Source organism: Xenopus tropicalis, chromosome 8, assembly GCF_000004195.4.
Source record: "Xenopus tropicalis strain Nigerian chromosome 8, UCB_Xtro_10.0, whole genome shotgun sequence".
NCBI lineage: Eukaryota > Metazoa > Chordata > Amphibia > Anura > Pipidae > Xenopus > Xenopus tropicalis.
This window is the reverse complement of record NC_030684.2, coordinates 137122271-137182569: the sequence shown is the minus strand read 5'-3', so window position 1 is coordinate 137182569 and position 60299 is coordinate 137122271. Positions and strand designations below refer to the sequence as shown.

The 60299-nt window shown below is 46.4% G+C and overlaps 1 protein-coding gene across 1 annotated transcript; it reads left to right on the top strand.

Moving 5' to 3' along the window:
- Positions 1 to 6315: 6315 nt before the first annotated feature.
- On the top strand, positions 6316 to 59499 carry vangl2 (VANGL planar cell polarity protein 2). The gene is given in 9 exon segments (NM_001032310.1): positions 6316 to 6557; positions 41601 to 41757; positions 45784 to 46056; positions 46871 to 46991; positions 48285 to 48892; positions 49551 to 49687; positions 51769 to 51904; positions 53863 to 54094; positions 57794 to 59499. Coding segments are annotated over 7 exon segments (1566 nt in total). The 5' UTR covers positions 6316 to 6557; positions 41601 to 41757; positions 45784 to 45985; the 3' UTR covers positions 58055 to 59499.
- Positions 59500 to 60299: the final 800 nt, after the last annotated feature.

Sequence of the window (60299 nt, the reverse complement as noted above, 5' to 3'; positions counted from 1 at the left end):
CTGTGTAACTGAGCTTTTTATGGCCAGGCACAGCAAATGGGGCAGTATTGAGTGTCCATGGATGAAAGAGAATGAAGGCTTTGGTTTGCCACACAAGCAGTGGCCATGAACACGCCATGTTGTGGACCTTAGCAGTGTCTTTCATGCCCTGCCTGGCGTGTTTCATTTCTAGTGTGGATAACACATGGCAGATGGAAACACAAGGCGGCGTGCTCGCTGCGACTAATCCAATTTCCACATCACCTTGTAATTGAATTACAGGTTCCCACACACACTTCCAAGAGATAATGAGCTTTCAGGTTTGCAGTCTCTTGAGACAGCTCTAATACTGTTATACCTCCCTCCCATACCTGCTGGGAAGTGCTATGATGCTCATGGATACGCAGAAGGTGAGAGGGCCCAAGGCTAATTCCATCCTGTCTATCCACAGATAAAAGGAATGACAGTAGAACAGACTTTTGAAAAATGACTATTCCTGTTGGGGGCACGTTCCTGGGACACGCCTGTTTTGTTCACACGAATGTGTGTTGTTTCTTGTTAGTACCCATTGGCCTCTCTGAATGGCACTCTTGTCACAAACCAGGTTGGTATGGCCAATGCCAAGTTTGGCCAGAGGATGAATTATATACAGTGTTCAGGTATTCTTCATGCTTGCAAATCTCACTTTAGAGGTAATTATTGAAGAAGACTTAAGTTGACCAGTTATATTGGAGTCGCTAGCTAGGTTCTTCGTAGTACCCCTCACATTACAGTGATACAGTTATGGTGCTTCCCTTAAGGTTCTACCTATCTGACCAATGACGTGGCAGTGTGTGGCAGCCAACCATAATCCTAACCCTGTATCATCTCCTCCTCCAAGTCCCACACTTACCTCTCCCCAAGGAGTCTTGCTTTTATGACCTGCACAATAGAGCCAAGGTGGGGTTCTTGGACAATTTTTTTCACTTAGTTTAAGCTATTTCATGGGGTGGCCATACATGGGTCCCTACAGACCAAGTTGGGAGCTTATTGGTCCCTGTATGGCACACTTCTAAGGACCTAGCTGCAAAATTGGACAGATATCTATCAGAAAGTCTAAAAACCCAACAGGCATAGACCACATTGGCACTTTGATGCGGTCCTCACCTGACGGATCTCCATAGGTGCTCAGTATAATCTGATCATTGACACCCAGGCCTACAATTGGATCAGCATTTGGGTGGCCAAATCGGCCAGATTGCCAAACAAGCAAATCTCAAAGTATCTGGCTACCTTTACACTTAAGTACCACTAGTCGTACTTAAGAAGGTTATACCAGTTAGCAAAATAAGCTATGTGTGGGTAGCAGACCTAAATTCTGCCCCTGCCCCTCTGTTGATAAGGTATAAAAATGATGGTGGGATGCTATATATATATTTATATTTCTGCCCAACAGACTGCTGACAATGTTAATTCAAGGTTGATGTTCTTCCCTTTCCAACCTCTGCAGTGTAATTGATACCTTGGCAAACAAAAGCTATGGTGACACTCCCTTTCTGGGTTTGACCGTAGCCAACTTGGACCAGAGAGAGGCAGCCTAGTCCACCTCATCAAAAGAGAAGGAACAATGCAGACAAATTAAGGTAGCCCATCCAATCTAAGGGTCTAACGCAAGACCTTTAGTAGCCCAAGTGGTGCCAAAGAAGCATCCCCCTTAGTATTGCTCTGAACACTATCTAAATGGGCCTGCAGAAAATCCTGATGACCGTGGGCTGCATTGGCCCATGGATCCTGTGTGGGTTTTGGTTCTTTAATAATCAAAAAGTAGATTGTTATATGTATGGCCAGGCGTGGTGCCTAGCAAGATTGGCATTTATGGCTACTTCTCTCTCTCTTTCTCTGCCATTTAAACCTACTGTCAGTATCAGTCAATAATATGGAATTCTAGCAGCAAGGTCCAATCTGTTGGCATCCTAAAAAGTGTAACGCCATGGTTTGCCCCAAGGTCTAGCAGCCTGTAGCAACCAGTCAACTTGCTACTACACCTAGAATAAATTCTATGGCACCCCAAGAAGTTCCCCACTACCCTACATGGTCCACAGTGATACACAATGGGCCTGACCCTGACGTGTCCTAAGGGATAGGCAGTTGGCCATGGTTTTTCAGCAGGAGTCCTTGAGGACTGGTGGTCCAAGGTACCCCCAATTCAACATTGTCTGTTTATGGCCAGCTGGCCCACAGATCTAGGACCCTCTGGAGCCACTATTGAGTCTAGATAGTAGAAATCGATTATCACAATGGCTTTTAAGGTTAATTCTTGGACTCCCCAATGGCAGGACCCAGTTGGTAGAACCTGGAATGAGAGCTAGGTAATGAGTAGATGCTCAGCAGCAGCGGATGAACCTTGGAAGTTAAGAACGCTATGAATGGAAGCTGCCATATTGCTTGTCTATCCAATAAGAAAGTTCCATCTCAAGGACACTATCTGTTCCAGTCACTACAGGTGCCATTGTTATTATTATCCAGCTTACATGTACCAAGCAGTACAGGAGAAGACATTTATCACAATATTATGAACTACTCATAACGGCTTCATAGGCATTGGTGCTCAAGTTTAAATGGCAACGCCTTAATGCCATTGGTCTGGAACTGTTATTATGCTATTATTATATGGGTGGTGCATCCCTCCTTAGACACGTGTTGGTACGTCCCTTGATATTCTAGAATGGGTTAATCCATCTACCTCCCTTTTAGCGACTGGACAGTGATTATGAATGTACTGCCTAAAAAAAGGAGGGGAAAATCAATGTGAAATGAATCCTGTGTGTTCCAGGTGGGTTGCCCTGCCCTGCGCTGCACTCGCTCGGTCACATTTAAGCACTAGCACATGGTGCTAATTGGAGCAATGTGAGGGTGGGAGATGCGCGGCTGCGGGGAATAAAGGAAACGATATTATTGCCTGGAAAAGGAATTCTATTAACCTCCCATTCAGTTAAAGGGGAAGGACCCCCAGAGCTCTCTTTATTGGGGGGTGGCTTCTTCTCCAGATAAAGGCGCTCTTCCTTAGCGTATTCTAAATCTTAGGCTTTTAAAGCAGGTGGGGGGGGGGGTAATCCATGGCAATGACAAAAGTACAGATCTATTATTCACACCACCTGCTGTACTACATCTCCCAGAATCCTCAGCAAACCTGTTGCTCGGCCATAGAAAGCCTGCAACTGGCATTGTTGCTGAACTACAAACAGCAAATAAAGGGCAAGGTCTAGAATAAAAGGGGGCCCAGGCAAAGTACAAAGCAGAGGTGTAACTATAGTACCATGGGCCTTGTTTGCACATTATATACCGGGTGGTGTTGAGGTGGGGGGCCCAGATGCAGTCAGACCCCCCTTGCCCCGACCAAGTAATGAACTACATCTCCCAGCATCCTCGGCAAAGAAGCCTGATAAACATGATCCAAACTATGTTTGTTCTACCACCACTCCCATCAGCATTTGGCAACAGGGGGGGGGGGGGGCTAGCAGTTGTAGTTCAACACGATACATATAGAAATATAGGGAAAACTATTGTCCCTGATGTAAAACTACAAGAATATTAGAAATCAGTGAGGGGTCCCATGACCATATAAAGGCATGCCACTGGCAGAACCACATTGCCGGGGGGGGGGGCAAATCTACTGCACCCCTAATACCTCCACTACATTATGCTTAGCCTCAATGCAGGATGGTGTGGGGGCCCAGAATTAAAGTTTGCTGGGTGCACGCGGATGCAGCTTTTTACCCCCTGCTTTTATAAAGGTTGTGAAAATCTTGACTTCTAGTATCCTTTATTGTAAAATATAGGGATATTATAAGTCACAGAGGGGTTCCATGGCCATATAAAGGTTATTTGTGGCTCTTGTATATTATATAGTGAATAAAGTACCCCCTATTGTAACATATAGGGATATTATAAGTCACAGAGGGGTTCCATGGCCATATAAAGGGTATTTGTGGCTCCTGTATATTATATAGTGAATAAAGTACCCCCTATTGTAACATATAGGGATATTATAAGGCACAGAGGGGTTCCATGGCCATATAAAGGGTATTTGTGGCTCCTGTATATTATATAGTGAATAAAGTACCCCCTATTGTAACATATAGGGATATTATAAGTCACAGAGGGGTTCCATGGCCATATAAAGGGTATTTGTGGCTCTTGTATATTATATAGTGAATAAAGTACCCCCTATTGTAACATATAGGGATATTATAATTCACAGAGGGGTTCCATGGCCATATAAAGGTTATTTGTGGCTCCTGTATATTATATAGTGAATAAAGTACCCCCTATTGTAACATATAGGGATATTATAAGGCACAGAGGGGTTCCATGGCCATATAAAGGTTATTTGTGGCTCCTGTATATTATATAGTGAATAAAGTAGCCCCTATTGTAACATATAGGGATATTATAATTCACAGAGGGGTTCCATGGCCATATAAAGGGTATTTGTGGCTCCTGTATATTATATAGTGAATAAAGTACCCCCTATTGTAACATATAGGGATATTATAAGTCACAGAGGGGTTCCATGGCCATATAAAGGGTATCTGTGGCTCTTGTATATTATATAGTGAATAAAGTACCCCCTATTGTAACATATAGGGATATTATAAGTCACAGAGGGGTTCCATGGCCATATAAAGGTTATTTGTGGCTCCTGTATATTATATAGTGAATAAAGTACTCCCTATTGTAACATATAGGGATATTATAATTCACAGAGGGGTTCCATGGCCAGATAAAGGTTATTTGTGGCTCCTGTATATTATATAGTGAATAAAGTACCCCTTATTGTAACATATATGGATATTATAAGTCACAGAGGGGTTCCATGGCCATATAAAGGGTATTTGTGGCTCTTGTATATTATATAGTGAATAAAGTACCCCTTATTGTAAAATATAGGGATATTATAAGTCACAGAGGGGTTCCATCAGGGTCAGACTGAGGGGTTGCAGGGCCCAATTAAACCCCCCCAAGAGACCCCCATGTGGCCCCCGCCGCCCACCCAACCCCCGAGCGCATATACTTAGGCACATCGAGAGAGGACAACCTGCGTGCCCCGGATCGGTCTGGGTTTTTTCCCCAGTCCCATGACCATATAAAGGTACATATATACATATATAATATACAGTAATTTCCCTATGGGACCAAACCATAAATGATATCCTTATAAATGGTGAGTAGTAATGTCATCAGTTATAATCTGAGCTTGGTGATGTCATTTCTGTCACATGACTCACTTAAACTTGTATATTATAATAAATAAAGTACCCCTGTTGTAAAATATGAGGATATTAGAAGTGACCTATGATTTCCATGACCTTTATGGTCATGGGACTTCTCTATGACTTATAATATCCCTATATGTTACAATAGGGGGTACTTTATTCACTATATAATATACAGGAGCCACAAATACCCTTTATATGGCCATGGAACCCCTCTGTGACTTATAATATCCCTATATGTTACAATAGGGGGCACTTTATTCACTATATAATATACAGGAGCCACAAATACCCTTTATATGGCCATGGAACCCCTCTGTGCCTTATAATATCCCTATATGTTACAATAGGGGGTACTTTATTCACTATATAATATACAAGAGCCACAAATACCCTTTATATGGCCATGGAACTCCTCTGTGCCTTATAATATCCCTATATGTTACAATAGGGGGTACTTTATTCACTATATAATATACAAGAGCCACAAATAACCTTTATATGGCCATAGAACCCTTCTGTGCCTTATAATATCCCTATATGTTACAATAGGGGGTACTTTATTCACTATATATAATGATACAGACACACCAGGGAGCCATGTGAGCAGTGACATCACTAAGCTTCCATTCTAAGGGATGACATCACTAAGCAGCATTGTTAAGGCTATGACATCACTAAGCAGTAGAATTGTTAGGCTCAGTCTATAGGCAGATAGCCTAACATTAACCCTTCTGTGACACCCACCCCAGTATATACCAGGCAGCTAGTTGGCCTCTGATAATGACTTGCTAAACAGCCCTTAGGGAGCGATTAGGCAGCAGCAGAAGGTGAGAGGGGAAAGAAATCCCAAATAAGATCAGTGCTAAAGCCCCAAGCTGCGCTGGGTTTGCCCCCCCCCCCCCCCACAGAAAGGGGATCCGGGGAAGTGAGACAATGGGCAGGGAGGGGGGAGGAGAGCGGTGGGTGGGGCTTGCCGGGAGGGCGGGGCTTGCCGGGCTGCAGCCGTAGAAGTGTATGGAGCTTGGGGGCGGAGGCACAGCGCTGCTCTCTCTCTCACAGCCTAAGGATTGTGCGTTGTGGATCTCCGGGGGATCCCGCCCGCTCCCCGTTCGGCCGCCTGTGACCCCTCTCCCCGCACCCCGAGTGTCGCCCTGTGGATTTAGCGCAATACCGGCGCAATACCGGCGCAGCGAGGCTCCTACAAAAGGACTGGCGCTCCCCCTTTCTCCCTCCGCCTCCTTTTCTCAAACAGCCTCCGTCCGTCTCCCTTCCCCCAGTGCCTGGGATCCCATGCCCGCCGGGAGCCTGCCTGCTGCCCTGGTAAGTACCTCTCCCCCGGGGTGGATTGTGCCGGGTACATTGTGCCCCCCATGGGTGGGTGAGAGTGGTACAGTCTCCTTGCTGTGCCCTCAAACTGCCTGCTGCTGCCTGCAACTGCCTGCTATCATTCTATCTATCATTCTATCCTACATTGGCTTCCCAGGTACATGCCTTTCCCTATGTTACTGTGGGTTTCACTGGCCTGCTTGGCATTTGGGCCCCTGTACCCATATTCCCTAGCCCTGCACCCAAGCCCTCTGGTTAGAGCTGGGTGCCACTGACTATTATGGGTCCGGTTACCCTGATGCCTGGCCTCCCATTGGCTCTGGGTAGCAGCTAGATGTGGGGTTCCATGGCCCTGCACCTCATCCCTCTTTTCAGCCTAAATCCCATTACCCTGAGCCTTTGCCCTCCCAGTAGCTCTGGGCCCTGTGGCCCTGCACCTCATCCCTTGCTTTAAGTCTGGATCCAATTACTCTGACCCTTAGACCTCCCATTTGCACTCCAGCCCTTCCTGTATATATACCCCTCATGGTCCAATTACCCTAAAACTTGGCCATCCTATTAAATCCTGCCCTCGCGGCCCTGCACCTCATCCCTTCTTTCAGCCTGGATCTAATTACCCTAAGCCTTTGCCCTCCCATTAGATTGGGGCCCTATGGCCCTGCACCTCATCCCTTCTTTCAGCCTGGATCCAATTATCCTGATCCCTAGACCTCCCATTTGTACCCCCCCCCATTAGATCTGGGAGCCACCCATCTTTCCCTTTAGATCTTGCCCTATTGCCCTACACAACAGCCCCCCCCCCCATTAGATCTGGGAGCCACGGCCTTGCCTCTTATCCCTATTACTGCTGATCCATAGCCTTCCCTTTAGATCTAGCCCTATTGCCCTACACAACAGCCCCCCCATTAGATCTGGGACCCATGGCCTTGCCTCTCATCCCTATCACTGCTGATCCCTGCTGAAGCCTTCCCTTTAGATCTAGCCCTATTGCTCTGCACCCCAGCCCCCCTATTAGATCCCCCTTGTCTCTCATCCCTATTACTCCTGATCCCTATCCTTCCCTTTAGATCTTGCCCTAATGCCCTGCACCCCAGCCCCCCCCCCCCCCCCCATTAGATCTGGGAGCCACGGCCTTGCCTCTCATCCCTATTACTGCTGACCATAGCCTTCCCTATGGACCTTGCCCTATTGCCCCGCACAGCAGCCCTCCTGTTGGATCTAGATCCGACCGCCCTGATTCTCCTGCATTCATCAGATCAAGCATGGGCTAGTTGAGGCCCTCCAGATCTTTTTAAGATGCAACTCCCAGCACCCCTCCTTCAGCAGCATCTGGAGTATCTCCCATTAAGTAAGCCTGATCCTTCATTTTGCCTTTGATTCCCATTCCCCTGGTTAGATCCATAGCTGCGGCATTCCCATGGGAAGCTGGGGGTGTCAGTGATCCTTTCAGCACTGCCTGAGCCTTACTAAGCCTGGCACAGAGCACTCGCAGCAGCCGCATTTCCCTTCCCAAGGCCTTGAATTCCACTGAAATCCCTGCAAGGCCCCACCAAGCCAGGGACTCTCCTGACGGATCAGCCTGGGTCATAAGTCAGTTGCCTGGGGCGGGTTGGTTTGGGGAGGAACTGCCAACGTTACACTTCACACCCAATCCACACCGGCCGTTCTGCACTCAATTGTTTCCCCCGTTGCTAGCCTCTCGGGAAGGGCCGTCTGGGCCGGCCTGTTTACTCTCCTACAGAACACAAATAGGTGTTTATTGTTCTACATTCATGCCATAAAGGAGCGATGATAACACCACGGTGTAGTAAAGCAGAGCCTCATTAATAATTAACCACAAAGCTGCGAACAACAAAAAAATACAGTTAAAGACTGTGAATGTATTTTTGGGTTTATTTCCCCTTTAGTGTGTGTATAATCTGTCAGTATATACGATTTACATGCGTGTGCATTAAATGTTTGTGTGTGACCTAAAATTAATGAATTTGAAATGCATTCCGAGCCCAGTAATTGAGTGTCAGGGTCAAGTATCTGTGAAGGGGGGGTGGGTAGATCTATCAGGGCACGGCGGGGGTGGCTGTTTCCCACTGAATGGGACAGAATTACAAAGGAGAAAGGGTGATAGTGTTGGTCCTTATAAAAGAAAAAAAAAAGTGACATTCCCACCCCATGAGAAGGAGCGTTAGTGAAAGGGCTGGGAAGATGATTTAGGTGCCTGGGGGGTTCATTCAGATGGTACCTGCCAAAAAAGTAGGGTTGGGGGGTAACAGGTGGGGAGAATAAAAACAAGTTATAGCATAGGGTATTGGGTTCATAGTCCAGAAATCTTGGCGCTGGTTTGGCTGTAGTTATAGCCAGGATGTGCAGCTCTGGTGATGGTTTTCGGTAGTGGTGGGTATTTGGCACATGAATTACCCCAGGCTGGTGCGGATGGTGGGTCAGGCGTAAATGTAGGCATTTAAAGCTTGCATTGGCCACTGCATGGGGCCTTTCTGACCAATATATGGCAAGATATCTTTGAAAATTAGGCTGGTGTTGTGACCCTCTCCCTGGTGGTTCTACATGGGCCTCTCCCCGGGGTGATGTGGTCCTCTCCCTGGTGGTTCTACGTGGGCCTTTCCCCAGGGTGATGTGGTCCTCTCCTTGGTGGTTCTACATGGGCATCTCCCTGGGGCGATGTGGTCCTCTCCCTGGTGGTTCTACATGGGCCTCTCCCTGGTGTGATGTGGTCCTCTCTCTAGTGGTTCTACATGGGCCTCTCCCTGGGCTGATGTGGGCCTTCCTTCCTGGGGGTTCTACATGGGCCTCTCCCTGGGGGTTCTACATGGGCCTCTCCTCGGGGAGATGTGGTCCTCCTCCCTGGTGGTTCTACATGGGCCTCTCCCCAGGGTGATGTGGTCCTCTCCTTGGTGGTTCTACATGGGCATCTCCCTGGGGCGATGTGGTCCTCTCCCTGGTGGTTCTACATGGGCCTCTCCCTGGTGTGATGTGGTCCTCTCTCTAGTGGTTCTACATGGGCCTCTCCCTGGGCTGATGTGGGCCTTCCTTCCTGGGGGTTCTACATGGGCCTCTCCCTGGGGGTTCTACATGGGCCTCTCCTCGGGGAGATGTGGTCCTCCTCCCTGGTGGTTCTACATGGGCCTCTCCCCAGGGTGATGTGGTCTCTCCCTGGGGGTCTCCCCAGGGTGATGTGGTCCTCTCCCTGGGGGTTCTACATGGGCATCTTTTGTACTTAACCCCAGGGAGGGGTATATGGCACAGGAGCAGTGGGTTTCTTTGCCCTGGTATAGTAGCAGCGGGGGGGGGGGGGGGTATTTTAGAGCCACAGGGGGTAAAGGTTCAACTAAAGGTCTTTGCTAAAGGATTCCATGGTGGAAACGGCACATAGAGACCTCTTGTTTGAAGAGGGAGCACTTACAGAATAAACACGGCTCTGTGTGTCTGCTTCTTATCCCGATGCTCCATCTCTCCATTGCACTTTATCCCATGGCTGATAGATGTGCCTCGGGGGACGTGCCGACGTTAAGACCCGATGACGGACTGCTAGGTGCCTGGATGCCCTCAGGAGTAGAAAATCTTTGATGTGACCCAGCACAGCGTGGCTACCAACCATTTCTTGGTTGCTAAGGCAGTTTGGACCCTAGCAACCCGATAGCTGCTGACACCAGGAAGTACTCTGTAGTTGGCATCTTTAAGACCCAGTTCTGGTAAAACTTGGGGAAGGGCAGGGAGTTGTAGTTCTACAGGAGCTGTAGTGCTTTATCCTCTTGACTGGAATCGGGGAAGCGTGTCCCTCAGTTCCTAGCTTGGACCTTTCCGACCAGAACCAAACAGGAAGTGGGGAGTGCAGATTAAATAGCTTCCCCCTCGTGCTATGCAACAGTTCACTTCTATTCAGCAACCTGTCATTGCCCATTCATCTGAACTGCGGGAGATGCTGACAGCAGATAGGAGCCTCTCCACGCCAGACCTCCCTGACAATTTCAAGGTTGGCCAGATCTCCCATAAACATGCATTTCCTGCTCCGTCAATTCCCTTTCTTGGCATTTTCCCCTTGCGATACTCATCAGTAACACATATATCTCTCCCCCTGACACTGTGTCTGAGGAAGACTTTAGTAGTGGAACGGTATACGGCTAAATAAACCCAAGCGTTCAATGGCTCCTGGGGGATGCTGGGAGTTGTAGTTTGACAGCAGTTGGGCAGGACAGCTATTTCTACCATAACTGCTGCTTTACTCTTTAACCACAAGGCTTTTTGCCCCCTTCAAACACAGTACTGGCTGCCCTAGGGGTTACTGGGTTTACTGTAATCAATGGGGGGTATTTGGGGCTTTAAAATCCATGAACAGCTGGAGGGACACCCACCGCCTAATCCTGATGTAAACTAACCAGGCCCAGCATGGGTAGGGGGGGAAACTAGAGACAAAAGGTAGTGGTTAATCATTGTCCCTCTACTCATGGGCCTCCCCCATGAACTGTGCCACAATGGAATAGTCTGCCCCCTGCCCCATTCATGGCTCTGTTAGTACAGATGGGGCAGTCATTCAAACGCAAATACCCCCCCCCCCCCCTTCGCGTGTCATAAACTATCACCTGACATTGGGGGCATCCTGCCTGCATTGTATGGAGGGGGGGTGAGATTTATGTAACAGGTGTGTAGCATTTTAAGGGTGTACGTTCTGTCCCGAGGAGCTTGCAATCAGTTCTAGATCCATTGAAGTATTCGCTTATCCGTTGTGAAACAATGTAGCGGTTAATTAGCTGGCTTCCGCTACATTGTTACAGGAGTCGGGGCCAGCAGTGCAGCCGATAGGAACAGCCAGACAGATATGGCTTTCAGTAGCATTCATTCTATTTGTCATCAGCTGCCTGTAATGGAGAGGTAGTTAAACCCTGTGTTTATTAGCCCCCCCCCCCCCCCCCCCCCCCCCCCGAGTCTTTATTACATCGTCCTGAAACCTGAATATAATAAGACTCAGTATTTGCACTTTTCACTTCGGTATTTACGGTACAAATTCCTGGCTCTAGACTCAATGTGTATAATTAGCAGCAATGTCTGTGTTTGTAGCCCCAGCGTTAATTAAGAAATTACTGCACAAACGGCATTTTTAACTCTCGCGGGGAACCATAGCAACGATATCCCAGTATGTCTGTAACCTTGTTATAAGGGTGGCCAGTTAGGGGGGGATTTGGGGTGAGTGCTTATTTGTGCCCTGGGTACCCCTGGAACTATAGCGGGGTGACTGTTACCCCAATGTTTCTATATATCTGTAACCTTATTATGGGCTAAGGGGGCCCAGCCTGAAGGCCAGTTAGGGGGGGATTTGGGGTGAGTGCTTATTTGTGCCCTGGGTACCCCTGGAACTATAGCGGGGTGACTGTTACCCCAATGTTTCTATATATCTGTAACCTTGTTATGGGCTAAGGGGGCCCAGCCTGAAGGCCAGTTAGGGGGGGATTTGGGGTGAGTGCTTATTTGTGCCCTGGGTACCCCTGGAACTATAGCGGGGTGACTGTTACCCCAATGTTTCTATATATCTGTAACCTTGTTATGGGCTAAGGGGGCCCAGCCTGAAGGCCAGTTAGGGGGGGATTTGGGGTGAGTGCTTATTTGTGCCCTGGGTACCCCTGGAACTATAGCAGGGTGACTGTTACCCCAATGTTTCTATATATCTGTAACCTTGTTATGGGCTAAGGGGGCCCAGCCTGAAGGCCAGTTAGGGGGGGATTTGGGGTGAGTGCTTATTTGTGCCCTGGGTACCCCTGGAACTATAGCGGGGTGACTGTTACCCCAATGTTTCTATATATCTGTAACCTTGTTATGGGCTAAGGGGGCCCAGCCTGAAGGCCAGTTAGGGGGGGATTTGGGGTGAGTGCTTATTTGTGCCCTGTACCCCTGGAACTATAGCAGGGTGACTGTTACCCCAATGTTTCTATATATCTGTAACCTTGTTATGGGCTAAGGGGGCCCAGCCTGAAGGCCAGTTAGGGGGGGATTTGGGGTGAGTGCTTATTTGTGCCCTGGGTACCCCTGGAACTATAGCGGGGTGACTGTTACCCCAATGTTTCTATATATCTGTAACCTTGTTATGGGCTAAGGGGGCCCAGCCTGAAGGCCAGTTAGGGAGAGTTATGGGGTGATTGCTTTATCCTATTCATTAAGTCTGTTAGAGCAGCACCCTCTTAACTGAGCTTTGTAGGGTGATGAAATTTGGATGTGGATTTGGTGTGTAATTACTGCTGGAAATCCTCCCAGTTTGACTTTGGCCCAACAAAGCAACAGCCTCACAATAATAACAACAAGATCAATGACACTCTGTATGTAAAAGGCCCATTGTTTATAGTGACAGCGCTACACTATAGTATATAGCGGCTGATTTAAATGAAACTAATGCAGACACAGTAGCGTTCCCAGGCCTCGGCTTCTCCCGTCTCAGAATCCTGGTTTGAATGAGAGACTGATATATGAACAGGAGAGGGACTGAATAGGAAAATAAGTAATAAAAAGTAACAATAACAGTAAAACTGTAGCCTGACGGAGGAATAATGTTTGGGCCCAGGGGTCAGTGGGAAATGATCAAAGCTTTAGCAGAAAATCTACAGTAGCTGATGGTACAGGGCTGGTTATTAATCAGTTGTGATGCAGACTGCACTGGTTTCTGAGCTGCCATGTAATGTGAATATGAATGATTTAGCCTAAGGGGATATTGCAGAGGTCACCGTGACCGCACTAGTCTGGCAGTGAGAGTGTTTGTATGATAGGGCCCATGTTGGCATCTGCACGTGCCCATAATGATCTGCATTCCTGCCCGAGGCTGGGCGCCCCTTACTCGCCCACCCTTTGTGCAAGGAGTTGCTTAGTATTCTGCCTACCCACAACCCCTTCTCACAATGACACGCCCCTTAATAGAGAAATGGCAACCTGAAAAACATTTGTTGTTGACAAGTAATAGTAATTTTTTGTTTTGTGTGCCCAGAACATTCCTTCTCTGTGTATTTGTATTTATACATATGGGTTAAAGGTGTCATATTGTTTTCCTTACAGAGTAAAATATAAAGGTATAGTGTATTGTATGCCCAGAGCATGCCTTCTCTGAATATTTGTATTTATACATATGGGTTAAAGGTACCATATTGTTTCCCATAGACAGTACAGTATGACAGTTTAGCTTATTGTGTGCCCAGAACATTCCTTCTCTGTATATTTGTATTTATACATATGGGAGGGAGGTGCCATAGTGTTTCCCTTAGACTGTACAGTATGGGGGTACAGCTTATTGTGTGCCCAGAACATTCCTTCTCTGTATATTTGTATTTATACATATGGGAGGGAGGTGCCATAGTGTTTCCCTTAGACTGTACAGTATGGGGGTACAGCTTATTGTGTGCCCAGAGCATTCCTTCTCTGTATATTTGTATTTATACATATGGGTAGGGGGTGCCATAATGTTTCCCTTAGACAGTACAGTATGGCGGTACAGCTTATTGTGTGCCCAGAGCATTCCTTCTCTGTATATTTGTATTTATACATATGGGTAGGGGGTGCCATAGTGTTTCCCTTAGACAGTACAGTATGAGGGTACAGCTTATTGTGTGCCCAGAACATTCCTTCTCTGTATATTTGTATTTATACATATGGGTAGGAGGTGCCATAGTGTTTCCCTTAGACTGTACAGTATGGGGGTACAGCTTATTGTGTGCCCAGAACATTCCTTCTCTGTATATTTGTATTTATACATATGGGTAGGAGGTGCCATAGTGTTTCCCTTAGACAGTACAGTATGGGGGTACAGCTTATTGTGTGCCCAGAACATTCCTTCTCTGTATATTTGTATTTATACATATGGGTAGGAGGTGCCATAGTGTTTCCCTTAGACAGTACAGTATGGGGGTACAGCTTATTGTGTGCCCAGAACATTCCTTCTCTGTATATTTGTATTTATACATATGGGTAGGAGCTGCCATAGTGTTTAGACAGTGCTGTATGTTTGTAGGAAGCTGTCAGTCTTGTAAGGAGTGTGTGGCGCTGCGTTCTGGCCAATAGCCGCTGAAAGCCGCAGTCAGGAAACCAAACAGGAGCTTGTGGGAAAAGCACACACCTCCTCAATAGGAACCTTTTTAGAAGAGATTTACTCTAGTGTTACTATTTCTAAAGGGAGTCGACCCATTTTACCTGCTCTTGAGTACATATTTCTTAGCTTTATTAGGCAGCCCTGAAAAGTGACTCCTGAGCCATTGTCAGGGAACTTGATCTACTTAGTCGGGATTAAGCCGAGTATAAAACACGGGGAAGGAGCAAGCTCGGGCAGGCCTTTTGTATGACTGGAAGCAGCCTACGATTCCATAAGTCCTCTGGATCGGAAGCTCTTAGGGCTCATCTCTACTGTTAGTCGTTGTTTGCCTTTCATGGCTTGCACTCATCCGTGGTGGCTCCGTGCCGCAGAATGGGGCTCCTGGTTAGCAAAGAACACACGGAACCTCGTGCCCCTTAGGGGGTTTCAAAATATTTGCATTCTTTGGATAATTCAGCTGTCTATCTAGAAATATCTGTAGCCTCTATTCATGCAATACATAGGCCTAATGCGTGGGCTCCTATTGATTTATATTCTGTTTTAAGAGTGCTGTTGTGACGTCACTAAGATTGTAAAAATTAGTTAACAGGTGATATCACAATTACACAAAGTTGTACAGGCATAGGACCCATTATCCAGAATGCCCGGGACCAAGGGTATTCCGGATAGAGGGGTCTTTCCGTAATGTGGATCTTCATACCTTAAGTCTATTAAAAAAATCAATAAAACATTAATTAAACTCAATAAGATTATTTTGCATCCAGTAAGGATTAATTATATCTTAGTTGGGATCAAGTACAGGTACTGTTTTATTATTACAGAGAAAAGGGAATCATTTAACCATTAAATAAACCCAATAGGGCTGTTCTGCCCCCAATAAGGGGTAATTATATCTTAGTTGGGATCAAGTACAGGTACTGTTTTATTATTACAGAGAAAAGGGAATCATTTAACCATTAAATAAACCCAATAGGGCTGTTCTGCCCCAATAAGGGGTAATTATATCTTAGTTGGGATCAAGTACAGGTACTGTTTTATTATTACAGAGAAAAGGGAATCATTTAACCATTAAATAAACCCAATAGGGCTGTTCTGCCCCCAATAAGGGGTAATTATATCTTAGTTGGGATCAAGTACAGGTACTGTTTTATTATTACAGAGAAAAGGGAATCATTTAACCATGAAATAAACCCAATAGGGCTGTTCTGCCCCCAATAAGGGGTAATTATATCTTAGTTGGGATCAAGTACAGGTACTGTTTTATTATTACAGAGAAAAGGGAATCATTTAACCATTAAATAAACCCAATAGGATTGTTCTGCCCCCAATAAGGGGTAATTATATCTTAGTTGGGATCAATTACAAGATACTGTTTTATTATTACAGAGAAAAGGGAATCATTTAACCATGAAATAAACCCAATAGGGCTGTTCTGCCCCCAATAAGGGGTAATTATATCTTAGTTGGGATCAAGTACAGGTACTGTTTTATTATTACAGAGAAAAGGGAATCATTTAACCATGAAATAAACCCAATAGGGCTGTTCTGCCCCAATAAGGGGTAATTATATCTTAGTTGGGATCAAGTACAGGTACTGTTTTATTATTACAGAGAAAAGGGAATCATTTAACCATGAAATAAACCCAATAGGGCTGTTCTGCCCCCAATAAGGGGTAATTATATCTTAGTTGGGATCAAGTACAGGTACTGTTTTATTTTTACAGAGAAAAAGGAAATCAATTTTTAAAATCTGAATTATTTGCTTATAATGGGGTCTATGGGAGACAGGCTTTCCGTAATTCGGAGCTTTCTGGATATCGGGTTTCCGGATAAGGGATCCCATACCTGTATATAGTTTATATAAACAAAGCTGCTGTGTAGCCACTGGGGCAGCCATACAAAGGGGAAAAGGCACAGGTTATGTAGCAGATAAAACACCATTGTATTCTACAGAGCTTATCTGTTATCTGCTATATAACCTGTGCCTTTTCTCCTTTTTTCTCATTTATTCTGAGGGAATTATTGGCTGCAGGTTGTTGCTAACACCTCCCACTTTGGAGGTGGTTTTATAGGCTAACCCCTCCCACCTTAGGGATGGTTACACCCTTGCCACCCAGGACACTAAAGAATTAGCCAATAATTGCTGAATAATCGGCAATAATAACAAGTTTCTAGTCAATATATACAGAGAAAGGGGCCCCGTTGCACCCCATACCTGTCCCCAATAACACTTTTTGATGAAAAAAAAGGAATTTGAAGTCGGTTTTGGACCCAGACACCGTTTCAGGCCTTTCAGTATTTTATTTATTCAGCTTCTCTATTGTTCAGTCACTTGGCAAAGTTTAGTTTCTATTTTATTCAACTATGATTTTTCATTCCCTTGTGTCAATAATGACATAGGCTTCAGTCAGAATAGACAAAGGTGCTGGTGTTTTGCAGCACAAGTACAGAAGGAGGGGTGTCTTTGCCTTGGGGGGGGGGGGTAGTTCTTGCATTCCGACTCTTCTAGAATATTTTTTCACTGGATTTAAAATGATTCTTTTATTGAAATTGCTGCGACAAGCAGTTTTTTGTTGTTGCTGGTATTGACACTGCTGGTTCTGACTCCTGAAACAATGGCGCATAAGCCAGCTGACCCGAAGGAGTACTGATAGAGAAGGGTAAACCTGCAGCGTTCAGTTACAAAAGCAAATAATATCATTGGAAACGTTTAACCAATATCGGAAAATTTCTTCAATTGTGCAGAAAACAGTGTGTCGGGTGTAGTTGCCCTTTAATGAGCGTATAAAAAAAAAAAATAGAGAGAAAGGAATCAATTCCGTGTTTGGCCCCCAGCCACCCCCGTTGATTTATTGTTTGTTTATTCAGTGTAAATTATTTGCAGATTAGGAGGAGTGAGGGCGGCCATGGAACCCGGTCAGAATCACACAGCAGATGGTTCCGGGGGTGCAAGTGCAGCGGGGTGCTGGTTCCTGGGGGTGTGACACAAACGTGGGTGGGCTGTTATTGGCTGAGAAGCTATGGAACTGCCACTGCTATATATTGTGATTAGGGTGGGTTGGGTTGAGTTTTATGTTAAAGAGAAAGTATACCATAGAAGACCATTGTGCCCCTCCGTGTTTATTCTTAACTTCCCCTTTAAACGAAGCAGGATTTTCTGTTGATTCCCCAGGGTGTGCATTGTTAATAGGGAAGCCAGGCCCGTGTGTGTGTGAGTGTTTGGTCCCCACTTGGAAGAGAACGTGAAGTGTCCCAGACTCCCAGCTGGAGGCTTTAGAGGCTGCCTCCCCTGCCGCCTGGATATTAACACAGCAAAGGGTTGGTGTTTGCCCACAGCCAGTGGCGCAGTTATTCTGCCTGGTGGGAGAGGAAACCTGCTAATTGTGAGAGTGTGAACATGTGCTGTTAGTGGGATAAAGGAATCCGCTCTGCCCGCTGCTTGGTTTTCTGCTCAACCCCCCCCTCCCCGCCGTAGCTTGTGCCATTATGTGCTTCCTTTTATACTTTCCCTACCAGGACCCCAAGTCTAGTTGCTTCTTGTTGGTTTGCCTGCCACTTTCATCCGTTTGGCTTTTGTGTTCTCTTGTTGCCTTGACTCGGCCTCCTACCCCTGATCTTAGGGATCTGCCTCCTGTTCCTGCTACTTCTGCCCCTGCCTTGTATCTCCACCCCTGTTGTCGTCTGGTTGCTACTCCCCAACCCTCCTTTCTCTGGCATCAAGGACCCCAAGTCTATTTGCTGCTTGTTGACTTGCCTGCCACTTTCATCAGTTTGGCTTTTGTGTAGTCTTGTTGCCTTGACTCGGCCTCCTACCCCTGATCTTAGTGATCTGCCTCCAGTCCCTGCTACTTCTGCCCCTGCCTTGTATCTCCACCCCCCTCCTGTTGTCGTCTGGTTGCTACTCCCCGACCCTCCTTTCTCTGGCGTCCACCCGCCTTTCATCTACTTGTGCCCATTCCTATCCCTCCCACTGAGTAGTCTCTGAATCCCTTCCCTCGTTTCATGGACATATCTTTGAAGGCCTTCCCTCCTCATGTTGGTTTGTCCAGGGCTCCAGCCTTTCTCTTAGGCCACTCGTTGTCTCTTTGACTTGTCTCTGGTTATAAATATGACCAGAACCAAGCACACCTTTTAGAACTATCATAGTTTGGTTATATTGTTCATGATTTAGGCAGTTATCACTTCCTTTATGGTGTCCTCAGATACTTGTTGGGTCATAAGGTGTTGTTCTGGACTGGAAACCTTGTTCTTTCATGATCTCTGTGATGTGTAGAAAGATGGGGTCACCACCCATGCATTATCAGATCCCCCATATCATAGGCCACTCGTTTTCTCTTTGACGTGTCTCTGGTGCCTCTGGTCGTATCAGAGCCAAGAAAACCTTTTAGAAATATCTTCCATAGTTTGATTATATTTTTCGTGATTTAGGCAGTTATCACTTCCTGTATGGTGTCCTCAGATGCTCGTGTTGGGTCATGATGTGTTGCTCTGGACTGGAAACCTAGTTTTTTCATGATCTCTGTGTAGAAAGATAGGGTCACCATCCATGCATTATCAGATCCCCCATACAATCTGGTTGTTCAGCTCATTTGATCTTCAGAATGGTCCTTTTTGTAGCTCAACATTAATCATATCCAGATGTTTCTCATCCAGACATTGTAGCTACAGATTTAGTAGAATGAGAGCTTAAATACTTAATGACTTAAATTATTTATGTCAATATTTCTCTTGCTTTGGCCTAAAACGGAGGTCCAAACAGTAGGGTCAACGCTGCTTCAGTGTCAAAAATATTCTTTGAGCCGTGACTTATTGAGAAATGTTTTCAGGTTTGAAACCCTTGTTAGGAGGTATGGGGTGGGGGGCTGGCTTAATATTGGGCCTCAGATCAAGTCTTGACCTAAATAAGACTGACAAGCACACTTGCCTAGAGCTTAAACAGTCAGGCTTTGATGCTGGATCTCAACCTCGAGACCCTTTATGACATGGCTCAAGTTACATGCTTATTTGGAGTTCCGCCATGTTTAGTACACTTGCATGTGGTTCCATTTAAAAACAGGACTGCATTGCCACTTCCTGCAACCAACACCTCTTGCTCTAAAGGTATCCCTATACCCTGGTTTGGTCTCCGCTGCCATGTGTGGCCTCCTTCTTCTGGATATATTTGCCCGAACCGCCACCCTATGGCACTCATGCAACGTAGGTATCGTACACCCTGATTTGGTCACCTCCACCATCATGTGTAGCCTCCTTCTTTTTAAGATATTTGCCCCAAACTGCCACCCTATGGCACTCATGCAATGTAGGTATCGTACGCCCTGATTTGGTCACCTCCACCATCATGTGTAGCCTCCTTCTTTTCGAGATATTTGCCCCAAACTGCCACCCTATGGCACTCATGCAACGTAGGTATCGTACACCCTGATTTGGTCACCTCCACCATCATGTGTAGCCTCCTTCTTTTCGAGATATTTGCCCCAAACTGCCACCCTATGGCACTCATGCAACTTAGGTATCGTACACCCTGATTTGGTCACCTCCACCATCATGTGTAGCCTCCTTCTTTTCGAGATATTTGCCCCAAACTGCCACCCTATGGCACTCATGCAACTTAGGTATCGTACACCCTGATTTGGTCACCTCCACCATCATGTGTAGCCTCCTTCTTTTCGAGATATTTGCCCCAAACTGCCACCCTATGGCACTCATGCAACTTAGGTATCGTACACCCTGATTTGGTCACCTCCACCATCATGTGTAGCCTCCTTCTTTTCGAGATATTTGCCCAAACCGCCACCCTACGGCACTCATGCAACTTAGGTATCATACACCCTGATTTGGTCACTTCCATGATCATGTGTGGCCTCCTTCTTTTGAGATATTTGCTGAAACCGCCACCCTATGGTACTAATGCAACTTGGCTATCGTACACCCTGATTTGGTCACCTCCACCATCATGTGTGGCCTCCTTCTTTTTGAGATATTTGCTCAAACTGCCACCCTATGGCACTCATGCAACTTGGGTATCATCCACCTACCTACATGTGTTACTCTTAAGGTTTAGAGGATGGTGTTGCCAAAGCTGCCTAAAGGGTAAATGAAGGCTGATTGGGGGATGGGCTAACTTAGACCTTCTGGCTTTGGCAAGTAGCATAGCAGTTCAACAGACTAATACTAATTAAAGTTGAAGTCAACTGACGAGTTATTACATGCTTGTTTAAAGCAGGGCTGGACAACTGGAGGCCAAAGGATTTTTATGGCCCCCCATCTACTCATAGGCTCCATAGATTCCACCGTATAACATCTCAAATCTGGCTCTTAAACATGCTGTATCTGCCCACTAATTGTAATAAATAGAACACTGCGGCTTTAAAGGAAAACTAAACCCCCAGAATAAATACTTAACCAACACACAGTTGCAATTATTAGAGAATCTCGCCGAACTGGAATATATATATCAGTAAATATTGCCCTTTTACATCCTTTCCCCTGAGCCTCCATTTTGTGATGGGCTCCCTCAGAGATCACATGACCAGAAGTAATGCAGGAAGTTGTTTAGAAGTAAAAGACAGAACTCTTTTGTGATGTGACCTAGCAAAAAAAGGTATATATTTATGAAAACAGTTTAATTATGAAGCAGGATTGTATGGGATATATATTTGGAGCCCTATATTGTTCGGCGGTATAGGTTTGCTTTACCACAGACCACTAAGGTCCCCATACACTATAAGATCCGCTCACTTGGCGGCCAAGCGAGCGGATCTTCACCCGATATCCCCACCTACGGGTGGGCGATATTGGGTAGCAACTAACTTAAAAAAAAAGATGAGATTACATTTGTGGTTATGGGGCAGTCGGTTCGGGGACCGCATCAACGAGCCAATGTGTCCCCGATCCGACTGGATTTTCTAACCTGGCCGATCGAGATCTGGGCAATTTCAGGCCAGATATCGGTCGGCCAGGCCGCTCTGTTCTGCCCATACACGGGCCGATTAGCTGCCGAATCGGGACGGATATCGGCAGCTATAGTCGGCCCGTGTATGGGCATCTTAAGGAATAACCCCCCCACCTGACTTCAAGCTGCTGCCTTCTCTCCAAAGCTAATCATGGTGTGGCTCGTTGGGCACCACTGAACCGTTACAGTCCTCTCTGGCGGGGCGAGGAGTCACCACCTTTCCCTACCGAAATAAAGAAAGAATGTAACCAGTTAAACAACACCCCCCCCCCCCTGTTTTTTTTTTTTTTTTTTGCCCTGTCCATTCAGAGCAGCCGCACTTCCCTTGTTTGACACTTTCAAAAAACCCTCGCACGTAGATGTGACAGTGGCTTGAATGGGATCCAGGGCCGTTTGTGACTGAGCAAATGTCACTGTGCAAACAGCGGGGAAGTTGTCGAGGCCCTGCTAGTGAAAGTGCTGTTTACCTGAGTCAGTCTGCAGGTCCCTGCATAATCCCCATGACAGAGAATGGCAGGGGAGCGGCTCGGTCGAACGGGTTTTTTTTCTTTCCAAAAAAGCCAGATCCCTTCAGGTCATAGAAGATTTATAGTTAGACAAGAATGGTTTCTAATAGTCCCCCGCGTATTCTAATAACACAGGAATTTCACTGCTTTCGGATCTTTGTATACACATGTCTTCTGTAGAACACCAGGCCGGAAAATATGCATTCATCTGTGGCCATTGGATTTGTAAAAAAAAAATTCAGTTTAACTGGCTTTAATAAAACAGATGCATACTAATAGTTAATTTCTTTTTTTACCTGTAAATATCACTGTAGGATTCTAATTGGCGTCACTTTCTTGTTGTATAATGTACCACAAAGTACTGTAGGATATAATACAAAAATAATACTCAATGTTCCCTGTATAACTCAGCCTGCAGCCTTGTGCCTTTATATGGGCACAGAACCCCTCAGTGACTGCTAATATCCTTATCATTTACAGTAGGGGGTACATTATCCCTTATAATACATGAGTGATACTCAGAGTTCCCTGTATAACTCAGCCTGCAGCCTTGTGCCTTTATATGGGCACAGAACCCCTCAGTGACTGCTAATATCCTTATCATTTACAGTAGGGGGTACATTATCCCTTATAATACATGAGTGATACTCAGAGTTCCCTGTATAACTCAGCCTGCAGCCTTGTGCCTTTATATGGGCACAGAACCCCTCAGTGACTGCTAATATCCTTATCATTTACAGTAGGGGGTACATTATCCCTTATAATACATGAGTGATGCTCAGAGTTCCCTGTATAACTCAGCCTGCAGCCTTGTGCCTTTATATGGGCACAAAACCCCTCAGTGACTGCTAATATCCTTATCATTTACAGTAGGGGGTACATTATCCCTTATAATACATGAGTGATACTCAGAGTTCCCTGTATAACTCAGCCTGCAGCCTTGTGCCTTTATATGGGGGGCACAGAACCCCTCAGTGACTGCTAATATCCTTATCATTTACAATAGGGGGTACATTATCCCTTATAATACATGAGTGATACTCAGAGTTCCCTGTATAACTCAGCCTGCAGCCTTGTGCCTTTATATGGGCACAGAACCCCTCAGTGACTGCTAATATCCTTATCATTTACAGTAGGGGGTACATTATCCCGTATAATACATGAGTGATACTCAGAGTTCCCTGTATAACTCAGCCTGCAGCCTTGTGCCTTTATATGGGCACAGAACCCCTCAGTGACTGCTAATATCCTTATCAGTTACAGTAGGGGGTACCATTATCCCTGTATTACTCAGCCTGCAACCTTGTGCTTTCATATGCTGAATCTTTTTGGCACCTTCTGGTTGGGGCAGTGGCCCATTACCGCTCAGTGTATTTGAATAATGCAGTCTAATCATTGGATCCCACTAATCTTTTGGGTTGAATCATATCCTTATTGTGGACCACGAGATTAAAGCCCCACCTTGGTATCCGGTAGCTCGTGCAGGAAGACCTTTTGTAGAGCTGTCCCACCCCCTTTTTCCCTTAGGGTCTTTTGCAAACGAAAGCTTGTCTTACCAGACCGTATCAAATGTCCATGTGTGTGCGGAGAGTGGAACAAGCTTCATACTTTTATATTATCCCTGTTAAACTCTTTTCTAACCGACCTATTGAAATCATTGTTTCTTTATTGGCATTATTAAAACTTTCCAATATCTATATATAGATTTTTGCCCAGGAATGTTTTATTTCTTCTGTTTAGAGGGGACATTAACCTTATCCCAACCATGGCATTTTGTGTCCAATAACATTACAAAGGCCAGTGTTTCACTATACAGTGATAATATTTGCACGGGCTCTATCAGGCGATTCCCATACCGGTGGGCTTGATACAGCACCACTTCCTGAAATGTTTCCGTGTGCCTTTATTCTGACAGCAGTTTTGCCTAATTACTGCTTTGAACAAGAATAAATTCTCCCATGAAAACATGCAGTCTGCTCAGAATACCTGCCATTTCATAGAGGTGCTTGTTAAATTTATTGCCCCTTACGACCGAAGGTAATGGTGATGTTATCTACCTGCTACCTATGCTTCTGGCAGTAAAATGCTGATTTATGAGGCTGATGCTACACAGGCTGCTTCCATGTGACTATTTGTGCCGTCATTCAGCGGGAGTGGTGGGCGGCGGCTGCGTGGGGGGGGGGGGGGCAAATTGGGTCAATGTGGATACTCTGCCCCTTAGCTATTTCATTTAGAAGTCTTCCTAGGAGACACATGTGCACCACAGGCTTTAATGAAAAGACATTAAGAGCACTTTTACCTAAGTATTTTTTTTTTTTTTTTATAGCTTTATGGGCCACTGTGGGAAGATCCTCCAAAAACAAACTATTTAGGTAGCCAGAAATGCTATAGATCTGCTCTTTTAGCCTCGGGGACATAATGACAGATTGGGTTATGTGTTCAGTTTGAGCCGGCCATAGGGATTGTTGAAGTAAAAGAGCCCTCAGGAAACCCTCTCATGATGCCCTCAGGTTCATGATCCATTGTGCCTCATGAGAACTTACCTGCTGTCTGTCTTAATATAGTTTAATATTAAGGTTCTACTAAATCCTGCTGGTGTGTCTGTAGTACTAGCTCTGCCATGTAAATATTGTGGCCTTCAGCCTCCTGGTATGTGATGGATCCAGTCAGGTGATATCATTGTTTGGAAATTATCTCTTGGGAGTGTCATAATATGTCAACAGAAGCTCATAGATCCCAAAGTCTTTGCCAGCATGTGTTCTAACATGTCAACATTCAATGTTGGTGTATAATAATAACTTGCCAGCTACTATAGGCACCATCTCTCCCTACTATACCTGTTATCCCGCAGCCCCAGTCCCTTCCCAGAGGCTATTATCCCCCCACTGCTACTATAGGCACCATCTCTCCCTACTATACCTGCTATCCCACAGCCCCAGTCCCTTCCCAGAGGCTATTATCCCCCCCACTGTTACTATAGGCACCATCTCTCCCTACTATACCTGCTATCCCCCCACTGCTACTATAGGCACCATCTCTCCCTACTATACCTGCTATCCCACAGCCCCAGTCCCTTCCCAGAGGCTATTATCCCCCCACTGCTACTATAGGCACCATCTCTCCCTACTATACCTGCTATCCCACAGCCCCAGTCCCTTCCCAGAGGCTATTATCCCCCCACTGCTACTATAGGCACCATCTCTCCCTACTATACCTGCTATCCCACAGCCCCAGTCCCTTCCCAGAGGCTATTATCCCACTGCTACTATAGGCACCATCTCTCCCTACTATACCTGCTATCCCACAGCCCCAGTCCCTTCCCAGAGGCTATTATCCCCCCACTGCTACTATAGGCACCATCTCTCCCTACTATACCTACTATCCCACAGCCACTGTAGGCACCATCTTGTCTAACTATTTTGCTTTCCCATTACTCCCTATCAGTGTAACCTAATTTGGTGTTACTTTTCAAAAACTTCTCCCCTTTCATAATGTGTCGTGGTACTCGGCAGGGAATAAATCCCAAAGACTGTAACGATAGTGACAGATTTGGTTTCTAGATAATCCTGCCTAGCAGGCCAAGAGCGAGTGTGAAGAAGCAGATCATCTAACTATTCTACTTGTTGAAGAGGAAAAAAAAAAAAGAGACTGTGGGAAAGAAGAAGAGAACTTGCTGTATCCCAAGAACAATGTATTTCTGGGGGCCTTTGGCAATTTTTCCTAGTTTCGTTTTGTTGACTAATTAAATGATCAAGTCAGTAGATGTGCTTTGCTGGAAGGTGAATAAATTAGTAGCACTTTTTGGCAGACTCTGTGGAAACGCCACATTGTGGAGTGCAATGTATTTTTTTGTTGAATTGGGTTAGTTGGGTTAGTTGTTGAATTGGGGGGTTCGTTGGAAGAAGACTGAAATCTGAACGTGTATGGCCACCTAAAGACCGACGAGGTACCTTTTTGTTTAGCTACAGCCCTAGCCATGAAGAAGGCACCATGGGAATAGTTTGGGATCATTCAAACATTCTTAGGTCTATGGGTAAAAGACGAAACATAGAAGAAGTACAAGGAAAGATAGGCTTCAAGTGGTGGGTCGTCTAAAGGTCCCCATACACGGGGCGATTCTAGCTGCCGATATTGGTCCCTTACACAGATTCGGCAGCTAATCGGCTCGTATATGGGCACTACCGACGGGCCTGCCCGACCGATATCTGGCCTGAAGTCGTCTAGATCTCAATCGGGCAGGTTAAAAAATCTAGTCGGATCGGGGTGATGAGGTCTCCAGACCGACTTTGCTTATACCCGTCGTTATATTTGTTCCTAGGGCCAAACGATGGAATTAGCCTGGATTCTCCTGATATCGTCCACCCGTAGGTGGGGATATCGGAAGAAGATCCACTCGCTTGGCGATCTGAAGGTGTATGGGCACCTTAAGGGTGATCTGATCATGTAGACCAGTGGTTCTCAACCTTCCTAATGCCACGACCCTTTAATACAGTTCCTTATGTTGTGGTGACCCCCCAACCATAAAATTATTCCTAAGGCCATTGGAAATATGTGTTTTCCGATGGTCTTAGGCGACCCCTGTGAAAGGGTCGTTCGACCCCCAAGGGGTCCCGACCCACAGGTTGAGAACTGCTGATGTAGACCTCAGTACGACCAATGATGAGCACGCTGTGTACCTCGTGTGATGTTCCGACCTTTGCCATTAATATCTAAACAAACTCCAATAAGATCCCGCTTAGGAGGCCATCGCTCTTGCCTTATACACAGGTCAGTTGTGGCCAAGACTTCATGTTCATCTTTTCTTTGTGGTTAAGCAAATGGACTGTAGATCTCTCCATGAATGGTGCACCTAATGGCCTCATCGGCTGCCGATGTATAGTTTGATGTGAAGGCTCAACTATAACTAGGCACATCCAATCAGCACTTGGCTTTGATTGACCCAGAATAGGCCCACCTGGAGTGTTACTGGCCGGCCTTTACATTCTCCGTAATGTTCTCCCTCATAGCTATTTAACGATGGTGGGAGAATTGTGGGTAGGCAATAAGTAATTTCTTTTAGTCTTCTCTGTACTTCATTAGAATTTCATATAAGACACATCATTCATCAAATCCAATATATTCCATTGACTTTTTGTCCCTTTTATATTGATCCCCTCTTAATATCCAGTTCATCTTCTGGAGTCCTCGGAGAACGATGCCAATGCATTCCCATAGTGCACTGGGCTCGTTGTCCCCGTCGGCAGTCCCCTTGGGGCCCTCTGTCTGCTCTTGAACTTCACGCTGTTAACATGGAGGTCACTCTCGCAGATGCAGCGGGTGGTAACTGCTGTGTTGTCTCTTAGTCTTAAAGAGACAGTAACGCTAAAGAGCATTTTGGGGGGGGGGGGTGCCTTTCAAGTTAGTGCTGTAGGGGCCACGTTAGCATAGCAGATAACCACGAGTGCATTCCAGTGTTTAAGTGGAGGTCAGAATGTCATTTGTGGACAAAAAAACGTTGTTATAGAATATTGAAACGGGGGCAGCCATGAAATAGTTGTTGCTAGGGACCAACAACAGGTGCAACCTTTACGTGTTAATACAATATTTGCTGTTTATGTTGCTGGCTCTTTAAAGGTGTAAATGGGGGTGATATTGTCTGAAGAGCAGGACACAGGGTTGCCATATATTTACAGCTGCTCTCACCTTGTGTTAATGCTCAGCGCTGGGGGCCCTGGGGGAGTGGGGGGAGGGGTGGGGGTCATTTCAGTGCGTACATGGGAATGCCTGGCTGGGACACAATTGGGAATGGAACCTGCCAGCGGGGCTGGTGTTTAGGTAACAATGACACATGTTAGTAATTAGAAGATAAAAATCTGTTGAGGAGCAATGCAGAGAGGGAATCTGCAAGTGAATGGCAGCCATGACAGGCAGTTAGCGTTTAAAGGAAAACTATGCACTCAGAACGAGTACTTAACCAGCAGTCTCTATCTTATTAAGTGGCCTATTAAAAATGTTAGCAAACTGGAATATATATAGATATATATTCGTAAATATTGCCCTTTTACATCTTTTCGTTTGAGCCGCCATTTTGTGCTCCCTCATCAGCTGACAGGAAGTGATGCAGTTCTAACTGTAACAGGAAGTAGTGTGGGAGCAAAAGGCAGAACTCTGTCCATTCATAGGCTGATGGGGCCTAGCAGTATGTGTGCCTTGGCTTGTTTGTGTGCACTGTGACTCCTATGAGCCCAGGGGGCGGCCCTTAGTGCTTAAAATGGCAGTTTCCTATTTAGGATTACCCAATGGCACATACTACTAATAAAGTATATTTATATGAAAATAGTTTATTTAGATGAAGCAGGGCTTTCCATATGGGCTGGTGTATGTGCCCAAGGCCTAAAGTGGCCCTGGGGCTTCTGAGGTTAATTTGCTTCCAAGAAAAGCTGTTATCTCTGCGTGTCTGGTCGCCCTACTCCGGGTATAAAAATGAGCATTTTGGTAATGAACATTCCCCCCTCTGAAGGAAGCCAATTTGTATCTCATTTAGCCAACAACACAAGCAGCCGGCCGGCTATTACGGCGGGGAGCGATGCCGAGGGAACCCAGCTCCGCTCATTGCTCTCTGGCAGTGTAGGCTGAAATAATATCCCACAAAGGCCATCTGGCAGGGAAGCTCCATTCACTTAGTAATAGGATTTCCTCGTTAGAATATGTTTAACTTCAAAGGGACCCTAATCCTCTGCCTTCATTCCCCCCACCCGCCTACAGCTCCATATGTAACAATAACGGGGCACGGAGCTGCAACTCAGCTGTATCTCTTATTTATACAGTTTAATTGTATAGTGAGTATAGTACTCCTTATTGTGCCTTTATATGGGCACAGAACCCCTCAGTGACTGCTAATATCCTTATCATTTACAGTAGGGGGTACATTATCCCTTATAATACATGAGTGATACTCAGAGTTCCCTGTATAACTCAGCCTGCAGCCTTGTGCCTTTATATGGGCACAGAACCCCTCAGTGACTGCTAATATCCTTATCATTTACAGTAGGGGGTACATTATCCCTTATAATACATGAGTGATACTCAGAGTTCCCTGTATAACTCAGCCTGCAGCCTTGTGCCTTTATATGGGGGGCACAGAACCCCTCAGTGACTGCTAATATCCTTATCATTTACAGTAGGGGGTACATTATCCCTTATAATACATGAGTGATACTCAGAGTTCCCTGTATAACTCAGCCTGCAGCCTTGTGCCTTTATATGGGCACAGAACCCCTCAGTGACTGCTAATATCCTTATCATTTACAGTAGGGGGTACATTATCCCTTGTAATACATTGGTTCTCACTCTCCATGGCCTGAGGTTGTTTTGGGCCCCTGTTTGCACTTTATTTCCCAACGTGTCTCCTTGCCGCGTGGCGCTTTGGCTATGGTGTAGGCTGCTGTAACCTTTAACCAGGAAACTCTCCCGGCACCTAACATTTCTGTCTCTGTAAATAAACCTCCCAACTATTGTCTGTGCTGTTTGGGTGGGGTGGGTTACACACGCTGCTGAATAGCTAGACAGCAATGGCTTGTGTGCGGGGAGTTTGTCAGTGCAGCATTTTTCAATATGTGCAGGTAGGAGCAAGTCTCCGTTGCCTACGCTGCAGTAATTTACTGGGGGGGGGGGGGGGTCCATATTGATTTCACTAAAGTTGCTTCCACCATAACAATTTAAGTGTTTGTATTTAGTTGTATCAGACCGTACAGTATGAGGGAGTAGGATCTTACATGCACAGAACATTCCTTCTCCATGTGTTTGTATTTATACCTATGGGGGTGGGAGCTGCCATATTGGTTTTCTTAGGTCACGCAGATCTTCTGTCTAAAGGGCCCATACACATGAAGATCCGCTTGCTTGGCGGCAATGGGGCAGTTGGTTCGGGGGTTTGCATCAACGAGCCGATTGGATCCCCGATCCGACTAAATCTTTTAACCTGCCCGATCGATATATGGCTAATTTGAGGGCAGATATCGGTCGGACAGGCCCCCTCGTTCCTGCCCCTACATAGGCTGATAAGCTCCTAACCGGTCCAAGGGACCGATATCGGCAGCTACAATTGGCCCGTGTATGGCCACCTTAACTGAGAGGACTCCTTTGAGTAGCTGTAAAGCACATATGCTGGGCCAAATCTGGCCAATCAATTGTTGCCTCATTGGATGTATTTTGCCCTTTGAGCTAGCCATACAACATGTGGTTGCCACATGAGCTGAGCTCTGTCTGCTTTGACCACTTAGGCATTGGGCTGATGGGGTTGTTGGCTCTGGGGTCAAGGACTGGGCTATAAAGTGGGCTTGTGCAGATCTATTGGACCAGGACCACATCAACACACCAATGTCATCCTCTCAGATTAGACCTTTTTGACTTGCCTGATGGATACCTTGATGATTTGTGGCCAGAGTAGGTTCTATGAAGGACTATGGAGAAGCTGCCAACTTGAAATATAGAGGCTGAGTTTATTGGCCTGTGTATCTTTAGATTTGCCTTTTGGGCAGGTGGCCGATGTCTTTCTTGTGGGTGGTGGCATTTGTAGACCTATAAAGCCAGCTGGTTAAGATGAAGAATATATAGAAGAGTAGAGCGGTGGTTGTATTTTTTGATGAGGCTTGTGTCGTGGAGTTGCACATTTTCTCCTCCTATGGGGGGAGGAAAGACCTTTCATCTGTGTCTCATCTTTCATCCTGGCTAATGTGCATCAGAGCTAATGTGGGAACGCAGTTCCTTGTGATTGGTGGGGGACCAAGATTGGCTCGCAACACTGGTGGATGTCTGGAGAGAAATGGGCAAGTGATGGATTGCTAGGGATGGTTCTGCTGAGCTGACGGCAGCTGGTGGGCTCAGTGGGGCGTCGGAGTGGAATCGCTCTGTCCTTGGTTCTTTGTTACCCTTTGTCATGCTTGTGCTTGGGAGCTTTGAGGGAAGAGCCAAGACCAGACAGTCATGGAGTTTTGTCTCGCCTATGTGCGTGGTCTGGCGCCTAGAATGTACCACCAAAAAGAGGGGTGAAGGTTGGACATCTTCTTCTAGGGTGCACAGGGCTCGGTCTGCATAATGAAGGCAGCGCAAAGGTGGCCATACACATACCAATAACCATCTTTCCTGCAACCATTGGTCACAGGAAAGATTGTTCATTCCCTCCATTGACATTCAGGGATGAATCGTCGGATATGGAGGTAGAAACAAAATGGATTCTACCTCCATCTACCGATTCAGCCCTAAACGCAGATTTTGCTCAGACACCGTTGCAAAATCTTTTGACCCGTCCGATCGAGGAGATGGCCGATACCCAAAGGTTTTGCAATATTGGTCGTCTCGTCCATCGGCCATACACGCACCAAATATCGTACGAAACTAGGTTTTGTTTAATACTATCGGAGCGTGTATGGCCAGCTTTACTATGGTCACAACAAGCCTTGAGATAAAGTCATTGAGTTGACTTGATTGTCACCAAGATTGGAACCTTCACAGACACCCATCCCTTACTGCAGTGATCCCCAACCAGTGGCTCAGGGCAACATGTTGCTCACCAACCCCTTGGATGTTGCTCTCAGTGCCCCCAAACCAGGGAGTTATTTTTGAATTCCTGACTTGGGGGCAAGTTTTGGTTGAATAAAAACAAGACTTACTACCAAATAAAGCCCCTGTAAGCTGATAGTGTACATAGAGGCCCCTAATAGCCAATCACAGCCCTTATTTGGCTCCTCCATGAACTTTTATGGTGCTTGTGTTGCTCCCCAAGTCTTTTTACATGTGACTGAGGCTCACGAGTAAGAAAGGTTGGGGACCCCTGCCTTACTGCATTACCAAATCTCCTACTTGGGCCCCCAATCCCTAGTACTTTAGGACCCAATATAGAACCATCTGCACAGAAAGCCCACCTAGGTCCTGGCTTTCCATGCACATATTCTGCTCTGTTTGCCAACCAGCCATCCAGGAATAAGTTCTGGCAGAAAGGACATGGCTTGGCAGTCCCAAATGCTGCTGTGGAACTCTTCATTGGGCCACGAGGTTCGGAGAAACGGCCCTGACCAGCCTGATGGAATGGAACAATAGAAAGTTACCCCTACTGTGTGTGGCCCCTCATATGATGTCTGTCCAGGTTGATCAGCACTATATGGCCACTGTAAGTTCTTCTAAACCAAGTGTTTTATGATCTTCAGGCCGGAGGGAAAAAGAGACTGGCACCCTTACCCTCCCCCTCAGAACCCAGCGGTTCTGCTTAGCAATTAAGAACAGTCGAACGCTTTATTTCTCCGTGCCAGGAGGCCCATAAAACTCTGTTATGCCCAATCATCCTGCCAGCAAGGTTTCTATACGGGTGAAAGGTTCATACCCCCTCGGTGCTGGAAGGAGCAGGCTGGCAGAACAATGCTGAATGGGTCGTACCCGCCGCGCAAGTGCCAAACACCAATTGCTACAATATATTTCTGTGTTTAATTGAATCTCGTAGCTGCGTTCCAGTAGTCGCATTGGCCCACCGCGTCTCGTCTTGGCATTGTTTTACCTGGATCTGGAACCAATTACCCTTTTTTTTTTTTTTTTAATATTGTATTTGTGGTTCTGGCTCCATATTGTTGTAGGAGACAGTCAGGGCTTTGTGTAAAATGCATTCGGAGACTAAAGGGGAACACAACCCAAAACATTGTTTTTATTCACAATGAAAATGTCATTCTGCACAACTTTCCAAATTAGGCTACCGAAGAGTTAAATCAAAGCACGTTTTTTTATATAATATAAATTTTTTATTTTTTCACTTCTGTGTTCACATGACCAAAAGTCAAAAGGTTCAGCCGGAATCCAAATCCTGAACCAAATTCTGGATTCAGTGCATCCCTAATTCTTCCAAATTGCTAGGGTAATTAAGCCCTGGCAACCAGATATCGGTTAAAACCCACAAACCTGACCGAAGAAAAGTAAAATTGACCAAAAAAGGCACAAAGAAGACCAATGACAAACTGGCTTAGAATATCAGTGTTGACATCATGCTAAAAGTAAATATTAAGGTGAACGTCCCCTTTGAGTGCGGCTGAATATGTTGCTATAAATATATATAATAAAGGAAACAAAGGCTATTGGGTTGGGCTGCCATTGACTTTCTATTATGTGCAGAAAGCAGCAGGTCTGTAAATTCCCATCGTAAAATCTGCCTCCCCTCCCCTCTCTCGCTATTGGTCGTTGCGTCGCTATGGTGCTGGCGTCCCCTTAAATCACCCCCTGTACCTCTTTCATCTTCTCTCCGTGACACCACCCAACAGCCCCATCTGCCTGACGGCTCTATCCATCACTTTCCCCTTCCATCTCTCTGATGGGGAGGGGAGGCCATATCTTTTATCCACTGCTCGGGCCCCTCGTCATTCCCCCCGTGTACCAAGGTAGATAGAGAAGGAGAGTCCCATTTCAATGTTAAATCGGAATATTAGTCCCTGGGAGAAGAGGAGTTTTTGGATAGAAATTTTGCAGGTGTAAATCTAGAAATCTTAGTAACTAGGGCAATATCATGTTATTGGGCAATTACAATCAAGACAGTTTCCCTTTTTCTTCCCCCTTAAGGTCCCCATACATGGGCCGATTCTAGCTGCCGATATGGGTCCCTTACAGATTCGGCAGCTAATCGGCCCGTGTATGGGCACTACCGATGGGCCTGCCCGACCGATATCTGGCCTGAAATCGGGCAGATCTCGATCAGGCAGGTTAAAAAATCTAGTCGGATTGGGGACCGCATTGGCTCGTTGATGCGGTCCCCAGACCGACTTTGCCTATACCCGTCGTTATAATTCGATGGTTTGACCCTAGGGCCAAACGATCAAATTAGCCTGGATTCTCCCGATATCGCCCACCCGTAGGTGGGGGATATCAGGAGAAGATCCAGTTACTTGGCGACATCGTCAAGCGAGCGGATCTGAAGGTGTATGGGCACACCACAAGGTGGCCATACACGTAACAATCCACTCGTCTGGCAAGGTCGCCAAACGAGCAGATCTTCTCCTGATATCGGGGGAATTTAGGCTAGTTTGGTCGTTTGTCCCTGGGGCCAAATGATCGAATTATAACGACGAGTATAGGAAAAGTCAGATCAGGGACCACATCAATGAGCCAATGCAGTCCCCGATCCAACTGAATCTTTTAACCTGCCCAATCGATATCTGGCCAATTTCAGGCCAGATATCAGTTGGGCAGGCCCGTCGGTAGTGCCCATACACGGGCTGATAAGCTGCCGAATTGTTCCAAGGGACCCATATCAGTAGCTACAATCGGCCTGTGTATGGCCACCTTTAGACTCCTGTGCGGTGCTGTTTCGATAAAGTTTCACCGATTTATATAAACACAATGGCGGAACACAGCAGAGCACACTGCGATTAAAAAAAAAAACCTAGATATCCTCTTCACAGAAAGGACTTTGGTGTACAGGATAGAAGTGAAGGGTATGGCAAGCCAAAGGAGCCATTTTTATTTTTGGTTTTGTAATGGGCTTTAAAGGCCAGTATATTACAGCTTTTCCCTTAGAATTGGGGAGAGTGGCAGTGCTTTGTAACTGTATTGTGGGAACGCCGACGCATGTCGTTCTCGTATTATTACAAGTGTCATCCCGTGTTTACTAGGAAATAATGGATTCTGTCCATCTGCTTCTGCTGCTTAAGGTCTCGGTAATATATTCCCTCCGCATTCTAAATAATGTATTGGCCTACAGCTCTCTCTGACAGAGCCCAGGACAAAGACCAGGCCGGCGCAGCAGCTAAAATATGGCCGATGTACCCGGAGCACCAGTCTCTTCACACGCCAGACACATGTAGACGCGCTCCATGCTTATAAATCTCCGTGCCGGTGCGTGTTCCAGACAGTGGGTGGGGGTGGGAGGGAAATGTCGTTTCTAACAGATGATAGTATTTAGATAAGAGAACGTTCCCACAACAATGCAGGGGGGTGGGAGAAGGAAATCTAATGTTACAGTAAGGTGGGGGACCTCAATGTCCTTCATTCTGGTGTTTAGCTACACACTATAAGTCAGAGCACGTTTTTATAGGTGTGAAATGCATGGAACGTTCTTAGAAAGATTATGGCATCATCAGTAATTGCTTCATAACTGAGCTGGGGCAAGTAGATGTCAAGAATTTGAAGCCATTTGGCCCATGGCACTTCTGGGTTAGGTGACGTTCATCATTTGGGACATAACGGCACTGACCAACCTATGACCAGCCTTTGTTTAATTAGAAATCCCAGCATGCCCGACAGCCTTCTTCGCTCAACAACAAGGACCGTAGGTTGGACAACAGTCTAAGTTTTATGGTGGCCATTTATGGCCTGATAAATGCTGCATACTTTGGCCTTTCTAAGCCAAGTTGGTGGCTTATCAGCCCTGAATGGAGCCCTTGAGAGAGGATCTGGCTGAAAAACACACAACTCACAACTCTATTGAGCAGGTTTGAAAACCCCATTGGTTAAGGGTGGTATCAGCATTAAAATGCTCTTCGCCTAATGGGTCTAAAGTAATCGTATATCAGCCTGATTTGGCCCAGTGTGAGGTTGGACAAATCAGGCAGAAACCTCGGCAAACAAGCAGTTCTCACTGTTGCTGGTCTCTAAAGGTGGCCATACACGTTAAGATCCGCTCGCTTGGCGAGGTCGGCAAGCGAGTGAATCTTCTCCCGATATCCCCCACCTACAGGTGGGCGATATTGGGTGAATTCAGGCTAATTTGAACTGTTGAATTAGAACGCCGGAATAGGCGCAATGCGGTTCCCGGTCCAAATAGATTTTTTAACCTACCCGATCAATATCTGGTCGATTTCAGGCCAGATGACGGTCAGCAGGCCTGTTGTTTGAGCCCCTACACGGGCCGATAAGCTGCCAAATAGGTCTAAGGGACCCATATCGGCAGTTACAATCAGCCCGTGTATGGCCACCTTAAGGCTTGGTAGAGTATCACTATATAAGTGGGATTTTAGGCAACAAAGACATCAGCAGATCTTGCGTTGACATTGATAGTTGAATGTTCGATTTCCTGACAATGTTTCTGAAGGCTTCTCTCTTCCAAATTCTCAGCTGGCAGTGGATATTGAAAGCAGATGTTGCAGCAATGTGGAGCGTTTATCCTTAAAAGTTGTCTATGTATTGTATGTAGAGCAGAACGGTTGGATAGGGCTTTCTGATCAGTTGGGAAGGGGACGTCTAGCTAAGAGATCTCGTGGTAGAGCTAAACGAAGAAGGCAACTTCTCCAGTAATTCTGTAGGAAAGAATGTTCTTCTCTGCCAACAGAAAGCTTTATAGTTGAGATACGTATAGGTACATGTTCCACCATTGTTGAGTTTAGGAAGGAACAACTAAATATGAAGATATTTTTATGGATGGTTTCTATGGGTCACCCAAACCTATGTTTGTTTGCTTCATCATCTATTCTTACTTAGTAGCAGAGTTTGTCCTTCTCTTTTTCGTTATTTTAGCCTTCATTTCTGTTTATATGGCGGGTACAGACAGCTTTCACTCGCTCTCTTCTATCACCACTGTGGAGGCTATCAGATCTGCAGGGAGGTCTTCTCTTGGAGTTGCTACGGTACTGCTTGCATCTGCTTTACTGCAGACCACTGACTTCCAAAGAAGACCTCCCTGTGGATCTGAAGGTCTCCCGTGATGGTGATAGAAGAGAGACAATGAGGTGTTGACAGTTAAGGGTTGTAGGTTCACTGTATAAAGGGTTTCATGTATCTCCTAGCTAACAAGGGTTCCAGACTCACTAAAACTAGAAGATTGTTGCGCTGTCCAACTTGGAATTAGGAGAGTCATGCAACTCTGTGATTAGACCCCACTGGATGTTAAATGTTGGTTCCACTGCTTTCATTGGGTTGCATATCTTGGATCAGTTTAGCCTGGGGTGTGGGGAATTAGGCTCATGGCCCACAGAGAGATTAGTCGCTGGCTTTATCCTTCACTCTGTCTCTGCAATGTTGGGCAGGCTAAAACATAAGGAAGCTTTGGTTAGGAAGAGATTGGACTGGATTCTACCTACAGGGACATATAGGCCAATGGAAACTGTGTGGATGGAACAGTCACCCTTAGGCATAGAGGTGGGGCAGACAATTACTTTCACTTTCCATTCAGCACTTTCCAAGATGTCACTGCAGTCCTCACTTTCCCCCTCCCTCCTCACCAGCTAATTGTGTATCCAGTGCCTGGACATAGGCATCAGGTCCCCCATTTTGACACAGAAACAAGATTTGGGGGCGATACAAAGCTTTGCCTTAATAACAGTGCCCACAAAATGGCGCCTGCCTGCTGGCTGTGACTGTGAATTTCAAGTCTGAAGGATACAAGAAAAAATAATGTATATAGTGTAAGGGACACTTGACAAACACAATAAAATTAAAAAAAGAATATGGAATTATTTCTTAGGGTGACGGGTCCCCTTTAAGATGGTCCGCATTGGTTGGTTGACATGGTCCTTGCCCCGAAGGCCTTTATTCCTGTGATTGTTTGGCCCGTTGGAGACCTCAAGGTGGGCATGTCATGGAAGGGGCTGCTCATTTGGTGACAGTGGCTCTTGTATGGTCAGCTTTAGTGTCAGTAGTAGAAGAGAATTAAGGTGACCATACACGGGCAGATTTCAGCTGCCGATTTGAGTCCTTCACACCAATCGGTGTGTATGAGGCACCTCCGATGGGCCTACCCAACCGATATCTGGCGTAGAAATGGGTAGATCTTGATGGGGCAGGTCTGATTTTTTCCCGTCGGATTGGGGACCACATTGGCTCATTGATGTCTTTGGATGGCCCATATACCTGCCATTTTAATTCGATCCACTGGGACATATCGGGAGATGATCCGCACCGATTATGGCCACCTTAACGGGTGAAGATACATTGTGGTGTCCATCTTCTTTCTGAAGGTTACAAGATAGGAAGCCCTTATCTCTAGGACACCTTCAGTCCTACAACTGTGTTTGTACTACATGCATGTATCTGAGATGCTTACATTGTGCCTAGCTTGGCCGTGGGATTACTTGTAACTGAGCCGGCCTTATCTTGTTCTTAGCAACATATTTCCAGGCTGGTCGACAAATGATCTGGAGGTTCCTGGAACGTCCTCCTCACAATGGCCGCCTGTTACTCCAATTCACCAGGCTTCCCACGCAGCCTTTCCGTCAGGGCTGTGCTTTGTAACCCGTGGCCGCCTCATTGGCTCTGGCTCGGGCATTTCACAGATAATATACTTTTTGTCCATTCGGGTCTCATACCTGAAGTTCTTTCTCCGGCTGTTTACAGCGCCGGCAGTTGGAGAATAATGGGCCATTGTTTTAGCCCCGTACGAGGAATTCCTAATCCCTTTCATACTTCAGAGGCTCCTGTGAAATACAATGACATGCGAGTGGTAATTACCTAGTAATAGTTTCAGGGCTAGTAGCCTGGCTTATCTCAACGTGGCCAGAAGTGGCAATTATTTCATGCAAGTAAATCCAGCCTCGAGAATCCAGAGGGGAAAAATAAAAAATAATTAAGAAGAAAAATTGCAAAATAACATTAGCGCTTACAAGAAAAGGAGAGATACGGTTTCCCCGAAACACAAGCCTTAATATGGCCCTTGTGGCAAAGAACTTAAAGGGGCGGTACACCTTTAAATTAAGTTTAAATATAGAATGGGCAGTTCTTAGCAACTTTTCAGTTGGTCTTGAGTTTATTTTTTTATCATTTGTAAATTTGCTCTTCTGACTCTTTCTACCTTTTCAAAAGGGGGTCACTGACCCCGGCAGCCGAAAAAACTATTGCTCCGTGGGGCTACAATACATTGTTATTGATACTTTTTATTACTTATCTTTCATTCAGGCCCACTTTTATTTATATTCCAAGTCTCTTATTCAAACCACTCACTGGTTGCTAGGGTTTATTTGGAATTTAAACAGCTACATGGTTGCTAGAGTCCAAATAAATCCTAGCAACCAGTTAGTGGTTTGAATAAGAGACTCACCAGTTTGGAATTTAAACGGCTATATGGTTGCTAGAGTCCAAACTGGAGAATCTCTTATTCAAACCACTCACTGGTTGCTAGGGTTTATTTGGACTCTAGCAACCATATAGCGGTTTAAATTCCAAACTGGAGAGTCTCTTATTCAAACCACTCACTGGTTGCTAGGGTTTATTTGGAATTTAAACAGCTACATGGTTGCTAGAGTCCAAATAAACCCTAGCAACCAGTGAGTGGTTTGAATAAGAAACTCTCCAGTTTGGACTCTAGCAACCATATAGCTGTTTAAATTCCAAACTGGAGAGTCTCTTATTCAAACCACTCGCTGGTTGCTAGGGTTTATTTGGACTCTAGCAACCATATAGCTGTTTAAATTCCAAACTGGAGAGTCTCTTATTCAAACCACTCGCTGGTTGCTAGGCTTTATTTGGACTCTAGCAACCATATAGCTGTTTAAATTCCAAACTGGAGAGTCTCTTATTCAAACCACTCGCTGGTTGCTAGGGTTTATTTGGACTCTAGCAACCATATAGCTGTTTAAATTCCAAACTGGAGAGTCTCTTATTCAAACCACTCACGTGTTGCAAGGGTTTATTTGGACTCTAGCAACCATATAGTGGGTTAAATTCCAAACTGGAGAGTCTCTTATTCAAACCACTCGCTGGTTGCTAGGGTTTATTTGGACTCTAGCAACCATATAGCTGTTTAAATTCCAAACTGGAGAGTCTCTTATTCAAACCACTCACGTGTTGCAAGGGTTTATTTGGACTCTAGCAACCATATAGTGGGTTAAATTCCAAACTGGAGAGTCTCTTATTCAAACCACTCACGTGTTGCTAGGGTTTATTTGGATTCTAACAACCATGTAGCTGTTTAAATTCCAAACTGGAGAGTCTCTTATTAAAACCACTCACGTGTTGCTAGGGTTTATTTGGGCTCTAGCAACCATATAGCGGTTTAAATTCCAAACTGTGGAGTTATATTCAAAAACTACAAATAAAATTGTTTCAGAATAGTACTCTCGACAATTTAATGGTGAGCAGCAATGGGCACCACTATGGCTCCACAAAATGGCACCCTATGGTACCTAGCGTAACACTGTGTTGAGAGTATTAATACTCTCGTATCTCGTATGGTTGAGCGTTTGGGCGCCAGGACCCGCCGGTTATCGCTATGTGTGTGTCGGTAGAGGCACTTTCCATTCATTACGAGGGCTGACAGGGCTGGACGCAGAGGATAGCGAGCCGATTGGTGGGTCAGTATGAAGCGACAGTAACGTCTCTGTGCGCTGAAGGGGTTGAGCCGAGGTAATGAGCTCGCCGGGTGCGTGGGACTCGGAGTCTAGAGTTTCCAGTGTTTTGCTTCCATTTCCAGAGCAAGGAAGTCATTAATAACGATTAGCCTCAAATTGAGCCTCGGCATATCCCTGGCTCCTCGGGAATCCGCTCCCAGCCAATGGGCCCGGGCCGTGCCGTCTGCCAGCGTTAGTGCCAATCTCTGGGCTTTACGGGCAGTTAGCACTCGGCCTCCTGGATTTGCAGCTCTTAAACTATTCAGCATGTGGGTGCCAGATTGTCCACTGATGAGCAATCAGATTGCTTTAGGTTTATATGTGTGGTGGGGCTGTTATTATTGCTACTCCCTGCTGAACATTCCTTCTCTGTATATTTGTATTTATACATATGGGTAGGGGGTGCCATAGTGTTTCCCTTAGACAGTACAGTATGAGGGTACAGCTTATTGTGTGCCCAGAACATTCCTTCTCTGTATATTTGTATTTATACATATGGGAGGGAGGTGCCATAGTGTTTCCCTTAGGCAGTACAGTATGAGGGTACAGCTTATTGTGTGCCCAGAGCATTCCTTCTCTGTATATTTGTATTTATACATATGGGTAGGAGGTGCCATAGTGTTTCCCTTAGACAGTACTGTATGGGGGTACAGCTTATTGTGTGCCCAGAGCATTCCTTCTCTGTATATTTGTATTTATACATATGGGTAGGAGGTGCCATAGTGTTTCCCTTAGACAGTACTGTATGGGGGTACAGCTTATTGTGTGCCCAGAACATGCCTTCTCTGTATATTTGTATTTATACATATGGGTAGGGGGTGCCATAGTGTTTCCCTTAGACAGTACAGTATGAGGGTACAGCTTATTGTGTGCCCAGAACATTCCTTCTCTGTATATTTGTATTTATACATATGGGTAGGGGGTGCCATAGTGTTTCCCTTAGACAGTACAGTATGGGGGTACAGCTTATTGTGTGCCCAGAACATTCCTTCTCTGTATATTTGTATTTATACATATGGGTAGGAGGTGCCATAGTGTTTCCCTTAGACAGTACAGTATGGGGGTACAGCTTATTGTGTGCCCAGAACATTCCTTCTCTGTATATTTGTATTTATACATATGGGTAGGAGGTGCCATAGTGTTTCCCTTAGACAGTACAGTATGGGGGTACAGCTTATTGTGTGCCCAGAACATTCCTTCTCTGTATATTTGTATTAACCCCTGTTGTCTTTTTTGCAGGCCTGACATACATGTGCCCTGAATGGCATCTTTGCTGCGGAACCTCCATGCTGAGCCACACCGGACAACGCACTGCTTTCCATCTTGCAAGTAGCCAATCAGCATAAAGATGTGCTAATCTCATCATCTTCTCCCAACTTCCTGCGTGTTTCATTGGGTGAGTTCCCTGTCCCCATATCACTGCTTCCTATAGAGATCTATGCGAAATGCGTCGCTTTAGGCGCAGGTACCGCTGTGGTAATAACTCTGCGACTGCAGCTTTACCCAGATATACTTATTCTTGCCATTATTATATGGGGCTATAGCTTATTGTGTGCATAGAATGTCACAGGATCAGTTCCCCTTTAAATTACCTTTTGGCACGATGCAATGATAGTCTGAGACAGTTTGCAGTTGGTCTGCTTTTTTTTTTGTGTATCTGGGGGGTGGAAATTCCTTGTTGCTGATGCATTTTAGTTCCGGTACGACGTGTGAGCCAAACCCAAGATCGGGGGGGGGGGGGGGCTCGCTTCTCTTCTCTTGGTCAGGCTCTTCCTATTAGTTGGACATTAAAGGGTGGGGGCAGAGGGGGTAAGGCATTGGCTTCTAAAGCCTACTCACATTTACTTGAAGGCCCCCCCTTCCCCGCTGCTCGACCCCCTTTCTTTAGCCAAGAAAGCTTAGGCCTCTAGCACCCGACGCGTTTCGCTTTGGGAAACTTCTGCCTCTTTCTTTTTTTGTAATGTGGACTTTGAACTGGGAGGAATGGAACAAACTGGTATTTCCAGTTCTCCTCGGTGCCAGAGCGTTGGTTCTACACCGACTCTCCACAATGGAAATCCTATCCGCTTGAGTTGCGCTGCGGCCCTCCGGGGGCCGGTGCTTTGGCTCCTTTGCCGACCGTGTATGAAGTAGGAGGAAACCTGGGGGGCAGACCTTGATATGCATTGGTGTCGGGTATTTTTCTTTCTGGAATTGTCCAGAGGAGAGCGTTAATGGCTTTCTGCTGCAGGCCGAAGTGCATTCTAAGCAGCCGTGCCATCTGCATCTATACAGAAATCTAATTGGGAAGTTAAGGGACTGGTTTAGCGGCCCTGGTCAGCTCTGATTTACAATGCTGGCCCAATAGCTGGCCTAGTCCTGGCTTTCAGGGGTGCCTTGTGGGTAAAATGGTGAATGAATGGGGATGAATCATGGAAAGCGGTTGAATGCTTGCTTGGCCTTTCTGAGCAGTAACGTTTGAGAGAAGTTTGGCCAAGGTGCTGAGGCCCAAGTGCGGGTTTGGACAGGTAAGGGCGAAGACACATGGGGCAATTAATTCAGTCGTGGCGACTAACAGCCCATAGGGGTTAATCTCGTCGCCATGACAATTCACGTTCCCAATTTCGTCCTGCAGGTTAGTCATCGCAACTTTTCGGAAAGTCGCAGCAACTAATCGTCCCATGTGTCTTCGCCCTCAGACTTCAAGCAGGGACCCCGCCCACTTTAGTGATGTAACAGTGCTGACCCCTCCCCCTGCGTCGGCTGATGCTTCCCATGTATGAAAAGTTAATCCGGTCGTTGCGGGCTCAAAAAGTAGATATAAAAGATATCTATTGGGTATATTTCCCCTTTAACCAAAACTTTCCTTACCCCCTTCCAACTTTTTATTTTTTTTTATACTATTTTTGTCTATGAAATACAACTGAAAGTAGTTCCGTTTTATTTTTTATTTTCCTTATTCATTTCAGGATTGAAATAAGATAAAACTTCCCCCCCTTTTCATTGCTAATTAAAAGCTTCTCACAAAGCGGCTCTGTGGCCCCCGGAGGGGTTTGGGGCGTAGCTGCCCTTTGGCGAGTTTTTATTCTTGGAGACGTTTTTATATTCACGCTCCCTGGAGAAATCCGATCCGATCGGCGGAACAAAAGGGAGAGAGGTTACAAAAATGGGACTTTTTTTTTTTCTTTTTTACTTATTTTTTTTTTTTTTTTTGTCTCCCACAAACCCCCCCCCACCCATTTACTGCAACTTTCTCCTCCCAGATTGGACTCCCATTCCCTGGCTGGGGAGAATGCTTGCCGGCCCGAATGCTATCGCCTTGGAAACAAGTGGTCAAAGAAAAGGGGAGGGCGTAGGGGAGAAAGGAGAAGAGGGCCTTTGTGTTGCCATGGTAATAGAGGCAAAAAAAATTCCGGCATTCGGGACAAAAGCCGGGCCTTGACAGCAGCACCCTGACCCTGGCTCTTCCTCGGCTCTTTGGGAAAAGGCAGGAGGGGATTGTCTCTTTATGCTTCAAAATGGCGTTTCCATGGTAACCCGGCCTAAACAAGACACCTCCCCACACACACGCACACCCCACTGCTTTCTCTTTGTGGCATCAAAGCCCATTTCTCTAGGTGTGTGGTGTCGTCAATTTCTCCCCCAAAATGTCAGCATTCTTTTAGATAAAGGGTAACTAACCTTCAGTGGTTTTATCCCATTGTTGTGCCCTGAGACATAGTCCAGCCCTAAACTAATGCTGCTGCCTAATCCGTGGTTTATTTCCCCTTTAATAAGGCCCGTCGGAGTGTAAGGCAAGTGAGTATGGTGTGTGTGTAAACACAGACAGGGCCTGATTGGCTGCCAGGGAGAGTTAACCAAAGAGTTGCCCCGGGGGGGATTGGGAAAGCAGAGATAATAAGTTCTCACCTGTCGGCGTGGGATGTTCCAATAGCAGGGGGGAGGAGGCAAGTTGGGGCACAGAGAGATGGGCCTTACTGTTCCCGTGCCTCTGGCCCAGTTTCCCTGTGGTGCTGTGGGGGGGGGGGGGGGGTACATTCTGGGTTGCCTGCTCCCTGGCCCCTGTTCAACTGCCTTCTCCCTGCTCCTCCACCTCTTCTTCTGCCTTCTTCCCCACACATAATCCTCTGCTTTCTCCTGTCCCCCCTACACTTGGCCTACCTTCTCCTTTCCCCCCCCACTATTGTTGTGGTACCTTCCCCTTCTCCCCCCCCCCCCCCCACTGTCCTTCTTACGTCTCCTTCCCCCCCCCCCATTATTGTTGGGGTGTCTACCTACCCCCACCACTGTTTTACTGAAGTCTTCTTCCCCTCACTATTGTTGTTCTCCCATCTCTTTGCCCCCCCCCCCCCACTATTGTTGATACCTTCTCCCCCCCCCCCCAATTCTTGGGGTACCTTCTTTACCCCTCATTATTGTTGGGGGTACCTTCTCATTTCCCCCCATGTCATTCTTATGTCACATTTCCTCCCACTATTGATGATCTTCCATCTCCTTGCCCCCCGCTATTGATGATCTTCCATCTCCTTGCCCCCCGCTATTGATGATCTTCCATCTCCTTGCCCCCCGCTATTGATGATCTTCCATCTCCTTGCCCCCCGCTATTGATGATCTTCCATCTCCTTGCCCCCCGCTATTGATGATCTTCCGTCTCCTTGCCTCCCCCCATTTTGTTGGTCTTCCTATACTAATATGTATGTGTATGTATAACTTTATTAATAAAGCACCACAAGGGTACGCAGCGCTGTACAATCTTACAATATACACAATTACACACAGGGAGGACAAGTGTTATAATAAATACAATAAATAAATATAAATACACGGAGTAAGTGCCATGTGGTATGAGACACAGTAGGAAGGAGGTCCCTGCCCCGTAGAGCTTATAGTCTAATATTGGGGTACCTTCTCCTTTCTCCCCCCCCTATTGTTGGTCTGCCTTTTCCTTTCCCCCCTGTGGGGTTGGCCAGCCCTTAGGGGGTTAGTTGTATTGGAACCCCTAGCAAGGCATAACAAGGGGGAGTGGTCAAGGCATGATGTGGCCAAAATCCAACATTTTGTCCAGGGTTGCCCCCCCCCACCAACCTTTCCACCCAGCTGAACCCTTACTGTGTTGCCCAACATGGCCGGTGATTCCCTTGTGCCTCCCCTGTGCCTCACTGCTTGTCATTACCCAGAGATCATTCATCTGCTAACGGATCATTCAGCAGCTTCCTATTAGCAGCCAATCGGCACGAGCACTGACAGATTCCCGTATGAACACACCCTGAGTCCATTATCCATTTATTGCTCCAATTATATATATGTAATCACCTAACAATTCCTCAAGTGTGATCAGTAATTAATTATATTGTGTTTGTATTTGCTAATGATCTGCAGAGCCCCCGACTCCCCCCAAGCAATTCCCTTCTCTCCATTCATACTCTCCCTCCTTCCCTCACAGGCCTCGGATTTTCTTATGAGCGGGGACCGGACAGCCAATCAAAATAGAGTCCCTAAAGGTTAAAGTTGACTTTCTGAAGGTGCCTTTTGGCCTGAAGAAACCAGTGCTGAAAGAGGCAGTCGCAGTTTTGGCTTCGACACAGGGGTCGGGGGGACCCAAACCCGCCAACGTGGAACGGCACAAAAGCCGCTACTCTGAAAACATGGACAACGACTCCCAGTACTCGGGTTACTCCTATAAGTCCGGCCACTCCAGGAGTTCCCGAAAGCACAGGTGGGAAAGGTTACGGGGTACCCCTGGAACTATAGCGGGGGGACTGTTACCCCAATGTTTCTATATATCTGTAACCTTGTTATGGGCTAAGGGGGCCCAGCCTGAAGGCCAGTTAGGGGGTGATTTGGGGTGAGTGCTTATTTGTGCCCTGGGTACCCCTGGAACTATAGCGGGGTGACTGTTACCCCAATGTTTCTCTATATCTGTAACCTTGTTATGGGCTAAGGGGGCCCAGCCTGAAGGCCAGTTAGGGGGGGATTTGGGGTGAGTGCTTATTTGTGCCCTGGGTACCCCTGGAACTATAGCAGGGTGACTGTTACCCCAATGTTTCTATATATCTGTAACCTTGTTATGGGCTAAGGGGGCCCAGCCTGAAGGCCAGTTAGGGGGGGATTTGGGGTGAGTGCTTATTTGTGCCCTGGGTACCCCTGGAACTATAGCAGGGTGACTGTTACCCCATTGTATGATTATGATCCCGCCTCCTGCCAGCGGCTCTCCCCATTGGCTGCTGATATAAAGGGGAAACATTCCTATAACAAGACATAACATGACGGCAGTTTGATTCCAGGTTCTTTGGGAAAGAGCAGGCAAGGGAACATTGCTACTTTGTGGCCAGCCAGCCAAATCTAAATAGCCTGTGCCCACTGGTAGGGAGGTTCAGGCAGGGCTGGGGGTTCAGTATGGGGGTCGGTTAGGGGTGTATATCTGTAACCTTGTTATGCGATAAGGGGGGTACTGAACAAAGGTTGAACCTCCATGTTGGGCTTGAACTGAAAAGGCAAATGCTAAGCTGGTGTAATTCTTCATTTTGCAGAGATCGGAGGGAGCGGCACAGATCTAAAAGCCGAGAAGGAAGTCGCGGTGATAAGTCGGTCACAATCCAGGCGCCAGGGGAGCCCTTATTGGATAATGAGTCAACGAGAGGGGAAGACAGGGTACGTTTGGAAATGAGATTGTTTGATCGATTGGTCTCTGATTACTTTATCTAAAAATTGCCTTGGTATTAGGTTGGGTAGGGCAACATAGCCTGTACAGAGAGATACCATAAAACTATGGCACATAGGGATTCCCCTGTACTAAGCACAATTCAGCAGGAACAGCCCCCTAAGTTTGCTCATAGTCTGTACAGAGAGATACCATAAAACTATGGCACATAGGGATTCCCCTGTACTAAGCACAATTCAGCAGGAACAGCCCCCTAAGTTAACCCTTAGGTTATATTCAGAGGGGAGTGATATCTTTGGGGGACCTCCTGTCTCTGTCCCTGGGATCCATACAGTGAATATGCTTGGTGCCAGGCCTCTCTGTAGCTCAGACACTAGCGGTGCAGATATGGAAATGCCCTGACAGGTCCTGTAGGTAATTATTTTCCGCGGGTGTCTGCAGAGGTAATTAACGAGAGAGCTTATTGATTCCTGCACCATTTATCTGCTCTCCCGGCGTCTCCGGCCGTGCCTGCCATGCTGCGGCATTAACGAGCCCTGCTAGCCAGCCGAGTGTGTAAGCGAGATGTGCCCGGGGCCCTTACTGGCTTGGCTCCGAGCCAACGAGACGGTGCGAGCTGCTCTGCTAGGAAGGCTAATTGGTGCTGCCTTGTGATTGGTGCCCGGTGATGTCATTGTTGCCAAGCCATGTCAACGGCGGGAGTTGCTGCTTCACTCATGTAGGAGGCTTATGGTGTATGCTGCCTCCTGCCCAGTGCATTGTGGGAAAACAGTTATAAAAAAATATATATTTAATATTATAAAAAAGATTGTTGGATGTTCATTGTATGTATATACAATCTTTGGGGGTTTACCTCTTTAAAAGTGTCCCTATGGTAACTCCCACCCTTATGTAGAGCTGTAGGTACATAAAAAAATGGAAATCTGTAGAGGATCCAGATTATTATTATTATTAGCACTAAATTGTATAAACTCAGTTACAAAAAATGAGTTCTCTGATTGGCTGCCCTCCAAGGCTAACTGGATGGGGCTTTAGAGGGGCAGTTTCTTTGTTACCTTCCGATTAGGTCAAGTAGAACCGAGGTATGTTATTACCCATAAGGTATAAATAAGCATTGGTGGAACTACATAAGAGGGCGTGGCTAATCTGATTCTGGCAACCATGCCAACAGGGCAGTGTAGACCAGTCAGGAGAGAGGACTAAGCAGCCCTTGTCCAACATGCTCTTCTTACCTACCCAACATGTATGAGTCGACCTTATACTTTATTTTTTTTGTACCACAGGATGATAACTGGGGGGAAACCACCACCGTGGTCACGGGGACCTCCGAGCACAGTATATCCCATGATGACATCACGCGCATCACTAAGGACATGGAGGACAGCGCCAAGCTGGACTGCTCTAGACACCTTGGGGTTGTCATTGGTGGAGCCTTGGCTCTGCTCTCGTTCCTGACCCCAATAGCCTTCATGCTGCTGCCCCAGATCCTATGGAGAGAGGACTTGGAGCAATGTGGCACAGCCTGTGAGGGTCTCTTCATCTCCGTGGCCTTCAAGCTCCTCATCCTTCTACTGGGCAGCTGGGCACTGTTCTTCCGCCGCCCCAAAGCCTTCTTCCCAAGGGTGTTTGTTTTCAGAGCCCTTCTCATGGTGCTCGTCTTCCTCTTGGTGGTTTCCTACTGGCTCTTTTATGGAGTACGGATACTGGAATCCCGGGACAAGAACTACCAGGGGATTGTACAGTACGCCGTGTCTCTGGTGGATGCCCTGCTGTTTGTCCACTATTTGGCCGTCGTCCTCCTGGAGTTGAGGCAGCTTCAGCCTCAGTTTACCGTCAAGGTTGTAAGGTCAACAGATGGAGCAAGTCGGTTCTACAACATTGGGCACCTAAGGTAAGAGATTTTATTTTTATATCGGTGACAGCTGCCATTTTGTTTCCCTTAGATGGCACAGTATAAAACTGTAGCTTATTGGCTGTCTCTTAAATACCTTGGATTAATCATGCCAAAGAGTTGTCTTTGCTGTGGACTGTTCCATTTTTGACCTTGTGGCTGGTCATACCCCGAGTGACATTAGCCTGCACACCTTGAGTTTTAGGTCATGCCTCTTTTCCTATCTTTTTGTTATTATAACAACAACACAACAGGAGGGCTATGGGAAGGAGCTAAGGAAACAAACAAGACAAGGCTGAAATTGATCCAGCAATATCCTTATACAATCTAGGGGGGGGGGATTAAAGCAAATAGAATGTATTAAAATTTTTACCTGTTAATATTTCTATTGGACAAATATAAGAGGAAAGATTCCTTGCACTTTTCGGGTTATATGAATAAGGCCGTTTATATTAATTAAGCCTACATGGCCAATAAATCACCTCGGTATGTTACATTGGGCGTAGAGTGCTCTGGTCATTATTTGTGCCCACCTTCCTTCTGTGCTCTCCTTGCGTTTGCCTCGTGCTACGTGTTTTTTCCCCTGTCCTCATTTTTGATTCTTTCTTGTTCTCCCCTCCCCCTGGTGCCCCCTACCCCGTTTGTTTCCCTCTCACAGTATCCAGCGAGTTGCCGTATGGATTTTGGAAAACTATTATCACGACTTCCCTGTCTACAACCCTGCTCTCCTGAACCTGCCAAAATCCATCCTGTCCAAGAAAATGTCTGGCTTCAAGGTCTACTCCCTCGGCGAGGGTGAGATGCTCTGCCGCCTGGTCTTCTCCTAGATTTACCTTTGTGTCTTCTCCCCTGTTTCCTTCGATACCCCCCCAGTGTTTATGAAATGTCTCTTCTGCTTGTTCCTGGAGTTCATACAATGTTGTGTTAGCTTAGGAAGGAGAAGTGCAACCAACTAGAAGATCCCTACTGTAGAACAGACAGCTAGAAGAACCCTATTGCAGAACAGAGAGCTAGAAGAAACCTATTGCAGAACAGACAGCTAGAAGAACCCTATTGCAGAACAGACAGCTAGAAGAACCCTATTGCAGAACAGACAGCTAGAAGAACCCTATTGCAGAACAGACAGCTAGAAGAACCCTATTGCAGAACAGACAGCTAGAAGGACCCTATTGCAGAACAGACAGCTAGAAGAACCCTATTGCAGAACAGACAGCTAGAAGAACCCTATTGCAGAACAGCCAACTAGAATAACTCTATTGTAGAACAGCCAGCTAGAAGAACCCTATTGCAGAACAGCCAGCTAGAAGAACCCTATTGCAGAACAGCCAGCTAGAAGAACCCTATTGCAGAACAGCCAGCTAGAAGAACCCTATTGCAGAACAGCCAGCTAGAAGAACCCTATTGTAGAACAGCCAGCTAGAAGAACCCTATTGTAGAACAGCCAGCTAGAAGAACCCTATTGTAGAACAGCCAGCTAGAAGAACCCTATTGTAGAACAGCCAGCTAGAAGAACCCTATTGTAGAACAGCCAGCTAGAAGAACCCTATTGTAGACCAGCCAGCTAGGAGATCCCTATTGTAGACCAGCCAGCTAGGAGAACCCTATTGTAGACCAGCCAGCTAGGAGATCCCTATTGTAGACCAGCCAGCTAGGAGATCCCTATTGCAGAACAGCCAGCTAGAAGAACCCTATTGCAGAACAGCCAGCTAGAAGAACCCTATTGCAGAACAGCCAGCTAGAAGAACCCTATTATAGAACAGCCAACTAGAAGAACCCTATTATAAAACAACCAACTGGTAATGTTGTTTGACCACAGACTGCTAAATCCTCCACTGTATCCTACTAGTCGGCCCAGTGAATGGATACCACACAGTGACCACTATGGCCCATATAGTCATATGACTAAAGTAGTTAGAACTGTTTTCAAGAACAACCTACTGATGTTGTTTGACCATTCATACACTGTATCCTACTGGTGGCCACTATGGGCCATCTAGTCATATGTATTAAGCAGTTAGAACCCTATTTTAGAACAACCAGCTGATGTTGTTTGACCCTACATACACTGCTGACTCCTCCACCATATCCTACTAGCTGGCCCGATGGATGGATGGATGGATGGATACTGTCCAAGTGGCCACAATGGGCAATATAGTCCTATGAATAAAGTAATTTTCAGGTGACCCTGTTCACCGACATAGAAGGCAGCCTTTATTTTTCTCATTTCACAGAGAGACAGAACCGTTAGGGAGGAGCATGTCCCCATTTTTATGGCTTTTACAGAAAGGCACCCAGCGATTCTTTCTGCACCTTTAGGGCAGCGGGTGTTGGGTATGGGAAAGTTGTTAGCCGCCACTTCAAAGCTCTTCCGTGCTCTCGTCTCTCCGCTGACATGTAGGATAAGTGGAGGCTGCGGGCTGCCTTTCAAATTAATTCCTTTTAAGCCCCTGTATATTTCTGTGTTTACTTTTCCATTATTATCTGCCATTTCTCTCTGCCACTTCCCAGTATCGCCTAGGAAACAAGTTATAGGGCAGCCATCTTGGAATCTAGTCGGAAGGATGTTCAGCTACATTTTGTCCATTAATGGTCATCAGACTGGGTCTATGGATGGGCTAGTAAAATGCTGGACAGTTGTCTGAGGGTTAATTGCCTTTCGGAGGCACGTAAGGCCTAATGCTACAGGGTGCCTTGGGCTTTAGGGTCACTCCAAGGTTGCCCAGTACTTGGTTGAGAACTAGATGGCTAATTAATGAATACCTTCTGCATACAAGAGAAATAAACTGGGCCTCTTGCTTAGCCATAGCTTCCTTGCTTTTCTTCGCCTCTGGGTTTGCCGCTTCACTTTAATAACGGAAGCCTGTGTGTTCCTTCAGAAAACACCACCAACAACTCAACGGGGCAGTCCCGAGCCGTGATAGCAGCCGCTGCTAGAAGGCGAGACAACAGCCACAACGAGTATTACTACGAGGAGGCCGAACACGAGCGGCGGGTCAGAAAACGGAAAGCCAGGTATGGTAAACCGCATTCTGGTGGGATTGTGCTTCAGTTGTCGCAAGTAGCATTGACCCAACTTCTACAGTGGCTCCTCTTCAGCTCTGTTAGGCCAGCCATAGTCGAAGTGGCCCTATAGCGTTTGTTAAACTTTTGGGTCGTTTGTAGCAATAGCAGCTGGCCATTTCAAAATATATAGACAAGTTGTAGGCCGACCTGCCATTCCATTGGGTCTCGGTGAGTTTGTATGGCCTTCTAACTGTGTGTATGGATGCCTTCCGTTGGTATGTGTGACTGATTTAACCCCCGTGTCCAATAACTCAAAAGCCATATTGACTTCCTTAAGAGCTATGACCCACACAGTGTTTTCACCATAGTCCTATAATGGAAGTAGCCAAATTGGTTATCATCTATTTCCAAGAGGTGCCCATCTATCACCAGCAGAGTGGTTTTCATGCATTTTATTGGTTTATTTTATGTATAGGGATCAGTGATGGCCGTTATGGGCATTTTGACCAATGTGGGGTACTGTAATGGTCAAAATGGTGCATGTGTTTATAGATAGGCTGTCGGCTGTGGCACAGGGCTCCCCTAAGCATGAAGCAACATGAAACTTTATAGAAGGCTGAAGTTAGGCAGTTAGGGTAAAGCTGGCCATACACACACCGATAATATCGCATGAAACCTCGTTTCGTACGATATTCGGTGCGTGTATGGCAAGTCGGCGAGTCGACCGATATCGCAGAAGGCTGCTAATATCGGTCGACTCGCCGATCGGGCCGGTTAAAAGATTTTGATCGGGCGCCATAGAAGGCGCCTGACCAAAATCTGCCTTCAGCGCTGAATCGGCAGAAGGAGGTAGAAATCCTATTGTTTCTACCTCCTTATCTGCCGTTTCAGCCCTGAACGGTTAGTGGCTGATTGTAAGATCGCAAATTGCCACGTGTGTGGCCACATTAAGGGTAGCACAGATTGGCTAGTAGGTGTAGAAAACCTGGCATAGTAGGCACAGGGCCCCCATGAGCATAAAGCAGGGTGAAATATTAGTAGCCTAATCCAGTGCCAGACCAACAGGGAAGTGGGCCCTAGGCTAGCCCACTGATGTCTTCCCCCGTGATGCTTTCCTCTTGTCATCTGTTCCTCTGACCCCCAACAAACCTACCTAGCTGTGTGCCTAGTGCCCCCTACTGTTGCACCCTAGACACATACCCCTTCTGTCTTCCCCTGGTTCTGGCCCTGGAGAGCCCAGATGAGCCAGTGATCACTGAACCCGGTAAGAGAAGAAAGCCTGGGATAGACACTGGTGAGATGGGGCATCATTAGTCAGATCTGTTGCAAATAGGGAATGGGGCTTCGGCGTGTCATTGGGTTTTGTATCTGTGTGTGTGTGAAAGCTAAAAAAGAAGCGATTGTTGGTTCTCGCCTTTCGTTCATCTCAAATAATAGTCTTGGAAAAGGAGTTGAATTGATGCTGCCTCTTGTTCCTACCAGTGGGTCTCCATTTATTGTTGAACCACAACGTGCATGGCGCTCAGCAAGCCATTTTCCCTAAATTTCTCCCTTTTATCCCATTCCACCACAAAGGCTTACCATTCACACGGCCGCACCGCTGACCTCTCCGTTCCTCCCTTTCTCCCTCTAATGAGGGCTTTCCCCATTGACAGGGCCTTCTTGGCAATTAGACTTTGTGCAGAAGCCCGCGGGGCAAGCTGTCAGTGGCTATCCATCAGAGCTAATCTCAGGCTTAGGGTTGTGTCATTCTCCCTTGAAATAACACTGCCAAAGAAGAAGGGAGAATTTTTGAAGTATTTAATCTCAAGGTTGCTCGAATATTTCCAAATCCGAGGCCAACAAATACTTTGCCCTAATCCTGAAGATTTTGAGAGATCAGTATAAGTGTTATGATTGGCTTTGTTCTATCCTACGACTGACGATGTCTGGCCCGACGGGTTATTCACTGTTTTTGTTTGTTCCAGGCTGGTGGTAGCGGTGGAAGAGGCTTTCACGCACATCAAAAGGCTACAAGACGAAGACCAAAAGAACCCCAGAGAGATCATGGACCCTAGGGAGGCAGCTCAGGCCATCTTTGCCTCTATGGCAAGAGCCATGCAGAAGTACCTACGGACAACCAAGCAGCAGCCGTACCACACAATGGAGAGCATTCTTCATCACCTCGAGTTCTGCATCACCCACGACATGACTCCAAAGGTCAGTTGTCCGAGTTATCAGAGCTGCTTAAATGAGGTTCTGAGGGTCTGAAACCCTCCCGTAGCCAGGGGCCAATAAGATCCTTCCACATGCTGCATCTGGCAACCAGGCATCCAGTTGGGCACAGTGTCTGGTTTTGCCTGTAAACAACTTATAATTAATTCCCACTTTCACATTTCATGGGCCTGTCTAGTTTCTTTTGCAGTCATGTGATTTTAGCTAGAATCACATGACTGGAAAAAAATAGAAAATACGCAAGCGGGGATATTAGCTATAATTTATTATGTTACATTTTTTTGGCTTACGGCACACTGAGCAGACTTCAGTCTTACGGGCATGTTTGCAAAGATTGGAGATAAATATCACTGGTGGTGTTGCCCATAGCAACCAATTGGCATCATTATTATTATTATTAATATTAACATTTATTTACAAAGGGCATTCGATTTAAACAGTCACCTACGAGTTAATAAAAGGCTAAAGCAAAGATCTGATTGGTTGGTACGGGCAACATCACCGATGATATTTATCTCCAATCTTATTAAAGATAACACATGTTCTAAAATGCACCGAAAAGGTCCTGCCCCCTTCCCTGATAAATAAGGGCAATTTGCTCAAAGTAAGATAATGAGCTCTGTATAGGCCAGACCCTTAAGGTCCCCATACACGGGCCGATAGAAGCTGCCGATATGGGTCCCTTGGACCGACTCGGCAGCTTATCTGCCCGTGTAGGGGTAGAAACGAGCGGACTGGCTGACCGATATCTGGCCTGAAATTGGGCAGATCTCGATTGGCCAGGTTAAAAGATTCAGTCGGATCGGGGGCCGCATCGGCTCGTTGATGTGGTCCCCGAACTGACTGCCCCATTGCCGCCTACATAATCCGGTCGTTTGGCCCCAGGGCCAAATGATCGGATTATTATTTTTTTTTTTTTAACTTCATGCTCCCCAATATCGCCCACCCGTAGGTGGGGATATCAGGGGAAGATCCGCTCGCTTGGCGATCTCGCCAAGCGAGTGGATCTTACCGTGTATGGGGACCTTTAAGGTGCCCATACACCTTCAGATCCGCTCGCTTGGTGATGTTGCCAAGTGATCGGATCTTCTCCCGATATCCCCCACCTATGGGTGGGCGATATCGGGAGAATCCAGGCTAATTCGATCGTTTGGCCCTGGGGCCAAATGATCGAATTATTATAACGACGGGTATAGTCAAAGTCGGTTCCGACTAGATTTTTTTAACCTGCCAGATCGATATCTGCCCGATTGCAGGCCCGTCGGTGGTGCCCATACACGGGCCAATTAGCTGCCGAATCGGTCTAAGAGACCGATATCGGCAGCTAGAATTGGCCCGTGTATGGCCACCTTTAACTGCAGCTTTTGGTTGGCTTTTGAGATCTGTGGGCTGGTCATTTTGATCTACCAGCTTCTCCTCTACTTGGCAGAACCAGGACAAACCCCCCCCCCCCCCCCATTATATATATATATATATATATATATATATTACCTAATTTAAGGTGTGCATCACCCGTTTAAAATGCCCCAGTGTGTTCTGGTTTGTGTGTGCTTACTTGTCCTATAAGCACTGAAACCGTTTTACTCTGTTTCATTCACTTCTCTTTGAGCGAATATTATTGCCCGCTGATGCCTATTGGCTGGCCCTATCAAAACTTTCCCATGGAGGTGCTAAGCTGATGTAGGCCACATTTCTTAAGCTGTGGTTTACAGGCAGAACCTCGTTAATCAGAGTCCCTTCCCGCTCGTAACCCGATACGAGACTTTCCGCTGGGCGGCGGATAGAGAAGCGCGTGGCTGCCCCCTGCTGTCCGCTCGGATGGGTTTCGGAGTGGTTTTCACGCTTCCCGGGCTGTATTTTGTCTCCCAGCCTTTACTGTACGCCGAGCTGAAATATTTCATGAAATATTCATTGTTTTCATTTATATTTAATTACAGCCTCCGCGTTCATTCCGTGTTTTGTGTTAAGCAGATGCATGTTAATCGCACCCCCAGGCCTTTAGTGGAGGGTTGGGAGAGGCGCTGAAACCTCGCAGCTCAGGAAAAATAAAAAGATCGTAAACCTTTAACGTGCGTTTCAGTGGCGACGTTAATGTTATTTTTCCCTCTTTGCTTTTGTTGCTCGTTTAACAACCTTTGCTGATGGTTTAAATGTGCTCCATTCGACTGCTCCATAGAAATATGTGTATCCTCTACGTCTTTCTGTAAAAATGGCGCTGTGTGGTGTCCTCATTTATAATTGGTGCTTTGTGAGTCTTAGACTCATCGACACGTAGAAGTCCGTGACCTGCCCATTATAAGATTAACGCCAACTTGACACCTTGGACCCACTCTTACAGCAATAAGATATAGATAATGGCAATAGTTCAACAAAAAGTCAGGCCTAATCCACACTCTTCTGACCCAAACTTGACCAGCGAGTCAACCTGCTCATCTCTGATGTCACCAAAGTGGGCGGGGCCGGATGGGTAGCTAGATGACCCGACAGCATTTGGTTGGAGGAGGACTTAAGGTGGCCATATACGGGCTGATTGTAGCTGCCGACATCGGTCCCTTAGACAAATTCGGCAGCTTAACGTCCTGTGTAGGGGCACAGATGACGGGCCTGCCCGACCGATATCTGGCCTGAAATCGGGCAGATACCAATTGGGCCGGGTAAAAAATTTAGTCGGATCAGGGACTGCGTCGGCTCATTGATGCGGCCCCCGAACCGACTGCGCCCATTAGCGTTGTTATAATTCAGTCGTTTGGTCCCAGGGCCAAACAGCCGATTTAGCCTAAATCCGTCCGATATCGCCTAACCATAGGTGGGGATATCGGGAGAAGATGTAGCCAAGCGAGCGGATGGCCATCATGTATTGTGACCTTAAGACTCATCGACACGTAGAAGTCACCAGGGTGGGCAGGGCAGGAGTGGGTATATAGATGACCTGACAGCATTTGGTTGGAGGAGGACTTAAGGTCCCCATACACGGGCCGATTGTAGCTGCCGATATCGGTCCCTTAGACCCATTTGGCAGCTTATCGGCCTGTGTAGGGGCACCAAAGACGTGCCTGTCTGACCAATATCTGGCCTGAAATCGGGGAGATACTGATCGGGCAGGTTAAAAAATTTAGTCGGATCTGGCTTGTTGATGTGCTCCCTAATCCGACTTCACCTATACCTGTCGTTATAATTCGATCGTTTGGCCCCAGGGCCAAACGACCGAATTAGCCTGGATTTGCCCGATATCGCCCACCTGTAGGTGGGGGATATCAGGAGAAGGGTCCGTTCGCTTGACATTGCGAAGTGAGTGGATCTGAAGGTGTATAGGCTGTGTTGATGTCATATTGGTGAAAGCCGTGGGCAAAGTCTGGTCCACCACCCACCTGCAATATGCCAAGCCCAATTCTGTCTTCCCCCCTCAGGTTTCTGGCCAGCCTGCGCATCACTAGTGGCAAATAGTATATGTTTTTATTAGGACCCACTGGTGGACTGATAAAAGTTGTCCTAATCTGGGACCAGGCCCACCAGCAGGCCAGTCTGACCAGGATTCCATGTGGAAATAGAATGTTGGTTGAACCTCTAGTAAGTGGTGATGTATAAGGAGGTACCTGGTATTTAGGTGTAGATTAGAGTCACTGTATGCCATTCTCAATATCATGTTGACTGACATTTTTTTTTTTTCTTCTTTAAAATGGACAGGCTTTTCTGGAGCGGTACCTAGGCCCGGGCCCAACTATCCAGTACCACAAAGACCGCTGGCTGGCGAAGCAGTGGACATTGGTCAGCGAGGAACCTGTAACCAACGGTCTGAAGGACGGTGTTGTGTTTGTTTTGAAGCGCCAAGACTTTAGCCTTGTGGTCAGCACTAAAAAGATCCCCTTCTTTAAGCTGTCCGAGGAGTTTGTGGACCCCAAGTCTCACAAGTTTGTCATGAGACTTCAATCAGAGACCTCGGTTTGAAAGACACGACCCGCTGGGCAGGTGGAAAGAGATCTAAAGGAAACATGTTGGTGGAACATGTTGTCTCAAAAGCGCCCTTGCACAATCTTTCCTGCTGGTGGGGACTTCCTTGGGTCTCCACTTCTGATTGTTAGATGCCACCTTGGCAACGTACCAACCCAGGATTTACTGCATCTTCCAACTACCATGCTCCATTACTCTCTTTACGCAGGGATCGTACAAGACAGAAGGGAAATAAAGCTCTTTCTTCCAAATACCAGTGTGCCCAATGGTTGTCCAGTATCAGGAGCCGATAAACACTGTACAAAACTTGACCGGTCCGTGGTCCCTCCTCTTCCTACCATCTCGCAATAATTGCCTTCACCGATAAAGGCCATAAAGGATACAACTATCTCTTGCCAACGTTCAAGGGCTATCCGTTTATTCTACATGTTTTGTACCAACCTACCTTCCTGGTGCTGGCCCCAGAGGGTCCCGTTCTCACCCACGACAGACTCCATTACTCCGTGGCACGTTGACTCGAGGACATTCAAAGCAACTCGAATAAAGGCCAAAACGGCCGATTTCCAGGAAAAGACTTCTATCCACCCACTTCAAGAAGCTGACGTTTGGATTGGGCAGGATGGGTTGTGGGACCTAAAAGGGATGGTTCTACTGTATTTGTTGACTTCAGTAGGGGGTTGTTTTTTTTTTTTGTATTTTCCAGCCATTCTGCTCAATAACCACTAACCTTGTGGCACTATTATTTTATTACCCTCTTTGTACAAAATTTTTCTACTTTTGTTGAGACACTTCGTAAAAAAAAAATAAAAAAATAAGGCCCCCATTTTGTAATTGCGGAACATGACGTATTTGCTCTTCTGGACTGGATTCCCGACTCCGCCTGCAGAAGGGCGTGGCCTTGTCCTTGCTGCCCACTGTGAATGGGTGAGAGGATCTGAAGGCGTGGCTTGCATTGCCTATGCAGTTCAATCATCGACACCGACCAGGGAAAACAAACAAAAATGACTATTGAACCGGCTGTTACATTCCAGGCCCATGATTATTCTGGATTGTTCTTCACTACACAATGCACTAGCAAATCAGCATTTGTTTACATCACACGTGGCCAGATTTATCGACGGAATTGTTATTGGGTATCGGGTATTCAATTTGAAATTCCCTGACAGTGGGAATTCCTAGTACCGCGCTTTTTATTTAAGCCAAGGGTCGTTAGTACTGTTTTTTAAAAAGGCGTTTTTGTTGATTTCCCCATGGCATTAATTCTCTGGAAAGTTCCAAATTGCGGGGGGGGGGGGGGGGGGGGAAATAAAATTCCGCCTGTCTGTTTACTGTTCAGGTTCAGATTGTTACTGTACTTTGCGAGTGGAACCGAAGACTTGTAATGTTTGTAGCCTCTCACCACTGAAGGACGTCAATAATAAAGTTGTTTTTACACTACCTAACTGTGATTGGAAGGATCCGTTTATTACCCAGGAGGGGTGGCTGGGCCAATACAGATATTTTTTTTTTTTTTAAATTAATCCAGAAACAAAGATAAGATTTCAAGATTTGAAACGGAATTTAGCCACTGAGCGATTGTGTCTTTGGGTTCTTGCAACATAGTAACATAGTAAGTTAGGTTGAAAAAAGACCTATGTCCATCACGTTCAACCATAATGCCTATATATAACCTGCCTAACTACTAGTTGATCCAGAGGAAGGCAAAAACCCCATCTGAAGCCTCTCTAATTTGCCGCAGAGGGGAAAAATTCCTTCCTGACTCCAAGATGGCAATGGGACCAGTCCCTGGATCAGCTATCTCCCCTACCCCTGTATTCCCTCACTTGCTAAATACCCACCCAGCCCCTCCTTGTACCTATATAATGTATCAGCCAGTACGACTGATTCGGGGAGGGAATTCCAGAACTTCACAGCTCTCACAGTAACAAACCCTTTCCCAATATTTAAATGGAACCTCCCTTCTTCTAAACGGAGTGGGTGCCCTCGTGCCCGTTGGAAGGACCTACTGGTAAATAAAACATTAGAAAGGTTATTATATGATCCCCTTATATATTTATACATAGTTATCATGTCCCCCCTTAAGCGCCTCTTCTCCAGTGTAAACAGACCCAACTTGGCCAGTCTTTCCCCATAACTGAGACTTCTCATACCCTTTACCAGCTTAGTTGCCCTTCTCTGGACCCTCTCTAACTCTCGTTTGAGCACTGGAGACCAAAACAGAACAGCGTATTCTAGATGGGGC